We start from the raw sequence: 72,089 nt of genomic DNA, 5'->3' as shown, positions 1-72,089 counted from the left end.
GATATTCACCGTTCATGTTAATATCCTCTAAGTTTTAAATATCATTTTATCATCACCGCGTATATTTTTTCAGTGAGTTATTGTGGACCTTATGACTTTCTTTTATGGAGCGGAAATTCATAGAACGTATTTCTGCATTGTCATTTAGAAAAACTAAACCAAATTAAAAGTGAAAAACTATTTCACAATTGGTGATTTTCGAGAACGAAGTATTTACACATTCTTCTACTACACTGACCCTGGAGTAGTACTGCACGTAACTGATTATCCACGTTGCACACACGAGCAAGATACCCATAGCCAGATTTATATGTCTTGAATTTGATGATCCGTAAACAATAATCTGCCCTCCGATTGTCAATAAATATCAGTATAAAAATCAGTCTGTACATAAAAAATGTGCAGCCTGTACACTGGATATGCAGGATGGTTATAAGTAATCTTTCATTGCCTGAGCCATTGTAGACCGAAAACTATTTACCATTTTGGCACTCAACTTTATGAGAATAATGTTCAGACTGTACTCTGCAAGATTTGCGTTATTAGTAGTTTTAGTGTCGTGACTATCCGTTAGGCACCAGCACTGGTACGGCGACGCAGGATTGAAACACAAGCATCATTATGCTTCTACAACTGCAGTCAGTCAACATGGGTCTAGTGCAAGCGAGCAGGGCTTCATTCGTAAAGCTGTTTAATCAAAAGAACAACTACAGTGACCGAGCGAGGTGGCGCAGTGGTTAGACACTGGACTCGCATTCGGGAGGACGACGGTTCAATCCCGCGTCCGGCCATCCTGATTTAGGTTTTCCGTGATTTCCCTAAATCACTTCAGGCAAATGCCGGGATGGTTCCTCTGAAAGGGCACGGCCGACTTCCTTCCCCATCCTTCCCTAATCCGATGAGACCGATGACCACGCTGTCTGGTCTCCTTCCCCAAACCAACCAACCAACCACCCAACTACAGTGCTGCTGCTCTCCGCGAATATCGACGAATGAAAGGAATAGGGAGAAGTCCTCTTCAGCATCGGAGTTGAAGAACATGATTAGAAAGTTCGAATAAACAAGCGATTTGGGGATTGTTCCTGGGAGAGGCCGACGGCCAATTGCGCCACAAATTGTTGAAGAAGGTACTGTTGCCATAGCTGAGAATCCTAGATGTGCGATCTTCCAGCAGTGCACGACCTTTGTCAGGACAGCTGAACATTCCATGGTCCACTGCTGTTTCGTGCAGCAGTAGAGCAGTGTATGGTCCGGTTCTAGGCTAACACGGTAATGTCATCGTCTCATGCGACAATTAATTCTTTCAATGGTTTATTTGTTACTTCTCTTTGTAACATCCACGAGATAAATTTTAGCTACAGTGCGACGAGAGGAAATTATGCCTCTAACAGTTATAAACATTATCTATCCGACATATTGAAAAACAGTGAAATAAAACAAAACGATAATAATTATTAATTATTTATATAACATTTTATGATGTATTTGCATTTATCGATGTGTATCATACAAAGACAATAATAATTGTAAATTCCTTTTATGATATTCCTTTGTTTTTACCTTTTTTTCCTTGGCTTTTGTAGGTTGCGGACGCAAGACGCATATCAAACTGAGGTCTGTTAAGAAATTGTAATTATTTGTTAATTATTACTTGAGAATATTCATTATTATTATAAATATGAGTGAATAATTATTTGTAACTTTAAACCTCTCTCAATACGCTTTATTTGTGTTAATTATTTCTTTCCGTTGCAAGGAGCGCAGCCATTGATGATAGCAATTTGTATCGCATTTTTATCTGTGTTTCTTACGAGTGTATCAAAGGTTTGCTTGATGAAAATTAGTCTAAATAGTGCACAATATAAAAGTAAAGTTTAATAAGCATTAATTCAGATACTTATCCTGTTAAAAGGAAATTTACTCTAGCAATAGAAAGTCTCTGTCAATTATCTGCCATCATCTAAACAATTATCTCAGCGGCAAATTCAAATTACGAAACTCTGCAGATATAAATGCCGAAGGTAATAAAAATGTGTACCGGTGGTCTCGAACTCATTTTAATGAAAATAATTCGAATCAGATGGGTTCTTTAAAAACAGTGCTCATAGCACGATCGATATAACAAACTTTTCTTACTGATGTATAGAGCCGAAATTAACTATGCACGAGTTGCGAAGGATATTTTTTCAGGTAACATACGTCAGTATTCGGTGGTTTTAATGATCATTTTGCTGAAGATAACTGTTTCCATCATAATCAATAGTTGTTTAGAATCTGTTGTATGAACTGTGATTTAGTGACACACAGCTTACAGACAACACTTTAACACAACGTTTACTTGGATTTATTTAGCAATTTGACCAAATCTTTAGCCGGGAGACAAAAAATTATTTTGTAATTACTCATTGTAATGAAGTAACATTATCATTTTCATTTAGAAATTAGTTAAATACCAAACCACTGAATAACACAGCGAACGCATCTTCCACAAGCCCTTACAGATGTTTCCACAATGTTTCATTGTTCTACGATCACTCGTCTTTCACGGGGGGCCTCTCTAAGAAGCGGAAGTTTAATTTAAGCACCCTGCACTACTAGACGTATCTCATAAGATGCAAATTGTTATATTAACAAATCGCTAAGAGAGTTGAAAGTAAACGAAATGGCTACTGGAAAAAGAAGTTGGTCTGACCAAAGTTTGAACTCGGACCGTGGATTGGTTGTCAGTTAGTATACCATCTAGCCACCAAAATACGGGGTTCAACATGACATAAATGAGTATGAGACGCAGCGTGCATGTACTAAAATGAATAAAGTCAGTGTTACGAGTCAGCTACTATTATCGTACGACAACTGCTAGGTAGTAAAAACAGTGGTTATTTATTAATTCTTATGCTAGCAACATACAAATTGCACACTGCAACAATGAAATGCTGGAGCAATAGCAGATTCAACGAAATGTGGTCCAATAGGCATTGATGGCGTATCACAAAAACAAAACGTACTTCACATGGAAAGCAATAATTTTTCGGTTTCCACAAACTACCTTTACGATACCCGATTTTCAGGTTAACTGTAAGTGTTCCCTGTTTCTTTTTCTCATTTGTCGGAAGTACTATAGACACATATCGCTATAATTTTTAAATTTAATAGGAGAACAATTTGAAATTGCTGTTTACTGTCCTTCACATTATGCAAGCTGTATTAGTTACATTTATTATAACCTCCAGAAATCAAAATTTAGTTTAAAAAAATTGGTAGGAAACTGTAATGCGACAATCTTTGCCAAAGTTTCGACTTACACCCCGATTCCTTCATTGACGTTAAAATACGTAAAATAAACCGACAAAGGACAAGCAGAAGAGCGCCAGGACCTGCTACGTTTCTACCTGCAAATAGTTATGCTACGGAATTGGTATTGGGAGCTTTAAAATTCGTCTACAACGGCACCGCGCATTATATTTCAGCCACATAAAAAACAAGACAGGAAAAAACTTTGTGTCGTAAGCTCTCAGCCAATCAGCGCCAATATCACCGTAAACCCTCTAGTTCCTGCCGGCCGCGGTGGCCGAGCGGTTCTAGGCGTTTCAGTCCGAAACCGCGTGACTGCTACGGTCGCAGGTTCGAATCCTGCTTCGGGCATGGATGTGTGTGATGTCCTTAGGTTAGTTAGGTTTAAGTAGTTTTAAGTTCTAGGGGACTGATGACCTCAGATGTTAAGTTCCATAGTGCTCAGAGCCATTTGAACCCTCTAGTCCCTGCTCATGTTCACTTGTTTTCATATTCGTCTGGCACCAAATCCAAACTTCGTTTACTTTTTCTCTCCCTGTGTGTGTTCGTGTGTGTGTGTGTGTGTGTGTGTGTTTGTTTTCTATTACCTGTTTGTGTCGGCTATTCTGTGTTAAATAGCGTGCATTTCCATAGGGTATAATCTGTCTTCCTTCTGCTATTGCACACTGCATGTGGAAATTTTCTTCTATTGTAGATTTTTCGTGTATGCTGTGGCTGGATTATAGTCTTTTGAAATCTGTGTCTGTTTTCGTTGGTGGTGATTGCGAGCTGTTAAGTGGTCAACAGATTCGGCATGGGGGATATTGCTTTTCAGATTTCTGAAGAATCCTGAACATAGCAATGGAGAAAGGGTACGACAAGCACGTGCTACAGGAACTAAGCCATAAAATATGCGAAGAATCTGCGTAACAACAAGAACCTACGTGCAGGTAATGACTGCACACAGGACACAACGAAGCAAGAATCTGCACACAAAAAAATGGCAATAATAAAATAGTTCAGGGAATAGGTAACATTTAAAAAAAAACTGGAACACCAAATACGATACAGAACAGACAACGCAATCCAGAAAAAAAACACAAAACACAGGAAACATTCCATAGACAAATTGAACGGATCAGGGATATACCGACTTATAATTTTTTGACATCATAGTAGAACCACAGAAAGGTAATTACTATTTTAATATAAAGCAGTCCAATTCGCAATTAACTATTTAGTGTTGAATCCGGCAACCGGTTTCGATCTATAATATCATCTTCAGAACGGAGGCTTCAGATGACATGAGGAGGCGGTTCACAGAACCGCTTTGTTGTACTGTGTGGTACCTCTCCTATGAAGATAGTCTTGTTGACAGTATCGGTTACCCGAATCGAGAATAAATAACTTATTGAGATTTGGATAGTTTTTTGTTTAAATATGACGACTTACGTTCAAATGTTGTCAGTCAGCATACATGGGGAAACAAGTAGGAACTTTAAAACGGGATACTCAGAAGTCTAATATCCCTAAAAAATAATATCAAAATCCGCTGACCACGACACAACTAAATGATTTAAATTTACTAAATTCCAGCCACAACCTATACCATAAACAACAGAATAGAAGAAAACTTCCACATACAGAATACGTTACGAGAAGGTAAACAGTTCATGAGCAGCTACACCACACTATGTAATGGCACACTATTTAACAAATTAAAGCAACTATACCAAATAGATTGCAAACCCAGATAATAAAATTTAAACATACACAAACACGCATATGCACAATAAAATTTAAAATCACACACACAAATAGACAGAGAGAGACAGATGAAGGGAGAAAGTAGAAGTTCAAGCACCATGCCAGATTGACATGTGTTATATGCAGGCTTCACAGTGTCGTAATTTTAACGGCCAACAATGTATATCATCAGTCAAAAAAGTTTCAAGATAGGATTAATAAAAAGTAGACAAATGTTAGGACAATGGTTTTAATGCCTCAGGTGCTCCTCACTTGAATACAATTGCGCTCACATTCAACTTACTGTTCGCAATGGCTTCAATGTCGGTTACGACGTCAAATCGTCGCTGCTGCATGTGAACTGCTGCTCCTTCTCGTTTTTATGGTAGATTCGTACTGATAACATATAGTCTCGTCACCAGTGATTAACTTTTTTCTGGAAAAGAATTATCCTCGTTTTCCATTTCAATCAAGTCGCAGCTTGTGTGTTCATGTCATTGTTCTTGTTCGGTAGATAAAGTATGTGATACAAACTATGCACCCACTTTTCTGTTCTTCAAAAAATTTGGAGCATGTTTCGAACACTTGATTTACATATAATGCTCCACTGTGATTTGAGACACTACAACGATGATACACTACCATCGCACATCTGCCACTTAACAGTAGGGCATTGAAGAGAGGGGGGGGGGGGGGGGGATGTTACAGAGTTACTAAATCATCGTACATTTTACTACTCCATATTTTATTCAAAGGAAGTCATATACCTCATCTCCAGTGATATGTCACATACTAAATAAATACAAAATGTCCCGCTTTACACCCTATACTGATAGCTGCAGTTTGCCGGGAACGGCCAATTGGTAACAACTTCAATCGTAAATTTTACGAGGTTTACTAATCTAGCGTTAATCTTGCCTGCTCACAAATGACTGGTCGAATCCACATATGTTGTGTGGGATTGAGAGATTGCAGGGTACTCTCACTTCTGATTTGGTGTCATGCCGCCTAATGTTATTAGGGAAGATGATCTTCATTACGATCTGACTTCATACATCATGATGAAATGGTGGACAGTGGTTGACGCTCTTGGTTGTGTGCTCTAGCGAAGGAAGAGCGGTAACCTCCCTGTGTTCTGATTAACAGTGCCTTTGCCATTTTTACTAAAGTCCAGATTATAAAAGAAAGTAGCAAACCCGCCCAGGGTAGCCGAGAGCGCCTACGCGCTGCTTCCTGGACTCGGTAGGCGCGCCGGTCCCGGATCGAATCCGCCCGGCGGATTAACGACGGGGGCCGTTGTGCCGGCCAGCCGGGATGTGGTTTTTATGCGGTTTTCCACATCCTGCTAGGTGAATACTGGGCTGGTCCCCATGTTCCGCCTCAGTTACATGGCTCTCAGACATCTGAACACTTTCACACTATTCCATGGATTACACTCGATGCAGACAGTTGGGGTACACTAATTCCATCCCGGGGGGTACGGGGTGGCGGCAGTAAGGGCATCCGGCCACCCCTTATACTTTAACATGCCAAATCCGATTAACAATGGCTGACCCTGAGTAACTGCGGCATCACATTTTGATACCACCCTACAGGCATACAGCAGTTGGCAACGGAACTGCAAGTCTCCGTCCGACGACAATAGCAGTCATCAGGAATCTGGCGGACCCAATGGAGTATGCCCACTGAGCCACACCTCCAGCAGGTCTGGACTACGAGCGCCCTCTGCCGCTGCAATACACGATGGCAGGTGACTGCGACTGGCGCCACTTGCACTTGAAGCTTCTACAGTACGACACCTTCGTTAATGCTTCATCCTTGTTGACACTGAGATAGCTGGATCATGTTTCTTGCTATATTGCTTGTAACGAGTCTCGGTACGCTTATAGAAACGCAAGTTAACCAAATTTTCTGTTTGTTGCGTTAAAGCCGAGCTGTCTAAGGCGCTGCAGTCATGGACTGTGAGGCTCGTCCCGTCGGATGTTCGAGTCCTCCCTCGGGCATGGTTGGGTGTGTTTGTCCTTAGGATAATTTAGGTTAAGTAGTGTGTAAGCTTAGGGATTGATGACCTTAGCAGTTGAGTCCCATAAGATTTCACACACTTTTTTGTTGTTGTGTTAACTTCTTCATTAATCATTTCTGCTCCTGTCCAACTTCCCTACGACACCAGATGCAGCATCACTCTGTAGCCCACCTCTCCTTGCCGTTGTGTACGAAGTCGTACAAAACATATTGTTTACAGTTATTAGTTCGAGTTGCCAATGTAGTTACTGCGCTGACGTCGCTGTTGAGATAGAAGTAAAATTGGCGTGGGGTCGTTTTGGACGGTCGGTGTAAAAGAACGACGGTATTCCATCACGCGAAAATCAGCAGTCGGAAGGGTACGGCGGTAGATGCAGTTTTGTCGGAGGCGCTATCGATTGCTGGCGGGGAGACGGAGGCGAGTGAAGCTGCGGCTGGTGGCCGGACCTCATTTGGCGGCGGTTGTCGCAGCAGGGCCGGGTTTTACGCCCTTGTTTTTACGGGTAGGGTGCGCCGCGCGTGAGTTAGGGCCGGCGGGGGTGGCGCCGCGCGATCGTAAAGTGGCTGCGACGCGGCGCGGCGCGCACCCAAGGATTCCCGCGCGGCTTTTAACTGACGCGACGGCGACGCCGACGCCGACGTCGCACACCGGAAGCGCAGCGTCTCCGGCCGCGCACACTTCGCCACTGGGTCACTGCGCACGGCGCCACCGCAAATCACACTTCTGCTCAGTGTTACTCCCTTAACTTCATCACCGGTAGCAGCAGCAGCAGCTTCAAGGATAATCCGTTTCTTGTTGGTTCCTGCTTAACCCTCTTAACGGCGGCGATAGGCGCCCGATGTTGCTGCACGCGCTGCGTAATCGTCCGCGCTTGCGAGTTTCGCTGTACAGGGTGTTGTGTTGGCAGAAGAGCCAACACCGTGTTACTAGAGGGGGCCGAAATGTACGCGTTTTAGCTCACGCAGGTTGGCGTGAGGAGGGAAGGACTCTATTGACGTGAGGTCTGGAACATGACAAGGAATGAGAATTCAGAAAGCGGACGTAATTAGTTTGGTACTTAACTTTAAACCATTAATGATGAACGTCGCTCTTGACGGTACATGAGTCACAATATTATCTGTTAGTAACTGAATATGGCGCCTTGCTAGGTCGTAGAAAATGACGTAGCTGAAGGCTATGCTAAACTGTCGTCTCTGCAAATGAGAGCGTATGTATACAGTGAACCATGAACCATCGCTAGCAAAGTCGGCTGTTCCCCTGGGGCGAGTGCTAGGCAGTCTCTCTAGACCAGACCTGCCGTGTGGCGGCGCTCGGTCTGCAATCACGGATAGTGGCGACACGTGGGTCCGACGTATACTAACGGACCGCGGCCGATTTAAAGGCTACCACCTAGCAAGTGTGGTGTCTGGCGGTGACACAACACAGGGCGTTCGCAAATTCCCGTTTCATTTGTAGGAGGGACTGACAAGACAATCTTTTGAATTAGAACTCATGTCTGGGAACCTCCGATTTCCCTGCTACAGCCGTTTGAAAAGATATTTCTTAGTTATGTATGTAACAGGGTAGTCATAGTGTGGGGTGATTAGATCGGATCGGCTGATGTCATATGGCATGTATGGTTCGAGACTCATTCAGTTGTATGTGAGCGTTAGACCAGCACTGTTGAGCACACGTTTCCAGAATACACCTACATGATCCTTCTAAATGGCCAAGTTCAGGGTAATGGAAAAGCTGCTCGTCGCCTTTATCTAAATCGTTCTCCACAATGTCCAACTCCATCGCATATTCTTTGCGCCACAATTAAGGGACGCCTTCGAGTTAGGGTACCTTCACCCTGAACAGACGTCAGTGTCCATGCAGAGGCAGCACAACCGAACTGGAAAAGGCCGTAATATAAACAACAGTTTTAGGTGAAAATTAAGTTTCCTTATTGTTACTTTGGTTAATAATGAGTGGAATTGTAGAACAAGTGATGTGCTGGGCCACGACTAATAAATTACTTGTAAAAGTGGCGCGTTACCAACATGTTTACAAGTGGTTGTAGCACGGAAACAGTACATTTCCGGACATGAGTTCCACTTCAAAATATTATCTATCAGTCCCCTCTACAAGTCCTGAAAGTTTGTAACAAGAATTTCCGAATAACATGCATACGGAAATAAAGTATCAGCGAACGGACGCATTACAAGAGACTAAACGCGACGCAGTACAGTAGGGCAAGGAGGAATACAGTGCAACACGGGGCACAGTGCAACGTTTGAATTTGTGTGTAAGTTATCATGTTTGGGTAGCCTTGCGTTTAACCTGTTTACAGTCATTATTTGTGACCACTTTTGGACAGTGCACTGAGGAAGAGATTTAAATTCATCTTTGGAATGCAGTGAAAACAACTTTTTTTGAGATATGCGAGGTAAATTTATATCACAATTTATATCTCAATTTTCTATAGTCACCTACATCTACTGTAATTCTGAGAACTATCGCCAAAGTCATACACTGTAATAATGTGTAATACTGCATTGCGAAAATTACATACCGTTTTGCACTTTTTTCTGGAAACATGAGATAACATAACGCTGCCCTATGAGGCACAGTGTCTGTTACATTGCTGTGAACAGTGCATATTCTGTACTAGGTACAGGTGGGTCACAAGAATACTCTTCTAATGTCCAACTGAGAAAGATGCATCAAGGTAGTATTTACTTGTTTCTGATGTTATTAAAGTAGTGTCCCAACCTGTCTGAGCACATTACCCCTGAGTGTAATCAGATATTAGCTAGTACCCTAACCCCTACATTCAGCTTAGTGCCTAACTAAATTTTAGAGTGCGAAACAATTTTCTTTGAACATTTTCATTTTTAAAACGACGAATGGTAAAAGATATTTAGTTATCTTAGTTTCATTAAACCACGATCTAATAAGCCAATGAGACAGTTGGTACTACTTATTTTTAATTATCTTTTTATAGACTGGTGAAACAATTCTTAATGCACAACGAGTGCTATCTACAAATCATTCTCAGAAAAGAAAACTAACTACGCATACTAAGAGTACACACTTGTTACAAAACATGCTTCCGCTGCACCAGTTTTCTCCCTAGTGACACTTGCGTCACTCACACAATGTTCCCTTATTTAAAATCAACAAAATTAACTTTTGCGAGTTATACCTTAAATTTTGTACATTATACTTGTACCTAACTGCTGTGAATCACTTGACTGCTGTTCTTCTTACTTGTGAAAACGCAGAAATTCGAACACCTTAAGCTGCCAATTCTCTGTTTCTGTCTACCGTTAATAACAATATTAATAATAATAATAATAATAATAACAATGATAATACTCAGTGGGCCCCACAGCAGTATAGTAGCAATAACATAGTTACTGTTGTGTTCTGCTGTCAATTAGTTCGTTTGTTGTTGCGAAGCGAATAATGAAGGAATTTCAGGTCCATTGCGAAAACCACCTACAACTGAAAGACATTTTCGTGATATATTTAAGCATATTTGAAGTGTACGTCACAGTTTTATTGTCATATATCATGACTGTCAACCTGGTCCCTGCCGCCCACTATAGGGCGTTCCACTTTTCTTGGTGGACGGTAGGCGGTAGGGCTATTAAAATCATTAGGTTTTCATAAAATTTTGACGTCAAGTATTTGGTAAATACTTATTATTGTATACTTTAACTTGCTGTAACTCCACTTCATACATTTTATAAGCCAAAATTCCTCCCCTACTTTATAAATCACTATATCTGTGGAACCTATGGGAGATAGAAAATTTTACCACTAACAGAATTACAGAAGTGGGAGGTAGGCAAGAAATGTTGACTACCCCTGCCATAGATGAATCTTAAAAAGTACAAAGTAGTTGTGTAATGGCTGGAATATGGGAGGAGGATGCTGTTCATATATTTGTTTCACAAGCTGTAATCTCCATTGCAATGCGCAACGTGTTATTGCTAATATTTGAAAAAAATGTAATTGTTTGTAACTTATGTAATCAATATTACAGACTTACGAAATACTAATGATCTTTTAAGAACGATTTAGCTTCGTGACCGAAACAAAATTGAACCCCCTTGTTTTTACCCTTCAGAAAATTACCTTTCAGGGATAATTACCCGAGGTTGGGAACCACTGTTTAAGAGGTTGCAGTAATAGATTATGAAGCTCGCACAGGATAGAGCAGCATGAGGAACTGCATCAAACCAGTCTTTGGACTGAACACCAAAACAACAAAGAAATAAAACAAACCATTTTCCTGTTTGCTCAAAATAAAACAAGTCATTCTTTATTTTTTGGATCATTATTTTCAAACATGTTATTGTGTAATATGTAAACTGCATAAGACGCAAACTGTAAATCATGTGAATTTTATAATTTTGTACATAAAAATACGTATGCATTACAATACGACTCAGCCACACCAACATGAACGCACACTGTAAATAAGTTCCCTTCGGGGAACCAAGGCTCGAATCACTCTTCCAAGGCTCCTCTCTTGCTTATGGCGAGGGCCAATGGAGGAAGTAATTGTAGTAACAAACTCTACTGTTATACCTTATACACAAAGCACGTAGGTGTAATACATACATATCGTAGTAACCATAGTAGAATAGAATATGCTAATTCAGGTAGTCAAGCTCGAAGTGTTGACCGAAGATCACCTGCTTGAAATAGCCAGGTAAACGGACCTCTTTTATTATCTAAATCTTTCCATTCGTCTATTATTTTCTTCTTAAGCATATAGTAAAAGTTGTTTTCCTTTCCCAAAAAGTACTTTACGTATCACATGTTTTCATTAACAATGCAATTACGTGCAACACAAGCTAAATAACAGCACTGAGAGAAGCTGTAGAAGAAGATGAAAAGTTTGTCTGCAGCTTGTTACTAGATTTTAACAGCAAACGTACCACCATAGCAACCACTTTGCAATGTTAATAAAGAAATAATAAATTGTGCGTATCATCTCTTCGTCATCCTGAAACCGTCTTCAACGAATGGCTCCCTTTAACAGCCCAAATACGTGGAAGGCTGTTTTCCCAGCGACTAACCGTACTTCTGTCGTCCCTAAACTGCACACAAACGTTTGTGAATGTTCCCAACAGTTTTTATCCCCGCAGTAAGAAATTCAATGACGACGCGTTGCTTGTAATATACGCTGAGGTGACAAGAGTCGTTGGATACCTCGTAATATCGTGTCGGACCTACTTCTTCCCGGTGTAGTGCAGCAACTCGACGTGGCATGGACTACTCGTTGGAAGACCCTGCAGAAATATCGAGCCATTCCGCCTATGTAGCTGCCGATAATTGCAAAAGAATTGCCGGTGCAGGATTTTGAGCGTGAACTCACCTCTCGATTACGTCCCATAAATCTTCGCTGGGACTCATGTCGGGCAACCTAGGTGGCCAAATCATTCGCTCGAATTGTCCAGAATATTCTTCAAACCAATTGCGAACAATTGTGGCAAGGAGCACTGGCGCATCCTATCTTTGCTTGGGAACATCAAGTCCAAGATGATCCCCAAATAACTGAACATAACCATTTCCAGTCAATGAAGTAGTCCAGCGCATGCAAACACAGCCCACGCCATTATGGAGCCCACACCAGCTTGCACCGTGTCTTGTTAACGGGTCCATGGCTTCGTGGGTTCTGAGCCACACTTGAACCCTACCATCAGCTCTTACGAACTGAAATCGGGACTCATCTGACCAGGCAACGGTTTTCCAGTCGTCTGAGGCCCAACCGACATGGTCACGAGTGCAGGAGTGGCGCTGCATGCGATGTCGTGCTGTTAGCGAAGGCACTCGCGTCGTTCGCCTGCTACCACAGCCCATTAACGCCAAATTTTGTCGCACTGTCTGAACGGATACGTTCGTCGTACATACCACATCGATTTCTGTGGTTATTTCACGCAGTGTTGTTTATCTGTTAGCTGATTTCGGTATTCAGGTGAAAAGTGTCGACCACAGCGTTGTCCGCTGGGGGAGGTAATGGTATGAAACTTAGCATTTCTCGACACACTCTTCATACTGTGGATTTCGGAATATTGAATTCCCTATAGTATACGAAATTTTCGCAATGCAGTATGACATATTACTATATGATTACATGACATTCCGAAATGGACAGTCCCATGCGTCTACCTCGAACTACTAATCCGCGTTCAAAGTCTGTTAACTCCCGTTGCCGGCCGGAGTGGCCGAGCGGTTCTAGGCGCTACAGTCTGGAACCTCCCGACCGTTACGGTCGCAGGTTCGAATCCTGCCTCGGGCACATATGTGTGTGATGTCCTTAGGTTAGTTAGGTTTAAGTAGTTCTAAGTTCAAGGGGACTGATGACCTCAGAAGTTAAGTCCCATAGTGCTCAGAGCCATTTGAACCGTTTAATTCCCGTTCTGCGGCCATAAGCACGTCGGAAGCGTTATCACATCATTCAGAGTACAAATGATAACTCCGCCACTGCACTGCCCTTTTACACTGAAGAGCCAAAGAAACTGGTACACCTGGCTAATATCGTGTAGGTCCCCTGCGAGCACGCAGAAGTGACGCGGACACGACGTGGCATGGACTCGACTAATGCCTGAAGCAGTGGTGAAGTTCATTGACACCGTGAATCCTGCAGGGCAGTCTATAAATCCGTAATAGTACGAGCGGGTAGAGATCTCTTCTGAACAGCACGTTGCAAGCCATCCCAGATGTGCTTAATAATGTTCATGTCTGGGGAGTTTGGTGGCCAACGGAAGCGTTTAAAGTCCGAAGAGTGTTCCTGGAGCCACTCTGTAGCACTTCTAGACGTGTAGGGTGTCACATTAGCCTATTGGAATTGCCCAAGTCCGTCGGAATGCACAATGGACATGAATGAATGCAGGTCATCATACAGGATGCTGACGTACGTGTCAGAGTCGTATCTAGACGTTATCAGGGGCCCACATCGCTCCAACTGCACACGCCCCACACCATTACAGACCCTACACCAGCTTGACCAGTCCCCTACTGACATGCAGGGTCCATGGATTCATCAGGTCGTCTCCATGCGCGTAAAACGTTCATCAGCTCGATACAATTTGAAACGATATTCGTCCGACCAGTCAACATGTTTCCAGTCATCAACAGTCCAATGTCGGTGTTGACGGGCCCAGGCGAGAAGTAAAGCTCTGTGTCGTGCAGTCATCAAGGGTACATGAGTGGGCCTTTGGTTCCGAAAGCCCATATCGATGATGTTTCGTTGAATGGTTCGTACTCTGACACTTGTTGATGGCCCAGCACTGAAATCTGCAGCAATTTGCGGAAGGGTTGCACTTCTGTCATGTAGAACGATTCTCTTCAGTTTTCAATTCCATAAACTTTACGAACAGCCGTATACTTTAGGTTATTTCATTTTATTTCGAACGCAAACAGTTTCGGCAATTGTTTACGGCCGTCGTTGTCCGTTCTTCAAGGATCTTTCTCGGGCTGCAGCGATGTCGGAGATTTGATGTTTTACCGGATTCCTGATATTCACGGTACACTCGTGAAATGGTCGTACGGGAAAATCCCCACTTCATCGCTACCTCAGAGATGCTGCGTCCCATCCTCGTGTGCCGACTGTAACACCACGTTCAAACTCACTTATATCTTGATAACTGGCCACTGCTGCAGTAACCGAAGTAACAACTGCGTCAGACACTTGTTGTCTTATATAGGCGTTGCCGACCGCAACGCCGTATCCTGCCTGTTTACAAATCTCTGTACCTGAATACGTATGGCTATACCATTTTCTTTGGCGTTTCAGTGTATATCTTATGTAAGCGGTACTACCGCCATCTGCATATGTGCTGATCGCTCTCCCATGACTTTGTCAGCTCTGTGTACGTCACTTACATACGACATTTTGAAATACTGCTGCAGCTACGCTACTTGTCGGACGAAAAGGAAAATTTTTCAGCGCACTCCGTAAACTTCAAAAAATGCATATCTAAAGTTCTGCGTATGTAACACTGCTGTTGACTGAGAGAAAAATGTGGTGTTTTACTTTCTGGTCGACATTTGTACACTGTCAGTGTTATAGCAACCGACGTTGTCCCCTAAACAACATTTTTACGCCTTTTCTGCTTTACTAGAATTGTTCTGGTAACACGTGGTCGTACTTGTTTGGCTTTAGTTTCTACTTTGTTCATGCATTTATTTCTTTTTCGGTATTCTAGTGAGAAACCAATGCGCCTGAACGTATACACTGAAGCTTTCATTCAGGTCTCTGACCTTGCGTGGTGGCGCGCGAAATCACATTCGCGGCTGCGACGAAATCCATGCACTCTTGGCGATGCGCGTCGCGCGAGACAAATGACGCGACGTACTGTTCCTTTATTGAAGGGACCGGATTAATCGTCCACTCTGTGACGCTATCTGAATATGGGTCCACAGCTTCTTTTTGACCCACGAGACAGGGTTAAATTTCTCTCTCCTCCAAAGCCAGCAATCGGAGCCCTATGCTCTGCTAACAGGTCTGTACACCTCCTCCAAGTGGCCAATAGCAACTTTCGTTGATAATCATCACAACTACAATACAGGAATACAAATCCTAGAAGTAGTGAAAGATGCACAGAGTTCCACCACTCCCAGATTTTCACGAAAATAAGTGAAATTTATTTGGCATCAGTTAACCCTAGGCAAGTCCGTCACTTTTATCCAACACCAATTGCAGCAAGCTAATCGCTGCACGTTCTGCTCTGAGGCCTCTTTCCACCGAATAAGCAAGTGTTCACTGCTCCGACTCACTCGCCAAGAAAACCAGAGAATGTCTAAGAAGAATTTCACGCCTGCGCAGAGAAACACACTTTCGAACGCTATCACAGGTTTTCCGTACCGGAAAAGAATCACTAATTTTGGACTTCCGAGGCACAGTAGTAGCCACTTTAAAACACGAATTCCGCCCCTAGGGACCACAACTTGGCACCTTAGCCCAACAAGGACTGATGGTCGACTCCCCGACTTCTCGATCTCCAAACCGTTCCGCTAAATTATTTAACACACAAACCTTTCAGCCTGTCAGAACCAGGAGCAGAGATTTAGGCATTCGCACTGGCCATTTTCTGCTCCTGCTTACAGCGTTTCTGCAGTGTGCTGCCTCGAAGCAATACATTAAAGACCGCCTCCGCAGCACACGTTGGAATCGACTGCTGTCATGGGGAAATTACTCTCTCTGTAAGCTCGTCATGTGGGCTCTGGCCATAACCCATTTCGGAATGGTTCGAATGGCTCTAAGCACAATGGGACTTAACATCTGAGGTCATCAGTCCCCTAGACTTAGAACTACTTAAACCTAACTAACCTAAGGACATCATACACATCCATGCCCGAGGCAGGATTCGAACCTGCGATCGTAGCAGCAGCGTGGTTCCGGACTGAAGCGCCTAGAACCGCTCGGCCACAACGGCCGGCTCCCCATTTCCGAGGTTTACGGAAAAACCAGCCCACAAGCTCTAGACTGACGAAAAAATCCCTTCACCCTGTGAGCCAGATACTGGTCCAGGCAACCACAATATGCACATATGGGTATCTAGGAAATTGGTACGTATTCGACAGCATACTCTACCTAATATGTTCCAAAGTTCCGCACATAAAAATGGGATTTTCAATATCTTGTGCTCTACTGCAGATAGAAAGGTAAGGCCAACTGTTTCGGATAGCCCTCAGCCTAGGGAACATATGCGTACCCAACAGAATGGTTTCCGAAGTGTCACTACCATACAGCACAAGAACAAAGTCTAAATATTACATTCTCTAACTTAGGCAAACGGAGCAAATCGGTTGATTCTGTTCGCATTAGATGGGGTTTAAGGGGCTATGGAGGGACCATTTAGTTCGTGGACTGTTCCCCAGAAAACCGAAAACCATGGTTTCTGGGTACCAAAACCGAACCGTGGAATCCAAGACCGTTGCTCACATAAAATGACTGATATGTCCCTAAGGTCCAGGTCTCTAACAATCTTGAAAATTTTCTTGATAACTTTATCCGTTTCTCCGATACAGAGCTTCAACATTATCCTACTCGTACGAATAAAATACGCGTGTAAAAATCCGGCGACGTAGTTTATAAAATGACGTATCATGGAGAAATACACTACTGGCCATTAAAATTGCTACACCACGAAGATGACGTGCTACAGACGCGAAATTTGACAGGAAGAAGATACTGTGATATGCAAATGATTAGCTTTACAGAGCATTCACACAATGTTGGCGCCGGTGGCGACACCTACAACGTGCTGACATGAGGAAAGTTTTCAACCGATTTCTCATACACAAACAGCTGTTGACCGGCGTTGCCTGGTGAAATGTTGTTGTGATGCCTCGTGTAAGTAGGAGAAATGCGTACCATCACGTTTCCGACTTTGATAAAGGTCCGATTGTAGCCTATCGCGATTGCGGTTTATCGTATAGCGACATTGCTGCTCGCGTTCGTCGAGATCCAATGACTGTTAACAGAATATGGAATCGGTGGGTTCAGGGGGTAATACGGAACGCCGTGCTGGTTTCCAACGGCCTCGTATCACTAGCAGTCGAGATGACAGGCATCTTATCCGCATGACTGTAACGGATCGTGCAGCCACGTCTCGATCCCTGAGTCAACAGATGGGGACGTCTGCAAAACAACAACCATCTGCACGAACAGTTCGACGACGTTTTGCAGCAGCATGGACTATCAGCTCGGAGACTGTGGCTGTAGTTTCTCTTGACGCTGCATCACAGACAGGAGAGCCTACGATGGTGTACTCAACGACGAACGTGGGTGCACGAATGGCAAAACGTCATTTTTTCGGATCACTCCAGGTTCTGTTTACAGCATCACGATGGTCGCCTCCGTGTTTGGCGACATCGCGGTGAACGCACATTGGAAGCGTGTATTCGTCATCGCCATACTGGCATATCACCCGGCGTGATGGTATGGGGTACCATTGGTTATACGTCTCGGTCACCTCTTGTTCGCATTGACGGCACATTGAACAGTGGACGTTACATTTCAGATGTGTTACGACCCGTGGCTCTACCCTTCATTCGATCCCTGCGAAACCCTACATTTCAGCAGGATAATGCACGACCGCATGTTGCAGGTCCTGTACGGGCCTTTATGGATACAGAAAATGTTCGACTGCTGCCCTGGCCAGCACATTCTCCAGATCTCTCACCAATTGAAAACGTCTGGTCAATGGTGGCCGAGCAACTGGCTCGTCACAATACGCCAGTCACTACTCTGATGAACTGTGGTATCTTGTTGAAGCTGCATGGGCAGCTGTATCTGTACACGCCATCCAAGCTCTGTTTGACTCAATGCCCAGGCGTATCAAGGCCATTATTACGACCAGAGGTGGTTGTTCTGGGTGATGATTTCTCAGGATCTATGCAACCAAATTGCGTGAAATGTAATCATATTTCAGTTCTAGTATAGTCTATTTGTCCAATGAATACCCGTTTATCATATGCATTTCTCCTTGGTGTAGCAATTTTAATGGCCAGTAGTGTATGATGTAAAGTGTCTCCGTTATCACCAGAAACGTTCTGGTAACCCCGCGTCACGACTGAAGGTTTTGGTTCGGCTGAGAGGAATATCGCATACAGGAAAAGCGAATGCCGGCAACACGTGAGCAGGGGAACAGCGGGTGGGCAGCGAGGTTATGAGGCCCGCGGAGAGCGGGCAGCGCGGCTGCGGCAGGTAGGGGCGCCCCGCGGGAGTACAGGCCGCCGCGTGTTGCCGCCCCGCCCGGCGCAGCCGTTCCTCCGCCGGCGTAATGGTCAGCCGGGACTACACGCGCACCTCCCCCGGCACAAAGTGTCCTGTCGCCTAAATCAATAACACGGCCGCGACGCGCCGCGACGCCTATAAACGCGATGACGCCCGCTTCCCCTCCTGCAACATTTAGGCCGACGACGAAAGAAATCTCGTCGCGGCAGCAAACTCTCAGCTATATTGTTCGCGTCGCACTCGCTTCTTTATAAGTCCCGCCGCGCCACTGTGGAGCAGATCGCGCCGACGGTCGAACGCGCATATCCCACCCCTCTACGCGAGGCTGCGGTACTTCACAAGCCAGTTTCGGCTGCTCTCGGGCTGCAGCCCCGCACATTCCGCGAGCCATTGTCCAGTAGAGACAAAAAACGGAATACGAGTCTAATGTTGCCTGCGACGCTGTTGCCTCAGTGCTACACCGGCTTCCTCCCTTCTCACTGTAGTTCAAAAATGGCTCTGAGCACTATGGGACTCAACATCTGAGGTCATCAGTCCCCCAGAACTTAGAACTACTTAAACCTAACTAACCTAAGGACATCACACACATCCATGCCCGAGGCAGGATTCGAACCTGCGGCCGGCAGTCGCGCGGCTCCGGACTGAGCGCCTTGAACCGCTAGACCACCGCGGCCGGCCGCCCAATGCAAATGTGCTCATTTACAGGAAGAGTGATATCTGGAATATGTTCGATGTAACAGCCCATGCTTCAGACGAAAAATACACAAAGATCGTCCGATGCAAACACAGTTTATTCCATCTCCACCACGAGAAACATTTCTGTTCCTTCAAACGAAAACAGGGCACAGAGCAACATCACTGTTACGTCTCTACTAGCAAGAGGCGCGCTATTTGTGTATTCTTTCAGCCATGGCAACGTGAATTTATGGACTAAGATCGAGTTGCGTAGCTCATCCTTCATTTCTATAACTTTTTGTAACATTGCCATGAATTTATTTTTAAAATTAATCACCATTTAGAGAAAAAGCTACATCCTCGAGTCCTATTATCTTTAACAGTCCGACTCGGTAATTTGTCGAAGATATGTGTATCTCAATGTACGAATAATTGCTAGATACTCCCTGAACAGAGATTAAAAATTAAGAAAAATTTACAACAGGAAGAAATTTTCACTCTGTAGCGGAGTGTGTGCTTATATGAAACTTCCAGGCAGATTAAAACTGTGTGCTGGACGCGAACTCAGGATATTTGCCTTCCGCGGACAAGGGAACTCTATCGAATGAGCTCCTCAACCACGACTCACGACCTGTCCTCACACCTTTACTTCCGCCAGTAGCTCATTTCCTACGTTTCAAACTTCTCAGAAGTTTATAACACTAGCCAGTCGTGACACAAATTAATGTTACCCTCTGAGAGGATTTATAATTTTGACCGTGCGTGTTGTATGTCTAACGGATAACGGTATCGGACAGTTATTTTGAATATGGTGAATTTAACAGAAAAACTAAACAGGCTTTAAACTTTGGGGTTTAATGAAAGTAGTAAATTTCGTATACGAATGAAAAAATGAACGGTCGCCAGCCCCCATTAGGCACATGAATTTGGAAATATATGTTTAAGAAAATTAAATATTAGTTATTCAAGTTACTGTCATTAATATTTCCCTTTGAGTAATACACAGAATACAAACGGACACAGGGCACACTGAGCTGCGTGTAGCAGCAGTCACCAATACCGCACGTAATAGTAATCATAGAAAGCAAAATTTATACCAAACTCACACTAATAAGAGCTACACTCAAGATTGTTCAAAAAATGGCTCTGAGTACTATAGGACTTAACTTCTGAGGTCATCAGTCCCTAGAACTTACAACTACGTAAACCTAACTACCCTGAGGACATCACACACATCCATGCCCGAGGCAGGATTCGAACCTGCGACCGTAGCTGTCGCGCGTTTCCAGACTGTAGCGCCTAGAACCGCTCGGCCACCCCGGCCGGCTCAAGATTGTTACTGATACGTTACTGCAAGAAGTGCAGAATTAAAATTGGCCAGGAGACGGTTCTGGCTTAACTTACATATAAATACCACAAATAAAAATAAATAATACCACAATTACACTGTTTATACTCCCATTTACAGAAATGTATCAGATTTCCTTAGTAACAATAATATTCCAATTATCTTTCTAATGTGAGAAGAATATGGTGGGTACCCATAAACTGATATTGTATCACTAGTCAAACTCTATGATTATTTCAGCAGAAATATTCAATTCAACTAAATTTAATTCTTAGCTTCACTTGGAATAGTTTATGTTTTTATTTTTCAAGGAAAATTATTCAACACTGAGCTCAATTAACTTCAAAAGTTGGTTCATGATAGGAATCAGAGCTAAATTAAGTTTCAAATGAGTATAACTTATTTGCCTTTTTTCATCACCTGTGAAGCAGGTATTTTAGACAGTAATATTTACACAATGGGTCATGGGTGACTGGAATTCGTCAGTAGGAAAAGCGAGAGAAGGAAACATAGTAGGTGAATATGGATTGGGGGGAAGAAATGAAAGAGGAAGCCGACTTGTAGAATTTTGCACAGAGGATAACTTAATCATAGCTAACACTTGGTTCAACAATCATAAAAGAAGGTTGTATTCCTGGAAGAATCTTGGAGATACTAAAAGGTATCAGATAGATTATGTAATGGTAAGACAGAGATTTAGGAACCAGGTTTTAAATTGTAAGACATTTCCAGGGGCAGATGTGGAATCTGACCACAATCTATTGGATATGAACTGCAGATTGAAACTGAAGAAACTGCAAAAAGGTGGGAATTTAAGGAGATGGGACCTGAATAAACTGAAAGAACCAGAGGTTGTAGAAAGTTTCAGGGAGAGCATAAGAGAACAATTGACAGGAATGGGGGAAAGAATTACAGTAGAAGAAGAATGGGTAGCTCTGAGGGATGAAGTAGTGAAGGCAGCAGACGATCAAGTAGGTAAAAAGACGAGGGCTAATAGAAATCCTTGGGTAACAGAAGAAATATTGAATTTAATTGATGAAAGGAGAAAATATAAAAATGCAGTAAATGAAGCAGGCAAAAAGAAATACAAACGTCTCAAAAATGAGATCGACAGGAAGTGCAAAATGGCTAAGCAGGGATGGCTAGAGGACAAATGTAAGGATGTAGAGGCTTGTCTCACTAGGGGTAAGATAGATACTGCCTACAGGAAAATTAAAGAGACCTTTGGAGATAAGAGAACCACTTGTATGAATATCAAGAGCTCAGATGGCAACCCAGTTCTAAACAAAGAAGGGAAGGCAGAAAGGTGGAAGGAGTATATAGAGGGTTTATACAAGGGCGATGTACTTGAGGACAATATTATGGAAATGGAAGAGGATGTAGATGAAGACGAAATGGGAGATAAGATACTGCGTGAAGAGTTTGACAGAGCACTGAAAGACCTGAGTCGAAACAAGGCCCCGGGAGTAGACAACATTCCATTAGAACTACTGATGGCCTTGGGAGAGCCAGTCATGACAAAACTCTACCATCTGGTGAGCAAGATGTATGAGACAGGCGAAATACCCTCAGACTTCAAGAAGAATATAATAATTCCAATCCCAAAGAAAGCAGGTGTTGACAGGTGTGAAAATTACCGAATTATCAGTTTATAAGTCACAGCTGCAAAGTACTAACGCGAATTCTTTACAGACGAATGGAAAAACTAGTAGAAGCGGACCTCGGGGAAGATCAGTTTGGATTCCGTAGAAATGTTGGAACACGTGAGGCAATTCTAACCTTACGACTTATCTTAGAAGAAAGATTAAGAAAAGGCAAACCTACGTTTCTAGCATTTGTAGACATAGAGAAAGCTTTTGACAATGTTAACTGGAATACTCTCTTTCAAATTCTGAAGGTGGCAGGGGTAAAATACAGGGAGCGAAAGGCTATTTACAATTTGTACAGAAACCAGATGGCAGTTATAAGAGTCGAGGGGCATGAAAGGGAAGCAGTGGTTGGGAAAGGAGTGAGACAGGGTTGTAGCCTCTCCCCGATGTTATTCAATCTGTATATTGAGCAAGCAGTAAAGGAAACAAAAGAAAAATTCGGAGTAGGTATTAAAATTCATGGAGAAGAAGTAAAAACATTGTAATTCTGTCAGAGACAGCAAAGGACTTGGAAGAGCAGTTGAACGGAATGGACAGTATCTTGAAAGGAGGATATAAGATGAACATCAACAAAAGCAAAACGAGGATAACGGAATGTAGTCAAATTAAATCGGGTGCTGCTGAGGGAATTAGATTAGGAAATGAGACACTTAAAGTAGTAAAGGAGTTTTGCTATTTGGGGAGCAAAATAACTGATGATGGTCGAAGTAGAGAGGATATAAAATGTAGACTGGCAATGGCAAGGAAATCGTTTCTGAAGAAGAGAAATTTGTTAACATCGAGTATAGATTTAAGTGTCAGGAAGTCGTTTCTGAAATTATTTGTATGGAGTGTAGCCATGTATGGAAGTGAAACATGGACGATAACTAGTTTGGACAAGAAGAGAATAGAAGCTTTCGAAATGTGGTGCTACAGAAGAATGCTGAAGATAAGGTGGGTAGATCACGTAACTAATGAGGAGATATTGAATAGGATTGGGGAGAAGAGAAGTTTGTGGCACAACTTGACTAGAAGAAGGGATCGGTTGGTAGGACATGTTTTGAGGCATCAAGGGATCACAAATTTAGCATTGGAGAGCAGCGTGGAGGGTAAAAATCGTAGAGGGAGACCAAGAGATGAATACACTAAGCAGATTCAGAAGGATGTAGGTTGCAATAGGTACTGGGAGATGAAGGAGCTTGCACAGGATAGAGTAGCATGGAGAGCTGCATCAAACCAGTCCCAGGACTGAAGACCACAACAACAACAACATTTACACACTCTGGCACCGAATTTTTGCAAAACGATACTTGGCAAAAAGTTGAGAGTATTTTAGTAAAATTCTAACTAGCTTCACTTGTATAATCCTTGGACATCTGACAAACAAAAATACACAATAATAGTGCATTTGAAACAGGATAGCCGCGCGGGATTAGCCGAGCGGTCTTAGGCGCGGCAGTCATGGACTGTGCGGCTGGTCCCGGCGGAGGTTCGAGTCCTCCCTTGGGCATAGGTGTGTGTGTGTGTTTGTCCTTAGGATAATTTAGATTAAGTAGTGTGTAAGCTTAGGTACTGATGACCTTAGCAGTTAAATCCCATAAGATTTCACACACATTTGAACATTTTTGAAACAGGATACTCGGTTTTATAAACACTTAGGAGCGGATCCTGCATAGGTTCACGATCAGGATAAAAGTTACGGTTCTAAACACAGGTTTATAGCACTTGGGTTATTATTACTATCACTCACACAAATTAACTGGTCCATGCTCTGTTACATATCTGTATGCATGAAGTTGGTGGTGCAGTGGCGAATTAGTGGTGGCAAGCGACGTGGCGGCTAAGTGTACTCACGGCTCTATACAATTTCTTCTTGGCGACGTATTTTTAACGTGTTAGAGTCATTCTTTATTGCCGAGAGTACCAAGCAACAGCCAAATCCACATCCGGGGCAAATTTCCTTGTAAAGCGGCTTCCAATTGGCTCCCTTGGCACAGTCGATGTGTACCGTGCAACGGCTAGCCACTGACTGCGTACCGTTCCCACCAAGTAGCCGCCCAGTTCGACCGCCAAAACCACATTTTACATCGCGCCGAGCCACTACGGTTGCGGAAGGACTTCCCTACACCTTTGACATTTTACAATACAAGTGCCCTAAGCATGAACCAGTTTTCAATAACATTGTTTTTCTTTTAAATATACGCAGATAATAAAATGTCATTATTTTAAATATCATTTAGCTTTTTCCATATATACATTACAGAACTTTAAATTTCTTGCAACAAATCAATGACCTTAACTAAAAAAGAACACACTCTTCATAATTACAGTTACACAGTTACATAATATAATCCTACTTCTAATCGATATAAGAGTTACAAGTTCTTCTGCGAAACTTGCAGGACTAGCACCCCTTTCTTCTACCATCTCCAATGCTTTGCGGTACACAGGCCAAGAATAAACTGTAGGTGGAAACCCGCGCCCGAAACCGTCATCCATCTTGGCAAAAGGACATCGCATTCATAGAAGACAAGGCCTTTCTACGTAGCAGATAGCTGGCAATCGTGGCATTCGGTTGCGATCACTGAATAAAAAACACTTCTCGAGACGTTCCGCCTGCGGTCCATCAGAGAACAATGTCACGTTTGCTGCCCAAGAGGTGGTCCAGTGGCTTCTGTAACTTCGACGCTCTGTAGCCTCTTTGACTGTCGTTTCTGGACATGGGTTCCTACTCTCCATTTGTTCCTCAAGACACCCACTACAATCCCTCAAAATTCGTCGCAGCATTTCTGGGACACCATGTATACACAGGGCGTCTCTCCTAACAGTCGTTAGGCACATTTTCTCTCGTTTTTCGCATTGTGTAGCTGCAGTCAGCTAAAAAAATACTGCTACGTCTTTCATGCAATGCCCAACGTCGAAGGAAAACGACGGGTTGATTCCCGTTACAAACAAAACAATTTTAAAGCGGAAATTTAAGTGCCCATTCGATGGAGCGGTACCACATTAGTCCAGTAAGACATTCTTTTTATCGGCATGTATTGACAGGGGTACTAAAACGCGGAGAATAACCAGTAATTTAGCAGCGACTGAGCAGCGCAGTGATTCTAGTTGCACGGACGAAGGCGGTATTTTAGCTGCTAGAGTACTGGTTATTTTCGTGCCCATACTGTCCCTTTTAATACGTATCGATAAAAGGAATATCGCGCTACACTTATTTGAGGCCGCTTGTTTTTGACATTTAGACTGCTTAAAATGTTATTTTAAGGCTCTACTGAGTATTTTAAAAGTGTGTATACAACTACCATCGCATGCCACATCGTAAAATCTGCGGCTCTGATTTTTTCTCGTCAAAGATACCGGTACGACGCACCAGTGTGTACCGTCACAAATCAAACAATCTATAAGACAATGTTTGTTGTTATGGTCTTCAGTCCTGAGACTGGTTTGATGCAGCTCTCCATGCTACTCTATCCAGTGCAAGCTTCTTGATCTCCCAGTACTTACTGCAACCTACATCCTTCTGAATCTGCTTAGTGTATTCATCTCTTGGTCTCCCTCTACGATTTTTACCCTCCACGCTGCCCTCCAATGCTAAATTTGTGATCCCTTGATGCCTCAAACATGTGCTACCAGCCGGTCCCTTCTCCTTATCAAGTTGTGCCACAAACTCCTCTTCTCCCCAATTCTATTCAATACCTCCTCATTAGTTATGTAATCTACCCATCTAATCTTCAGCATTCTTCTCTAGCACCACATTTCGAAAGCTTCTATTCTCTTCTTGTCCAAACTATTTATCGCCCACGTTTCACTTCCATACATGGCTACACTCCATACAAATACTTTCAGAAACCACTTCCTGACTCTTAAATCTATACTCGATGTTAACAAATTTCTCTTCTTCAGAAACGCTTTCCTTGCCATTCATTGTTAAACGATCAGGCATTGTATGGGTACACAATGATCGTCGTGCCCAATGCTTAGGCATATACCGGCATTGCCCCGAGTCCTCGGTTATGCCGAGCGACTTGGCGCAGTGGTTAGCGCACTGGACTCGCATTCTGGAGGACGACAGTTAAAACACGCGTTCGGCAATCCCGATTCGGGTTTTCCGTGATTTCCCTAAATCGCTTCAGGCAAATGCCGGGATGGATCCCCTTTCATCGAAAGGACTTTGCCTACTTCCTTCCTTAATCCCATGTGACTGATCACCTCGCTGTTTGGACCCCTCCCAAAAATCAACCAACCAACCGACCTCGGTTATACTTGCGAACACGTGTGCTCGCCATTTTTTCTCCGCTGGTATAGTCCACCTGCACCGGCTAATTGAGGTCAGGTCAAGTGACGAGTTTTCAGTTGAAGGGGCGGCAGCGGAGACTCGCGAATCGAGTCTCAAAGCGTACTGCACCGGCGAGTTGAGAGACGACGTCAAAGGATCCGCAGGCGAGTCTGATTTCATCTGTTTACTTACGTATGCATTTATTTCATCGGGTAAGATTAGGGCATACAGGCCCCCTAACAATCTAATCAGGTATCCTTAGTGGGTCAAGAGTACAGTATATGCAATACATAGCTACATCTACAGCATACTCCGCAAGTTTCGGAGAACACACCCGAATACCACTAATTGATCCCACCCGTCCCTGTTCCACTCAGGATGGCGCGTGGGAAAAGAGAGTGTCGGTAAGCTTTGTATTAGGTATAATTTTTCAAATTTTCTCGTCGTGGATACGCATTACGTAATGATAATGATCAATCCCCCGCCACGTTTTGCTGTTTGTATGTGAAGACTAATCTCTGGAAATACTGTAGGGGTTTTGATATTGTTCTCACTATTATATAGACTGAGTTACGAGAAATTTTTGTGTATATAGTGTTTTACCACTAAGTCAGACAAGTCGTCCGCTCGTAGTAGATACTTCATGCTACCCATGAGAAACCTGAATGGGTCTCTAATAATAATAATAATAATAGAGATATAGTAATGAATACGTGGAATGTAAGAAATATCTTATTAACATTGCGTTAACGTACTTCCTCATTACGTTCGCGTCGAATGTGAGTATTGGCATCTAGCAGAAATATATGGAAACAGTATGTAACACCAAAAATGCATACAAAATACATTCTGTACCATCCAAAATTTTCGCTGTTTGACTCCGTTGATAACTTGTATTGTACTTCTCATTGCGAATCTGAAAGCTTTATCACAGAAACTATATTTAATACTTAATCGGTGTAATAGTGTACTGCATATGATTATAATTATAATGAAAATATTGCAAATTGCGGGGTAATAGCCAAGGAAACTTTATTTAAATGTATCGATAGCAACGACGAAATGGCAGTAGCTGTGCCGTTGTTCAGCTTCGCGTAAGGAGAGTCTCCGTCGCGTTGCGAGCAGAGAGGAAGAGGAGCAGCCCGAGTGATCTGAGAGTGCGGAAGTGTTTGTTGGTCGCTCCCGCAGACGCGGTGTGCAGCTTACTGGCGCCAGTGTAGGCGCGCCTGATTCGTTAAGCCCCGAGTACTGAGAGCACAGTAGGAGCGGACAGGCCGAGGAAGCTGCCATTCTAAGTGTTGCCTGTCACATAAGTATCCGTGGCTCTGGATACGACTCGGGGTGCCCAAACAGCAGCAGCAGCAGCAACAGCGGCAGCAGCAGCAGCAACAGCGGCAGCTCAGCGCTGTCGTCGGCTACATTCTGCGTCGTCCGCACAGCCACAACATCGTAAGACTGTCAAGTGACAGATATAGTAATGTAAAGGCTTTACCCAGGTGCGCTTATTTCATGAAGTATAACCAACTTGAATAATAATCTGCAATAGTTAAAACTTGTAGGGCTCCTGTGTAGTCCTTGTCGTCAGACATTATAACCAAGCAGGGTCCTTTTCCTTTCCATGTAGCGTAAGAAAATGCAAATTGATTAACTATTTACTGACAGTTTTGTGTGTTTGCTAATGTCCAGTCTCAGTCTAAATTTTCTGCCTCAGTTACTGTTCATTCTTGTATTTCATAATAGACGCTTAACTAATTTGCAGTTTTCAGGATTAACTTCAGCCGGCCGGTGTGGCCGAGCGGTTCTAGGCGCTTCAGTCTGGAACCGCGCGACCGCTACGGTCGCAGTTTCGAATCCTGCCTCGGGCATGGATGTGTGTGATGTCCTTAGGTTAGTTAGGTTTAATTAGTTCTAAGTTACAGGGAACTGATGACCTCAGATGTTAAGTCCCATGGTGCTCAGAGCCATTGGAAGCCATTTGATTAACTTCATTCACTTAAATTAACGTAAAATGTTACTGGCAAAACTAATAACTGAAGATACAGCACAAATTAAGAGTGCGCAATTTCATTTATTCTTATTTAGTTTTGCGAGTGACTTCTGCTGGCTTGGTATGTATTTTATTGTTGTTATTTTAAAAGAGAAATCAGTTGCTCATTTGCTTAAACTAAATTAAATTCAATCTTTCAATAATTAAAAGTAAACTGCTTGCCTCTTTCTAAATTTTGCATTTCGTTAGACTGAGGTTACTGAAAGCTTTTTTTTTTACATAACAAAGTTTTAGTTACATTTACTTAACCAGTAACTCCATTTAACTTTACTTTCAGAATTTAATATTTCAGAATAAGCAACTCAAACTCAGCGCTTTCTGATCCAAATATTTTCTCGGGAACTGTTGTTCTGTGGAAAATCTTCTGTTGCCATGCCAGTGATTATTTGCTTAAATTTCTTTGCCATTACCTTTCTTAAGATTCTGGTGATTCATTGCCCTAGCGGGCTGGCGGCCGTTTAATTATCCTCTTTTTAGCTAATCAGTGTTTTCTTCTGTTATCAGTAATTTTTGTAGTAAATATTACGTGGTATAGTTTTCCGCCCTGTGTGGTTCGTGGGGCGACTACAGTATATTCCACCCATTTCAAAATTATCATTAGTATTTAGATTAGGTTTAGAATAGATTCTTCCTTCAGAAGGATCTGTTGTACACTTTCCTCCACCTAACTGTCGTTATTTTCCTTCGGTAACGATAGCCTTACTCACTGTAAAATTTCACTAGGCATAAGCTATCACGGGCAGTTCTATCGAAATCCAGTAGGCCGATAAGGAAGGGGGAGTTTACAAGTACACAAGAAAGTGCAGAAGTTGACTATTCAAACGAATAGCAATAAATAACAGAGTAACATTAGCGGATCGGACAGAAAGAAGGAAACAGAAATTGACAGAGCAGAGAAAAGCGTAGACTGTGTCGATAATGTTACAGAGGTGCTGATTCAATGTCGGACAGAAGCAAAACAGCCGGGATATGCTCTGAGGGAAGCTACGCCGATGATAAGAGGAGACTGAAGATTTATTGGTTGAGTGGTTTTGGACAAGACGCAGGTTACACGGTAGTTTGTCCTAGCGCCTTATGGTTGAAATCGGAAGGAGATGGAGGAATAGTTAGTGTTATGCAAAGATACAGTCAAGATGCTGGACGTATTCGATCTGGTGTTCGAGTTATGGAATGATGATTAGTAGCCGGCCGCTGTGACCGAGCGGTTCTAGGCACTTCAGTCTGGAACCGACCGACCGCTATGGTCTCAGGTTCGAATCCTGCTTCGGGCATGGATGTGTGTGATGTCTTTAGATTAGTTAGGTTTAAGTAGTTCTAAGTTCTAGGGTACTGATGACCTCAGATGTTAAGTCCCATAGTGCTCAGAGCCATTTGAACCATTTTTTTGATGGTTCAAATGGCTCTGAGCGCTATAGGACTTAACATCTATGGTCATCAGTCCCCTAGAACTTAGAACAACTGAAACCTAACTAACCTAAGGACAGCACACAACACCCAGCATTTTTTTGATGATTAGTATCTGCCATGTGAGTGGAGGTAAGGAAGACGCCAGTGATTAAGAACTCGATGAAGAAAATGCGAAGAGTGAAAATCACGTCATCTAAACGGTCTAAACTGACCACAGGGAAGACTTACGTGATCAAACAACCGAATGTTGCACATATCTTACGCAAACGATCAGTGCTAGCCTAAGTCCCCTGGAATTTTCACTATTATTGCTGCGTTGCACTACATTACGGAGGTACAGATTTGTCAGAATTGAAATACTTTTTGTTTTATTTGAGATAGAAATATTATACTAAATTTTTGGATTGCAAGTAGGCAAGAGAGAGATTTCCTGTATGCTGTAACAGTTTGTTCTTCCCAGTTTAGAAGTTCATCCAAGACCATGCCCGTACGTTTTACTGTTTTTTGAAAGAGTAATAGGATGCCATCAAGAGGTGTTGAAGGAAATGATTGGCGAAAATGTCAACTGATCAACTTTCATTGTGATATGTGGATGGTCTGTAACTTCTTAGGTCTAATTTAAGGCGCAAGTTTTGTGCCCATCGTGATACTGAACAAAATACGTCATTCATGATTGATATGTTCTTCAAACTGGCGCTTAGGTACAAATGTATGACGTCAGCATACAAATGGTAGTTACAGGAATGTATCACAGACGAAATATCCCTGACATACAGCGAGAAATACTGTTTTACCTGTTCATTTCCTCTCACATAGCTTCTTAGTATCACCTCTAAATGTTTAAAAGATGTGACGTGCTTCTGATTTTCGCTACTAATCCTCTTCCTCGTTATCATGGGCAATACTTTGCTTTTGTCGACAATCAAAGAAATCTGCCATATATTACGCAAAGTGGTTCTTCGTGATTTTAGTTATGTGCTAGTGTACTTCTAGAATCTGTGAATCACAGGTCAAATGAAAGACACGTCTCTGACAAGAAACGGTCTTCTGGCGTTTGTAAAAATCGTTAATTACAAAAACAAAACGTCTTCCGAAATACCAAGCAATTAGCTTAAAATGCTCTTCGAATACTTATACAGCATTTAATGAAAGGCTGCCATAGTTGTTGATATGAACTTCATTTCACATCCAGTCTGTTTTCGCGTAGATCTGAAATAGTGAAATTTTCAGATCCACTTGTAAATAACCTGGATGTGGAGACCGAAACATTTCGTGGACTTAAATTAAGTACATAATAGCAACTGGAGCGGCCTTTTATTAACAGAATATACAGTTTCGGGACAACATCCTCCGAACGTTGAGAAACCAATAATGCTCATGGACACCTATCGACGGTCGAAGAATAATTAGTATTTTCAACGCCAACAGAGTAAGGCGTTGTACGATTCACATTCTGTACATCGTAGTCACTAAGTATCAAATGAGGGATTCTGTCAACCATGCTCAAATATTATTTCAAGTGAGAACCAAAAATGAAGTTTTCTTAAGGCAACGGGGTTTGTAATGACACTATACGTCGAAATAAATCATTTCTATCGTTGAACAAGCTGATTTAAAAAAAAAAAAAACTCTACGGAATTTAATCGCCTGGAATGTTGAGTCAGACCACTGTTGAAGTATTCAACACTACCCTCTTTTCAGACCATTGAGAAACAAGCCAGCAAACCACCAAATAACATAACTACATGAAATTTGTCCCATACGTAGAAGGAATTGCTACGGTATAGTACGTGAAAGAAATTTGGTATGAGACGAATAGAAATGACTCTTTTATTCGAAGACAGTTACTACACTGAAGCCACCGCGATTCATGATGGTCCCCTGGTCATTACAAAAGGCGGGACATGATCCTTAACCGGCTGTGTCATCACGATGGATGTGCTCCGTATCGTACTCCCGTGCTGACCATCAGGTTAGTAAGCAGTGCTTGTGGTACGGCATCCCTTTCCTCCACCAACGCAGTTGAAAATTATTGGATAGTAGTTTAAGCATGTGGACGCGCTGCAGTACGCCTCCCCAATGCTCTCCATAAGCGCACGATGGGACTGAAATCGGGGGAACGTCCAGGCCAGTCCAATCGCCGAATATCCTCTCGTATCAAGAGCGCCTCCACCTGCACAATTCCACTCTGTCGCTCACTGTCATCCTTAAAAAATGAAGTCACGGCCGAATGCACATGCACGTGGGGAAGGAGTATAGTATCGCAATAACCTTGGCAGGAGTGTACCGTTTTCAAAGATTTGGAGGTCAATAACTCCAGGGAAAATTATGCCTCGACACACGACAACACTTGGACCACAAAAACGATGACGTTTGACAATGCTGGACATATCCTAATGATGAAATGTGAGAACACGTAACGTACCCAAGAACACTGTCAAACATCGTCGCTTCAGTAGTCCAGGTGTTATGATGCGGGAAGCCATAATGTTGCATGGGCGTTCTGACTTTAGCTATAAATGGCGGCTATAAACTTAAACATTTGTGGGTAGCGATACACTAGTCGCCCATGTGCTACCTTGAATATGGAGAAAGCTTCGTTGCGAAAAAGTGTCTAATCTGCGCTGACACTTCAGTTTTGGTATTGGTGGAAGACAATTTGATTAATATACCTGCATTAGCCTACTTCAGTCAATTCCTAATAGTATTTTTATGGATTGTGGTGAAGCATCCTTTGCCCGCTGCTAAATTTTATTAAAAGCGGGAACCTGTCTGACAACTTCAGTATCAAATTATCAGGTTTTGAAGCTATGCCCAGTCTTTCTGATAAGTCACATAATTAAAGCCACATCTAAATTTATAGTGCAGAAGAGGAATTTTTCAAACACTAGTCAGAGGAGTGTCTTATTGTGACTCAAATAAAACGGATATAAATAATCTTCACATCTGTAACTTCATTAATGCCAATATTTATTCGATCACAAAAATCGGGGTAATATACGCCTAACCGTTGTCTTCATCTCTCAGTCATCTCGGGAAAATACACAAAATTAATATTCAGGTTTTACTACTTAATTTGATTTTGAACTTTAATCACTTCTTCTACTTGTTTCTGTGTGCACTTTAATTACAAGCACCATATTTTTAACTCTTGAGGATGTGTCAATACACGCTCGTTAATGATTGTTGCATGTTACTGCTGCACCATCACACACAAATTGTAAATGGCTCTCCCGTTCATGTAAGTCTGCTGTAATTATTTTATTTTGTAGCGTCTAGGTAATTACACTGCTGTTTGTACTCTGGGGACTCCCTAAATGATACGAACCTTGCATGACGTTTAACGCCGAATGCGATACGTAAATGGTGAAGATTAGAAGGTTGTAAGCGCGTTCGCGGCCTGAACACTGCTCTCCGATGCGCTGTGTAAGTCTATGTATGTGTAAACGGCTGTAGACTCACGTTGCCAGATGTGTTTCGTTGTCCGCCTGTGCTAAACGTTGCATGAGAGATCACTGTGCCTCACCGACACCGCATGACGAATTTACGGCCTTTGAAGAGGCAGCCAATGTTCGCCCTTCGTAAATGTTGTTGCGGTACGTTCCGAGGTGCACCCTACAAGCAGTAAACTTGACAGTAGTTTAAGAGATACGTTGTAGTGCAGAAGTGGCAGACATTACATCCACATAAAAGTGTCTATTCGTCACATCATTGATGTTGCCGACGCCGTCTTACTGGTGAGGGTAATTTCCTCAGTGAAGTGTATGACTGGAACTAAGCGTCTAGCAGCAATTACCCATCATTTTCTGGGTGTCATATGATCACGGAAACAGGAATTCTGAATATGAATGAATACACTCAGCATCTAGTTATTAGAAGTCAAGTATGGGGAAAGGAGGAGCTGCCAGTTATATTAAAAATGACAGAAACAAACAAACACTGATACTCTTGAGTTTAGTAATGATCAGCATTTTGAGGGTTGTGCTGCATAAACAGAAATTCACGGAAAATTAGTCTAAATATACGGGGCTACTGTTGTTAATTTTGAGTTATTCGTGCTAGAACTGGATGTATTATGAAACTTTTTAACTTCTAAGGAGTATTAGACAGTACTAAATGGACATTTTAATTTTATATTTTATAGAGAATACCTATTTTGCAGCTATAGTTGATTACCTTGCTACTTTATATAATCCAGCTCCCCTCATATCATTTGCAACAATAAGCATTGGAACCACTGCAACGTATTGATAACATTTACTTAGAGGCAGTGACACTGCAAAATCGTCCCTACTGTCCAAAATTACAAAAATTAGATTTAGAAAACCACGGGGACTGTAAATGAAACAGGAATCTAGGAACTTGCTGCTAATGAAAAGTATAATGTATGCTGTAAAATAGTCAAAGGCTAATTTGCTAATTTAAAAACTGTTGTCCTAAAAAAATTAACCTGTGTAAGTAATTTAACAGCTACTAAGCCTGGTTACAAACAGAATCAGATTATAAGGCAAAATTAAGAGAAGCCATCTGTTAACGTCAGAGGATACACATGATGATAAGTCATACCCTCAGTTTCTTTCAACATCCACCTCCTATTTGGGATCCATATTATTAAGTAATGTAATCAGTCAGACTAGAGTAGTAGCAAGACATCACGGTTGCGAAATTCGCCGAAACGGTATGACCCAACTCAATTTATTATATCCACAACTACACTAAACGCTGGACACGTACTGATCAGAGCTTTTCAATCCGAGTTTTTCAATAGAGCTGTCTCCTGAGATATTTGTCATTTCTCTCGAATCACCATTTACATATCCAAGAAATATTCAGTGTCATTCTGTAGCCTAATGTTACCAATACTACATGCATTTCTTAGCGAAGTGTCATGCGAAAGAAATAATTAAGTGGACTTAGCGACAGCCAAGGGGGTGACCGTTGGTAAATACGAACAGTTTCAGTTCTTGAGTAGTCTTTTATTCCTACCTTATGTCCTCTACTGGCCCTACTCTCAATCCTCAAATTACCAAGCTACAAATATGTAGCGCATTTTAACATGACCGTTCCTGTAATGGACATTCAAACATGCATGTTACTTCCGTTTGAAATTTATACCACAGCAGCGATCGGCACAAGTCGAGCACGCCAATCAGATGTCAGTTCTGCCACAGGAAGACAAACAATATAACACCAGTGGGAAAAATGCTCCTATCGAAGCACAAAAAATGAGAATATATTATTGTTTATTTAAAAGACCCTGACGAAAAGTTGGATACCAGTTGTCTCATTCTACTCGTACCTTCCTCAGCACCTTTGAAAATTTTCCCAAAAATTTTGGCAAGCAAACATATTCGCGCTTTTTTTAACATTCAAATCAATTGTAACTCCTCTAACAGTAACTCATTCAGTCCCAATAGTCCATCGCTGTAAGTCGCTCATACCCATCCATTCCCAGTTGCCCTTTCTCACTCACTCATTTATCTCATTGCTGTTATCTCCTTGTGTCTCTCTGTTATTGTATCCCATTTCATAGCCACAGTCCCCTTCGTTCTGTCCTACTACTACAGTCTTTTCTCACTGTCACTATTCCCTTTCGCTCTCTCTTACTGCCAATATCTCATTCCTTCCTTCCTACTGCTGCTGTCTCTTCTCACTGTCACTACTTCCCTATTCATCGTTGTCACTGTCATATACTTTGTCTCTCACCCACTTCTACTTTCACTTTATTTCTCTCCCACTGACGCTTTGCCTAAAATTGTTCTGTCATTGTCAACTATGTTCCATTACCACCGTGTCCCTCTTTTTCTTTCACGTTGTCGTAGTCTCCTTCGCTCTTTCTATAATACAACCACTGTCTACTGCCATCTAGCATTTATTACTTTTCATTCTCTTTGCCGCTGCCGCTGCCACTGTCTTCTTCTCTCTCACGATAAAACCCCGAATATGTTCGCATGCGAAAATGTTTGGAAATGTATTTAAAGATGCTGAACAGGGTTGAATGAGGCAACTGGTACCCTACTTTTCATTCAGAGTCTTTCAAATAAACAGCAACATATTCTCATGTTTTGTGCTCCGACAGGTGCATTTTTGCGTCGCTCCCTTCTTCTCCCTGCTGCAGCAGGACATGTAGCTTACATGAAAAGAAACGTCTTGATCAGTAAAATTTAGATAGTTTAATTCTGTGAAACTGAAACAACGCAAAACTAATTTTACGACTCAGAAGGGATTTTGTGCGCAAAAGAATTTTGCACGTGCTTCAGTACTATAACGTGGGGTTCCCAAATGAAAACGGAGACCCTTTACAGTATATTTATCCGTGCTACGTCACTTTATATACTATGTTTTTGCCTCACATCGGATTTTACGTGCACAAGTACTGTAAACTTTAAACTCTGTAGCTCGGAAACTGATACTAGTATGAAGAAGATTTCGCCTTATTCCGGATTTTACTTGAAGAAGTAGGGTAACTTTGAACCCCTGTATCTTCGAAACGGATAAAGATATCAAGGAAACTTTCAAGGTTCTTCGGGATAAGGATATTAGGAAAATATCTTAAAAATTACAGCCATTTGATGCGCATAGCCAATTTGGAATACTTGGCTGGGTTTTGGTGCGCTGGCGACGGCGAAAATATAGTAAAAAAATCTTTTTGTGAGGTTTTCTCAGCACCGTCCAAGAGCTAAATGGTGCCTCCATAAGCCCATTAAGACATCTAATGCAAAAACCAACCGATTTGCTCCATTTGCCAAGCTGGAAGAAGTGTGTAATATTCAAACTATGACCCTGTACTATAGAACAGTGATCCCTAAGACGATACTTTTGCTGCGTATACAAATGGTCGATAGCTCAACGGATATCCAAAACACTTGACACCACCTTTTTATCACCAATAGAACCTGAGATATGAGCACCGGGAGACCCTGTTTTTAAGCGAGCCGTTTTGGAACGTATTACGTACTGTAGCAGCCCTTTTTCTGTTTTCTCCTTTTCGTATAATAGGTGAAAGTTTGATTTTATTTTTTACACACTGACTGTCATTGAAGGGTTTTACTTTTATTTAATATTGTCCCGGCTAAGTATCAGTTTGATTACTTTTATGTCCGCAGCTCGTGGTCGTGCGGTAGCGTTCTCGCTTCCCGCGCCCGGGTTCCCGGGTTCGATTCCCAGCGGGGTCAGGGATTTTCTCTGCCTCGTGATGACTGGGTGTTGTGTGATGTCCTTAGGTTAGTTAGGTTTAAGTAGTTCTAAGTTCTAGGGGACTGATGACCATAGATGTTAAGTCCCATAGTGCTCAGAGCCATTTGATTACTTTTAAAACCCAATGTTAAGCGTGGGTCGCTACACGTATAGTCTTCCCAACTCTGAGAGAAAAAATCTTTAGTAGCTTTACTACCAACGTTTACAGACGACGATACTTTAACCTTTCGTTCAATTGTTTTAGTTACGAATCGCTAGTTTGTTCTTGGCATAGATCACGTAAGCTTAACGTTTATTAATCTAAGTTAAATTAATGTTCAAGACTTGTTTTATGTTTCAAATTAACAACGTCAGTTTATTGACAAGAATTATTAATAAATAGGTTCACTCATACGATCTCATTCAAAGAAGTTCTTTAATTAGATGTCTAAGTAGGATTCCCGCTAGCATCAGAGATTTTAGATAATATCCTGTCACTTTCGGTAAATAAGTTATTTCTATTTGATATCCGCAAACTGTCATTAACTATGATCACTAGTCGCGTGAAGTTAAAGTTTCCCACTATCACAATTCAAAGTCCGAATCCGGTTAAAATTCACAATTCAGTAAAGCGTTTAAATATTCACACGAATTGACATTAAAGCCAAAGAGATTACTATTCACCTTCCCGTTTATCTAATCTGATAAATGTCCAAATTAAAGTCTTGAATTGACAATGCTCAAAAACAATCTCGTCACGATCTATTCGTGATCCCCGTTTAATAAAGTCCCAATTGTTGTTTTCTAAAGCTGTACGTCCTAAATAACTTCCGAACTAGAACAGACTAGAGACTGGAGTATCGTAATTACAACATATGGCTATTTATACTTTAATAAACACTATCTTTGGTGTCCCAGACCTACGTTCTATGACTATAATATTGATTTTCTTACGTATTGAAATAACAAATATTTTAATATTTTCTACTGTTTTTCCCCCTTACGATGTTTCTAAAATTTTTAATTAAATTTTCCTTTTCTTTTCTTTTGCTTTCTATACTAGATATTTCCCTCTATTTGTTTTTTATTTATTTTTCGTAATTACTACCTGTGGAGGGACTTGGGTCATTTTGTGAATTGATATTTCAAGGACATCGGAGCTAATTTGGGAGCTATTTTTGTTTTTTCAACGCCGAGAGGCGCTGTAGGTGTTATAGTACGCATTCCGCATTCTGTAGCATGCATACCGATTCCCCTCTGACATCCTCTAATCCCTCAGTGGTCGCCCTACTTACCACTCTGCCCCTGAGGCAGGCGGCCAAGTTTACTTAGTTCACGGCCGAATTCACCAGCGTCAATTAAAATTAAGCGCATCTTAAAATATTACTGTCTCATTAAGTACCTCTGTTTATTAACGAACGGGAAAACTATACTCTTAAGAAACTCTTGACGTTACTTGACGTTTTGGGATTCTGCTGTTAGTTGCTAGTTGCAAATCATTATAAAATACGTTTGAGAACCGGGGGCCACACGAATGCTTCATTCGGGCCGCGTGTGGTCCGTAGGCCGCAGTTTGACGAGCACTGATCTAAAAATTCACAACGCCTAGTCGATCGCGAAATCAACATTGTCAGTCTGATGCGGGGATTCGCCCTAAGCTTAGCGCCCATTCATCTCAAGATAGCGAAGTACACTGATAAACACTACAACTGCAAGGCCAGGAACGTCAGCAAACAGCCAAATTTTACTTGCGGTACGTATACAGTATAGTAGCAAGAATACATTATTTGAAGGCGTACAAGGTGCAGTGCTGGGTGATGGCGTACCACATTCTCGATAAATAACCAGATGTTCCCAGTAGTTGAGAGATGTGAACCTGTTGGCTAGAACAACTGTCCAACACGGCATGTAGAGAGGACAGCACAGGCCACATGAGGTCTTGAGTCACCTTTGAGTGAGACTTCATAGATAGGGCTCAGTATTGAGCCCTAACACGTCAGAAATGCAACGGCTGTTGTCCACTTTACCGGCTCTAACAACCAGAGGTGATCATATTGAGAACCCAGGGGTACCCTATACTATCACTGCGATCGCTGATCCCGTGTGATGATAGCGAATGCAGTCTGGATACGTGCGTAGTTCCCGTAGCGTCCATGCACGGATACGTCCACCGTGATATTGTTCGCATCATCAGACCTCGTCTGAAAGGACGACGTGATGCCACTTCCGATGTCAGTGATGTCGGCGCCACTCCCTGCTGCCGTGTCAAAGGAAGCTGCAACAGTGCTCCTCGTTCTCAGGGTCAGGGGCGTTACAAATATCGCACTGTTCGTGTCGATATCCGTCTAACAAGGAACATCCTGAGTGCGAGGTCGCAAGTTCAATCTTTAGAAAGACTCATTTGAAAGTGTTGTGTTAAAAATTATGATAGGAAAAATATTATCTGCTAATGATTCACCATACGCATCAGGAGGGCAATAGAAAGTGAGAGTCTGGGAGGTACACAGATCAACCTTCCATGGGATGTACGTATTCCGCTTCACAAAATGGACATCGTCGCCATTCAAGAAATGTCCAAACCAAACCATCAAATGGAATCACAAACACCGAATGAAAAATGCGTACCACAGTCCCCACAAAGGTTCGCACCACCAAGATCGAAGGCAGGACGTTCAGCTAAGTATCCACTCATAAAGAACGCGCATAGAATCATATTCGTGTAGCGGAGTGACGAGAACTGATGGAATGTGATAGCTTGCAACCGGATGTGAAGCAGTCTGTCGTGAAGCTGATCATGAAACTGGCTACCTTTTAGGGCATAGCTACAGATAAAGCGGTAATATGTTTTAGAGGCAGGGACAAAACTAATATCCAGAGATTGAATTGTTCCAGAAGTTCCATGATACATAAACAGCAATGTGACACACCTTTGAGAAGGGATAGTTTTCTAATTTCAAGAATTTCTTTCATAATTATTTCCTCTTCAAATCTCGACTGGTCGGATTTAAAAACAAATTCCTTATTGAACGTTGGGGTAAGATTGTTTATCTCATCTACAAATTTTCGGACCTGTTCCGCAATTTGCTGTGCATATTCAAGTTGACGCTTTGTTTGAAATTTCGTTGTCTTACGCCTTCCAATTCTGCAGCACTGTGTGAAGTTATGCAACCATCCATTGCTTTCCTTGGAATCACTGTAAACTACGTCGCGCGCAATTTGATATGCATAACGTAGTTGGTCACTATCGTGCACATCCCGTAAATTGTATCGAGCATCATTGAAACGCGCAAACATCAGCTTTCTTTGTTACGCACTATACGTCATATTGCTGTGGACTTAATCGAAATCTGTTCATAATTTTTTTTTACCATTCTTTGGATGACCTTCCTTGTACGTAACTATGTTTAGTACCTGCTTCTTGAACAACGATTGTCGTCACAGGAGACGGGACTTGTGGCTCCCAGCCCGACAGCTGTTTTAGTACCACTTTCACTCGTTAAGCGCGTATCGTCATCAATGTACTCATTTACATTGTCCACACAGGCGAACATATACGACACCACTCATTCCGCTGACTCATCTTGTAAAACCGCTAATATTTCATTTGCCACTTATTTCTCACTCTACAAAATTCCTTGGCTCCTTTCTAATGAAATGTCAACTTCGGCAACGTTGTTTTAAATATAATGCATTTGTAAGAGGGTGAGTCAAATAAAAACCTTAAATATTTTTCTGAATATTATTTATTGTGCAGAAGTGGCACAAAGCTGTATCACTTTTCAACATAATCTCCCCCACGCTCAATGCAAGTCCTCCAGCGCTTACAAAGTGCATAAACTCCTTTAGACAAAAATTCTTTTGGTAGTCCGCGCAACCATTCATGCACCGCGTGGTGTACCTCTTCATCAGAACGGAACTTCTTTCCTCCCATTGCGTCTCTGAGTGGTCCAAACACATGGAAATCACTTGGGGCAAGGTCTGGTGAGTATGGTGGATGAGGAAGACACTCAAAACGCAGGTCTGTGATTGTTGCAACTGTTGTACGGGCTGTGTGGGGCCTTGCATTGTCATGTTGCAAAAGGACACGTGCTGGCCGCAATCCACGTCGCTTTGATTTGATTGCAGGCCGTCCATGAATTTCAATAGGTTTCACATCTTCACTACGCAAAAACCGAATAACAGAACGCTGTTCTTCCCTGGTGCAAGTCGCAAGTGGGGCGGCCATCTTTATACTGATACTGCGACGGTATGTGTGAATCTGCACTATGCTGCCACCTGCAGGCTATTCTGCACGCTGTTTGTAGCACGCTTACCAACTTACAGGATAACGGCGCGAAATTTTGATTACTAATTTAAGGCTTTCATTTGACTCACCCTCGTATCAACACCACTAGCACTGTAGCAATGTAGCACTTTTGTGAGGTACTCGTCGACAAAGCAGTTCAGCTACGCTCCATAGCCTCATGCTGTTCTCACCATTGGATACCACCTGTCCGCCCCTGTTGCCATTAGAAGCTAATATTGTGGTTGTATGGTAGGCAATATCTGGGGCTTCGAATGCCGTAAACATTATTGGCCTTTTGTAACCTCGCACTCAAGGGATTCTTTGGAAGAAGCCCGTTTCCTAACACAAGGTAAATGACGTGGTTGTATCATCTTGCAAGGACGAGCGAACACTGTATGCCCTCTGGTGCGCTAGTCACGTGAGGTGTTCGAGATCCTACATGACGACGAATATGACCCTCCTGAACCCATAAATTCTACATTCGGATGACAGTTGTATCACTCCGACCACAGCGAGCAGTAACAAGTCGGAACGACGAACTGCAGTCTACATAGGCCACGAACGGGGCGCTGTCGAATTCCGAGACGTGCTGGTAGACGTCCTCTCCTGTGCCAACCTTTTCATCTCGGAGTAGCAGCTTCAACCTATTTCATCAATTATCTGCTAGATTTATTCCAATCTCTGTCTTCCTCTAAAGTTTCTACTCCCTACAGCTTCCTCTAGTACCATGGAAGTCATTCACTGATGTCTTTGTAGATGACCTGTCATCTTGCCCCTTCTCCTTGTCAGTGTTTTCCACATATTCCTCTCCTCTCCGATTCTGCGCAGAACCTACTCATTCCTTACCCTATCAGTCCACCGAATTTTCAACATTCTTCTGCAACACCACATCTCAAAAGTTTCGATTTTCTTCCGTTCCGGTTTTCCCACAATCCATGTTTCACTACCACACAATGCTGTGTTCCAAACGACATTCTCAGAAATTTCTTCCTCAGTTTAAGGCCTATGTTTGATACCAGTAGACTTCTCTTGGCCAGGAATGCCCTTCTTGCCAGCACTAGTCATTGCTTGTTCAGTGTATAGACTGAACAGTAAGGGCGAAAGACTGCAGCCCTGCCCTGGTCTTCTTCCATGAAGCATAGTACGATCTTTTCACAAACAACCGACATTCAAGCAGGATTTCTGAGTGAGAAACCAGCTGCATAATCTTTCCTTGTATTTAGGATTTATAGAGTCCAACGACTATAAGTAGAGATTTCCTGCTGGTGACTGAGGACAGTGTACTGACAACATTACATCTGTATTTGCGTCATTGGCAGACCAGTAATTGTAGCCATTACAAATCGTATGTTTTTTGGTTGGTTAGTATCTCCATGTGGCAAAAGCAAGCCATTAATGCTCATTTTCCTCTGTTTTGCAGTGTGGACGCGTGGACGCAAAACGGTTAGTCTGTACTGACAGGCGTAATCCATTTAGTACTGCTGTATAACCGCGCAGAAAACGTCAGATCGTAAAGTTTATGACGTGTTGGTGGGAAAACTGTTTGATACATAGAAAAACAACCAAGACACTGATATCTGTACATATTAAGGAACCACATATAAAATTTCTGCACTTACAACCATTAAATACTGTATACGGCATTACTCCCGTCAAATTTGTACGGTAGTGCTGCAATGCAGAACATCTGCATACCTACCAACGTAGTACTGCTCATGTCGATTTGACTTTTGTTGCAAACAGCCTTCATAACGTTGCATTTTTAATGGGCACCAATGTACCAGTGCACTGAAACTGTTCGAATAAATCCAGCTTTGGTAACAGTGAGATAAATCAAGGGGCGTATAACCCGGGACCGCGAGTGCATAGTTGCGGCTACACCGCGGCGACTGAAAGGGCAGCAGACTTTACCGCTGCGTCACTCACTCGACTGGCAGTGGGTGGGCCGTCCTTCGGGCGAGAGCGTGCCGTACAGCGCCGCGGGCGCCCAATCAAGATAAAATGTTTGTGAATGAGCGCATATTTGTCGCGGCGAACGACTGCCGTTTGGACAGCGTGTTTGTGGCGCGCTGCGGCGCCGGGCCCAGTGCCGTGTGCAGAGCGCGCCCGTATCAAGAGTCACCGCGCTCGGGTCCCACCGCGGTCGGATTCTCTCGCAGTGCACACGCCGGGCCTAAGGCTGCTACGCTGCCATCGATACACTCGGCACAGCTTCTGCTCAAGTCCGTCAATATTTATAGCGACCCGTCCATTGGGGAAGCGTGGCAACGGTCGAACATTGGCATACACCCTCGCAGAGCTGTGAAGCGAGCTTCGAATCGCGAAGTTACGTGTTGATACAAAACGGGAAAGAAAAAGAGAGAGAAAGACAGAGTAGGATCAATGAGGAATTTGAATTCTTTACGTTATTTTCTGGGGGTCACCAGTGTTATGAACGGTGCGATGCGACCAGTAATGAACTCCTCTCTCGTGCCCAACTCTTCATGTCGGAGGTGCACTTACTCCCTAGCTCTACATTTACACGTCCAGTCACATTAATGTGACCCCGCCTATGCTAGACGTAAAAGTGTAATAACTACTTGTTAGTAGGCTGTTTAGGTTTTTATGTTGGTAACGCCACGTAGCACTCTGTATGAAAAGCACTGACTGTGCTGTGTGCAGTCTGTGGCTGATTTGCATTTTTGGAACATTGTTACTCTAGTGCTGGGCAGTTGGCTGTTAACAGCGCGTAGCGTTGCGCAGTTGGAGGTGAGCCGCCAGCAGTGGTGGATGTGGGGAGAGAGATGGCGGAATTTTGAGAGCGGACGATCTGGACGTGTGTCCATCAGAAAGAGTAAATTTGTAATATTGGATATCATGGACAGATATATATATTATGACTTTTGAACACTATTAAGGTAAATACATTGTTTGTTCTCTACCAAAATCTTTCATTTGCTAACTATGCCTATCAGTAGTTAGTGCCTTCAGTAGTTTGAGTCTTTTATTTAGCTGGCAGTAGTGGTGCTCGCTGTATTGCAGTAGTTCGAGTAACGAAGATTTTTGTGAGGTAAGTGATTTGTGAAACGTATAGGTTAATGTTAGTCAGGGCCATTCTCTTGTAGGGATTATTGAAAATCAGATTGCATTGCGCTCAAAAATATTGTGTGTCACTTTAGTGATGATCAGTATAAGTAAAGAGAGAAATGTCTGAGTACGTTCAGTTTTGCTCAGTTGTTGGAAAATCAAATAACGTAAGGCGTTTACCAGCACAATCATTCATAAATTTTTCTAAGGGGATGTTTCATACTCACAGACGGAACGTGGCAGCACTAGCAGTGGAAGGTATACAAAACGTGTCAGGGGATGCTGTCGTCATAATGCAGATAATTTCAGATTAATCGCAGAAATTAGATAAGATTATGCAGCAGCGTTCTCATTCACAATTCATGTTTGAATGTTGTTTATTTGTGAGAAGCTCGTGTTATGTCTAGTAAATGAAGGTAAAATCTTTACTAGAGGTTGAAAATATCGCTTCAGTTGTAAATTTCTTTTATTATCACGACCGGTTTCGGGCTCTCATAAGTCAATCCTGTTCTGCGCTCATAGGTAGCAAACCGCGCCTAGTACACGTCCACCGCGGGGCTCGGAGACCACAGCACGGCTGCGACACCTGAGGATGGGCTTATCACAGCCCGAAACCGATGGTGATAATAAAAGAAATTTACAACTGAAGCGATATTTTCAACCTCTAGTATGATATGCAGCAGGATTTTAGAACATATATTGTGTTCGAACATTATGAATTACCTCGAAGGAAACGGTCTAGCCGGGAGGAGTGGCCGAGCGGCTCTACAGTAGTCTGGAACCGCGCGACCGCTACTGTCGCAGGTTCGAATCCTGCCTCGGGCATGGATGTGTGTGACGTCCTTAGGTTAGTTAGGTTTAAGCAGTTCTAAGTTCTAGGGGACTGATGACCTCAGCAGTTAAGTCACATAGTGTTCAGAGCCATTTGAACCATTTTTGAAACGGTCTATTGACACACAGTGAACATGGGTTTAGAAAACATCGTTCCTGTGAAACACAACTATCTGTTTGTTCACATGAAGTGCTGAGTGCTATTGACAAGGGATTTCAGATCGATTCCGTATTCCTGGATTTCCAGAAAGCTTTTGTCACTGTACTACACAAGCGGCTCGTAGTGAATTGCGTGCTTATGGAATATCGTCTCAGTTATGTGACCGGATTTGCGATTTCCTGTCAGAGAGGTCACAGTTCGAAGCAACTGACGGAAACTCATCGAGAAACAGAAGTGATTTCAGGCGTTCCCAAAGGTAGTGTTATAGGCCTTTTGCTGTTCCTTATCTATATAAACGATTTGGGAGAAAATCTGAGCAGCCGTCTTTGGTTGTTTGCAGATGTCGCTGTCGTTTATCGACTAATAAAGTCATCAGAAGATCAAAACAAACTGCAAAACGATTTAGAAAAAATATCTGAATGGTGCGAAAAGTGGCAGTTGACCCTAAATAACGAAAAGTGTGAGGTCATCCACATGAGTACTAATAGGAACTCGTTAAACTTCGGTTACACGATAAATTAGTCTAATCTAAAAGCCGTAAATTCAACTAAATACCTAGGTATTACAATTACGAACAACTTAAATTGGAAAGAACATATAGAAAATGTTGTGGGGGAAGGGTAACCAAAGACTGTGTTTTATTGGCAAGACACTTAGAAAATGTAACAGACCTACTAAGGAGACTGCCTACACTACGTTTGTCCGTCCTCTTTTAGAATACTGCTGCGCGTTGTGGGATCCTTACCAGATAGGACTGACGGAGTACAAAAAATGATTCAAATGGCTCTGAGCGCTAAGGGACTCAACATCTTAGGTCATAAGTCCCCTACAACTTAGAACTACAGTACTTAAACCTAACTAACCTAAGGACATCACACACACCCATGCCCGAGGCAGGATTCGAACCTGCGACCGTAGCAGTCCCGCGGTTCCGGACTGTAGCGTCAGAACCGCACGGCCATCGCGGCCGGCTGACGGAGTACATCGAAAAAGTTCAAAGAAAGGCAGCACGTTTTGTATTATCTCGAAATATGGGAGAGAGTGTCACAAAAACGATGCAGGATTTGGCCTGGAAATCATTAAAAGAAAGGCGTTTTTCGTTGCGACGGAATCTTGTCACAAAATTCCAATCACCAACTTTATCCTCCGAATGTGAAAATATTTTGTTGACACCGACCTACATAGGGCGGAACGATCACCACGATACAATAAGGGAAATCAGAGCTCGTACGGAAAGATATAGGTGTTCATTCTTTCCGCGCGCTATACGCGATTGGAATAATAGAGAATTGTGAAGGTGGTTCGATGAACCCTCTGCCAGGCACTCAAATGTGATTTTCAGAGTATCCATGTAGATGTAGATGCACAGTTGCGGATGTTCGTCCAGCACGATTGTTTGCAGTAAAGTCTTTAGTAACCCTTGTCGGAATTCGACAGTCAGAATCGTGACTTGTCGAAGTAATGGTTCAGTCTTCTGCGATACTGCCGCTCGCGCTAGTCGGGATCCCACGACTGCCATACGAATATGAAATCGACGGGTTCAAGGGATAACGTATCCACGCACATAGCGCCACAGAGAACCGACCTACTATTCGCTCGTCCGTGCAAGATCACACAGTCGCGCCACATATATAGTCAGGAAATGGTCTTTTTAGCTGCAAGACAAGTATCACATGGGCAGGGCGACGACTTCTGGAGCACCACGGCTGTCAGCAGAGTGACTATTGTTGGGACTCCTCTCGACGCAGCACAGAGACTATAGCAATGCGCCCCATGACAACGCTGGACACAAGAATGACACGACGCCGTCTCTTCAGACGAGTTCCAGTTCTTCGTACAGCAGCACGATAGACGTATCTTTGAATGGAGGCTCTGACGAGAACGAAAGTTGCCAGACTGTATTCATCATTTTCGTACGTGCCCAGCAGCTGTAGTGATAGTATGGGGCGCCCAGCAGTTGCAGTGACAGTACGTGGTGTAATTGAACACACAAAACAATGAGCTCTGTTTCGTATAGCCGGCTATCTGCACATTTCAAATCTGCTCCTGGTTCTACACTCATCAGGGAGATGCGTACCTCACTATCTACCGTCAGAACTCGCCAGCCTCATATAGGACAGGCGCGAGCAGGCTTTTGTGCCAGGTATGTGGGTCTAGCGAGACTCGGCCAGTGTACTGTGGACTGGAGACACTTGATATGCTTTGTGAAAAGAGGGCTGTAAGTGAAACTTTGTGTCTCGTGGAGGCCGGCACTTATTGTGGCTGGTGCCTCGAGTAATGTGAGCCCTGTCGTGTGTTTTGCAGCTACAAATTGCAAGCTACTGAAATGTGATTAGATTTGCTCTCTTTAACTGAGAGCAGTGCCATCAACTCTATTCCGCGGAACTGATGTTGGCCGTTGTCGTTAGAAGTTTGTTGTATCCATACTAATATGTGCTTTGCTGCCTGCTATTCGGAGCTTTTGGTTTCTTTCTGGGATATATCTTAAGCCACAGGAGTGATTTCTGCGAGGTTATCGTTTTTCACAGCATGTTCTGATTGGACGGTCATTAAGCCCTCTTTATTTACTGAACGCGATTGCCCTTGACCACGCTGTGAGGTGTATGAGTAGTTGTATGGTATTAACGGCGTGTGGGCGCACTGGTTATTTAACAAACTGTGAAGAAAGGGCGGGGGGAGGAGAAGAAATGCGCAGGATAGTTTTAAGTAAAGGTGCTTTGTATCATAGTTTGTAAACTACCATCTTAATATGGGATTCGCTGATAAGTTCTTAGCAATTTAAATGTTAGTGGTGGTACTAGTTCATTTTCAGACTGTCACGTCAATGTTAACCTGCTTTACCTTTCTTAGAGATGAATAAGGAATCTGTAGGCTATTATGGCTTTTGGCAGTCCACTGTATGTGGCAGTGGCCAGAATTTGTTTATGTAGAGGCAACAATGGAGATACTGGAGCACGTCTGGTTTTAAGGATTACAATAATCGTATTTCACTGGACATTTTATGTTTTTTTTTCAATTCTTGTTCTAAATGTCCAATCTTTGGCATGTCAGCTGATATTATATTCGTATTTAAATGAGTTCGTGATTACTGTTCAGCAGTTGACTTTATTTGCGAATAAGTTAAATCGTCTAGGAATCTTTTGCCATTTTGTATTTTCACGTTAACAGAGCAAACTATATTAATCAACATTTTATCGCTCTTCTTAACTCAAACGTTTTTTTCTTTTGTAATTCCCAGTTTCCACTACGATGTATAACAGTTTGATGAATATAATACAGCTACCATTTACTCAAAGAAAAAGGAAAAGGACCGAAGATCACGAGGCCTCACTTCCATATGTGCTGCATGGGCAATGGAGCCTGTGGCCTCAACTCCGTAAGAGCTGCGCGGTGCGGACCGTTGGTCCCTGCTAGGGGGACTCAGTGGAGCTCTAGAGCCTGCACCAAACTTACTATTTGGCGAGCCCCAGCAGTCCAAATGGAGCATGAAAAAAATCAACTTTGCTTTCAGTTCGATGTCATTTGTGAATTAGAGAATAAATGTTTAATGAAAAGTGCTACCTGTATGTATCTTCGCCCAGCCTACCATGCCGTTTCTCCCTAGTCAGTTTTGATATTTCATTTTTTGGTCCTCCGCGAGGGAACAGCGGATAGATGGTGATTAGATAGCAACCATTATATTTCTAATAAGCCATATTATCGCAGAATAGAAATAAAGGGAGGGATAACATTTTGTTGAAGCTGACTGGGATGATGCTAAGTGGAGAACTCCCAGCGAGTACACAGTGATAGCGTAGCTAATGCCAACGCTCGGAAGAGCTGAAGTACAAACAAGCAGGATGCACGTCGCCTCAGAATATGCGAGAGGGAACGTCAGAACACCTGCTTCAGCATCTAGGCAACAATGCAGAGCAGACAGGATAGTCTTCTGTAACAAGGTTATGCGCAGTAACTACCCCTAGGGACGACGCAAGAACGCCTTTCATGCTACAGACTTTGCATAAAGGAAGGCTCTGAAGCTCTGTAATTAAATAGTAGGCTATGCAAGAACGCTGACAGGCTCTGGAAACGGGAGCACATTCGATGCTTGCCTTCCTTCTACTTACCCTCAGAGTTTGCCCAATTCATGTGCATCCCTGACATCGATGGAAGGCCGGCTCTGTGACTTGAAGGATGACGTGGTGAATACAATGAAGTGTTATCAATCACTGCCAGCTTGGAGCCTACTGCTAAGAGTCTGCACCAGTCTGGCTGTGGAGGAAACTACAATTCTGGCAGCTGCATTGCTGAAGGTCACACCCGTCACTAACAATAGATGAGGACGACGCCGACCTTCCTAGAATGAAGAACGGAATTGTAGTCTGTGAGCTTTCAACTAAGAAGCAGAGTGCCCTTGCCGCCGCAGTACAGACCACCTCTCGGGCTGTGCTTCGTGTCACTGTTGGGTCTTCCACCAACGTGCCATCTCCACAACTGCCGACAGGGCTGGGCCGAAGTGCAACTTCACTCAACGAGAGCGCTAGGGCTCTCTTTTAGAGACACGTTTGGCTGCAAAGACTCGCCAGCCGCCGTACCCTTCCGTGATGGGGCAAGACACTGACCCCAGACAACGTCAGCGGTCGCGCAAGCAGTTACCTCACCAGGCGCTGATCTGCTACATGCGGCTCCGTGCAGAGCCGCTGTTAGAGCTCACTGGAAATACGACACGGAGTGATTGTAAAACTCTCAGAAATAAATGATGTCTTATTAGTATCTTTACGCATCACAGGACCACAGGAGACCGCATCTAGCAGGTCCCACATTACGTTCGAGATCTTTATGACGTTATCTTTCAACAATATAACGCAAGACTACAGGTTGCCCCGGCCAGCACGTTCTGGAGACCTCTCAACACCGAAACCGAGGGGTTGCCAGGAGGCTGGCATTCCACGTATCGGCAGAACTCTGCTACAGAGGCGAATGAGCATGGAATGACGTACCCCCATCTATCATCCGAGCTAACTTCAGCTCAATGCCCACAGTTTATATCCCAAATAACCTGCAAAATTTAATCACGTTTTCTTCCTACTGTACTGTATAGACATAATAAGTAATTATTTGTTATACGATATACTTCCTGCTGTCGCGATTTTAGGGCCAGTAGTGTATTCAAGTGATTCGTTTCCTTCGATGCAACGAGCACTATTTGCTCCAAACACGTCGCAAATAAATTAATTAAATTGGATTAATAGTTCAAATTGTGACTGGTTGCGGACATGAGAGCTTTTATTTTAGACGCAGCTCTTTTTTGTACTCGCAGCCACGTGCCAGATAACGGCTTGGACCTATGTGGTTTACGGGCGTGAACTCAGTTAGTGGAGGGAGTGCGGTGATGGCGGCAGACGCACGGTGGACGCGGTGCAGGTAGCAGGGCGGCGCCGCATACATCACACGCGACCGGCGGGTCAGAATTTTTGCTGTAATTTGTCCGGGCCCGGAGCGGCGGCGGGGGCGGCGCGAGGGGAGCGCCGTGGGCCGTGGGCGCCCCGCGGGACCTCATTTCGCTGGCTAATGGCGCCGGCGCCACGCGTTATCAATTCCAATTCCGAGGGGGCGCCGCCGCCCGTGTTATTGTCGGCCAGCGGCCTCCGCTCGCGCCCACCGCCACGAGAAACGATGCCCGGAAAGGCGCGAGACGAAGCCAGCCGGCATCGGCTCCGTGCAGTAATGACCATGTCTCCAACGAATCGTGTTACTACCCCAGTCAAACACAAAAAGTGATCGCCTCTAAAGCAGTGACATCCAACTTCATACAATGTAAGGCAAAAAAAAAAAAGACTCACAACAAAGCAATTATCCAAATGGTACGGAAATCAGTAGATACGAGTATGATGTACACGACAGACCAACAAATTATTAAAATTTCAGAAAAGAGAACGAGTTCCACAAACTGAACAAGTCAACATCGCTTTGGTCCACTTCTGGTCCTTATGCAACCAGTTACCCGCCTTGGCACCGACCGGTAGAGTTGCTGGATGTCCTCCTCTGGGATATCGTGCAAAATTCCGTCCAACTAACAATCCCGAGCTGGTTGGCGGCCCCAGAATCGTCCAATCGTTCTCAACTGGGGAGAGATCCGGCGGTTTTGCTGGCCAAGGTAGGGAATGGCAAGCAAGAAGATAAGCAATACAAACTCTCGCCGTTTATGGGCGGGCTTTACCTTGCTGAAATATAAGCCCAAGATAGCTTGCCATTAAGGGCAACAAAACGGGGTGTACACTATGGTCGGCGTACCGCTGTGCTAAAAGATTGCCACGGCTGACAACCATATGGATCCTGCTATGAAAAGAAATGCACCCCAGACCATCCACCAGGTTGTCGGTCCCTATGGTGGAGTCAGGCAGGTATCCTACTGCTGTCAGGCCATCTCCCCACCCGTTTCCTGCCTGGAATCTCTGACTAGAGTAGAATTATCATCAGTGTGAATCCCGCTTCGAAGTGAGCCGCGATGACCCCCGAAGAAGTGTCCGGAGAAGCCTCGAACGGAGGTTTGATACCAACGTGACTGTCGCTCGCTATATAGCACGACAACCAGGTGTCTGCCATTTCTCTTCATAACAAGACGCCTTCGGTTGTCATCTGTGGCACCCCTACAGCACAGCGGTAAGTCTACGATATTCTACGTCTCTTTTTGTTGTCCTTCATGGCAACGCATCCTGGGCTTACATCTCAACACGATAATGCCCGCCCGCACACTGCGAGAGTTTGTTGTGCTCGGTTCAAATGGCTCTGAGCACTATGGGACTTCACATCTATGGTCATCAGTCCCCTAGAACTTAGAACTACTTAAACCTAACTAACCTAAGGACACCACACAACACCCAGTCATCACGAGGCAGAGAAAATCCCTGACCCCGCCGGGAATCGAACCCGGGAACCCGGGCGCTGGAAGCGAGAACGCTACCGCACGACCACGAGCTGCGGACTTGTTGTGCTTGTCTTCGTGCTTGTCACATCCTACCTTGGCCAGAAAGGACGCCCATTTCTCCCGAATTTAGAATGTTTGGAGCATTATAGGCAGGGTCCTGCAACCAGCTCGGGATTTAGACGATCTAAAACACCATTTGGACAGTATTTGGCACTACATCCTTCCGGAGGACATCCAACAACTGTATCAATCAATGCTAAGGCGAATAACTGCTTACATAAGGACCACAGGTAAACCAACGCGTTATTGACTTGCTCAGTTTGTGAAGCTGTTTCTCTTGAACAAATCATCCAATTTTTTAAAAACTCTAATAATTTTTTTGTCTGTATATACACATCACATCTACCGATTTCCGTGCCATTCAGGCAATTCCTTCGTGGTGCGTTCTTTTTGTTTTTTGTCTCAGAGTGTAGTTGCTCGGAACAATGATTTTTTCATCTTGTAACACGAGTATTTGTGTCTAACGAGCCCTTGCGGAGAACGTAATATGGTACAATATGGCTTAAACCCGGGTGGGCAACGCGTACTGCGTCGTGATACACCACGATCAATTCTCATGCGTTTGCTAAAACGTGAAACGGTAGACAAAGTGCATGGGATCAGCTGAAAAAACTGTTCCGCCGCAGAATAATGTACTTGGCGTGGCATAGTAAAATTAAGGCATTGCCATCGTGTGCTACAACATAGCAGTGGCTCAAGCCAGCCGAGTAAGTAACGCAGAACGGCATGGTGATTCGGCGAGAACGGCTGCCCTGGCACTGACGCGGTTTCTTCACGCTGTCGCCAAGCCGACAGACAGAGGCTTATTAGAAAGACGGGGCATCCACGCCGTAGGTGGCATAATTACCTCATCGTCACGCCGAGGTTCTGTTAAGATCTGAGTGGAAGCAACTAGTGCTGCAGCAAAACAGTCCTCGCCAGGCCCATATAAATATTGCTAATTTTCAGTTAGAAGTATCTCAGTCTGCTGGCATGCGGTTACTACGTGGCACCTATGGCAGTCTGCTGTCCTTGCATCTACTGACCTCTGACAACTCGTCTTCTCCTGTCGACTTAGACGTTACTAGCCGCTGTGTTGTGCTCACAAAGAGTCCGACGCTGGGGCCTCGACGTTCTGCAACCAGAGCGGTCCTCGGTGGCCTCTATTTCGTGACGGGGGGCATGCAGCCGCTCGTCCACTCCCACTTGTGCGGGCAAACTACTTCCCGCTTGCACTGTTCGCATGGGCAGACAGGTCGCCGAGGGCTGCTCCTACATGGCGGTGACGCTTGCCCTGGTCGCACACTCCTGAGCGTGCAGGCTTCCACTGGGCTGCGTGGCTAACGTAGTGAGTCACTTCTGCGTGAGCGGTGGCCTTGCGGTGCTCTGGTGCTGACGCCGCTGCTTCCTCCTCCTCCAGCGGCCTCTGGCTGCGAGTCGTGTGCTGGCCAGCACCTATCTCAGCATCCGTGTGCTGCGAGCGCTGGCTATCTAGAAAGATGTCACACGTACTGGTGTATCATGAATATTAAATACATGCTTCGTCAGTAATGTTTCACTGGCGCCTCATCGGGAGTCACAGGCATCCACTCACCACATCACTTAACGGCTCCTCTCCCCTCCCCCTCCACTCCCCCTCTCCCCTGCCGTTACGTTCTCTGGTCGCCATTGGTTATCCCTTATCACGAAGCGGTTCTCATGGTCTCCAGCTGAGTAGAGAACAGGTATGCCAAAAAATGGTTCAAATGGCTCTGATCACTATGGGACTTAACTTCTGACGTCATCAGTCCCCTAGAACTTAGAACTACTTAAACCTAACTAATCTAAGGACATCACACACATCCACGCCCGAGGCAGGATTCGAACGTTCGACCGTAGCGGTCGCGTGGTTCCAGACTGTAGCACCTAGAACCGCTCGGCCACACCGGCCGGCCCAAGTTGTTGTATCCTAGCCAGTAATGCCAACCGAGCCCGCTGCCAAAAGGTTGGCAGCATCAAAGTACGGACGCCGTCCGCATAAGCAGCGCCAGCGAGACAGGAAATCGCCGCAAGTCCGCGCGCCACCGCTGGCTTCTGGCTTCTTAAGCGCTGGAGTCGCGAGCGCTAGGACAGTTCTGTATTCGCCGCTCAGTTGTATACTCGCCACCGAATTGTGTACTTGCTAGTCAGTTGTGTGTTCATCGCAGCAGAGTTGTTGTTTGTCGTCAGCCGACGCTGACCTAGCCGCTCCTCCGACTCGAACTAGGCAGATTTCTGTAGACACCGAGTTCACTACTGTGTTACTGTATCTTCATTAATAAAAGATAAGTACCGACTTTTATTTAAAATGAGTGTTTGGGCTTTCATCTTTCTGTTCACTGTTCCAGCGGACCGGTCGGCCCGCTATTAAAAGTGTGGCGGTGACATCGTAAGCCATTTCTACAGCTAAGAGTTTGTCGCTACGAACACCGCCACAAAACAAGTATGCCACAATGGATGCACATATGGCTAGTGACGCCACTTCGGATATACTAGTTGAGTTTATCACTTGAGTCATGGCAGTAGGTCGCTCTGACGGGTACACAGCGCGACAGCGCATTTTTAATTCATATATAATCTCGACATTGTTACTGTGACGAAGTGCGGTGGCTCACCTTGCACTATGGCAATTCTTCTAGAATCCCTAAGAATTACGAAATCAGTCAGTAGATACAGAGAATCGTAGATCCTCTTTACAGTCATGACGGGTGTACTCAACGGACCTACGACTGTGCCGAGATCTTCTGCGAGACGGACACAGCTATTACAAGACTCAGGGTGAGTGGACAGATTTTGGCGACCTGTGCCTGACGCGCACATGTCCAACTGCAACTCCCACATGAACTACTAGGCTGCAACAACTAGTCCAAGGTGCAACCAAACGCTGCGCAAGATTTCACCACTGTAAGAAATAGACCTGTGCGGAAAATACTACGACTTATGTAAAATTAAACTGAACAGCACTCCAGAGGTCGCCTGCAAAATGGATGCTGCCACCACTCAGATGATCTAGATGTTGCATCAATAAAATGACGTCATGTGCGTTCTGTACGAACTAGTTACAAACATTTCGTTACTCCCGTATTTCCTTCTCCGCACGGAGTGCATGATGCCCCAGTTGGGTCTAGTCTGTAGTTTTTGTATGCCTCCAATTCGTTAACCCAGCGGACATGGGCTGTCGTAAACGTTTTCTCCCCCGCATGCAATTCGTGCCTACTCTGTAGTTTTCGCGTTACTCTTTATTTCTTATTCTCAGCGGGCCAGGTCGGTAGTGACATCGAATATCAAGTAGATTTGTCGCTCGCCATGTTGTCTCCCATTCAAGCAGTTCGTTTGCGACTCGAGTCGCGTCGGCAGTGTTCGTACGCCACCAGTTCCTTCCTGTCAGACATGCTTCCACGCGCTGCGCTGCTTCACTCTCTACGGCTAATATCTGGCATTTTGATTGGCCACGGCATTAAATGGGGGTTTTCACAAGGTGCGGTAAGTGGCAGGAACAAAGCAAATAGCGTCCAACCGTTTTACAACGTCTTTCTTTGCGTGTGTGAAGGCATGCCGCCGTAAGGCCAGAACTACCGTGTCGGACTGTAATGGACGATGTGAGGAGCCAGCAACCTACCGACAAATACAACGCCTATTGAATCTCTTTCTTCTTTGTCAGTCTATATTAATTCTGACAAGCTATGGTAGTTTTCAAACTAGTAATTTTTCATTGAAAATTATCATCCTTTCAGTACAGTAACAGCTTTATGGACTTTACTGCTTTTCTTACTGTGAGCGCTAGTAACTGAACAGGTTGTATACAGTCATCTTGGAACTTTGCCGTTGTAGACATTTCTTCGACTGAAAATGTATCTTGCGAAACTTGCAACAGAAATTTAAAAAAATAAGAAACCGTTATCATTATTGTTGCATAGTTATTGTAACAGGACATGAATACCTTCAAAAATGTCTTTATTTTCATCAACCGGATTGATCCAACGTATTCTCTAGCGCTATAATCGATAAAGAATGCAAAGAAAATAAATGCTTGAGATTCATATCTGAATCAGAAATAGCCTAGTTCTGTGAATTCTTACGCTGTGAATGAACAATATATGTGGGTGATTTGTACGGAAACTGCACTGTATGTCACAGGCATCAATTAGTTAGATATCCCAGCGTTTCTTTTCAAACTGTTCTGTTCTATCATCAAATTAAATTAAGATCGGAGCTAAATGGAGAGATTAGTTCCATTTTTACAACGACCTGTTATGCTATTTGTGTGAGTGAGTTCACGTTAAGGATAATGTACGTTTCAACACTGTGTAGTGTAATGATCATGAAGCGGAAAAGAAGCTAAAGGCGTGATGTTTTTTCAGAGAAGAGCCAAGAAATGATGGGAAAATTCATTTGAGTCTACAATCATAGTCAGTGAAGAACACATAACAAATTTTAAAGAACGTATATGAGAACAACGGCTATAACCAGTGACAAGAGACAAGTTGGTAATTTTGAGAATTGCACAGTAAAGTTTCAATAAAATCTCGTAAATAAGATGTTTCAAGTATATCCATTTTTATTTTTTACTCGCGTAACCCTTTGTTTTCCAACATTTCTACAGCAACGACATATTTTAAAATCGTTAATTCTATCAAAAATTTTTCTCTTAACCTTCTGTCCACTAGGTGAGGGGGAAGACCACCCGTCCGCCTTTTTTGCCTTACTGCACATGTGTGGGGTAGCTCAGGTCTTATACCCAGCTAGTGTGTCCTTCTACCCCGTCAGGCTGACAGTACTGAAGAGACCACCTGCTCCGTGGTACGTACTACCCGAATGGGATGTCACCCATTAACGTCCTTCCAAACCACTTCATCGACAGAGGATTAAAAACACAGCTACTTAACATCATTTACTTCAAACTGAGTGCACTCAACATTGAATTACCACTGTTTACTTTAAGCGTAAGTTAACTGAACATTACTGTGAAATCTCTGAGAAATACGAATTAAAACTGTCCGAACTGGTTCAGTTTATGATACTAAAATTTGCATTACCACGTTTCGAAATAATGAAGTACAACAATCTCAAAAAGTAGCATGTGGTATTAAAGGTATATAAGCACTGATTCGTAGGCAAGGGATTAGTGAGTCATTCGTGTCTTTCCGAAATGCGTGCGATACGTGAGGAAATATGAACTACGGCGACGTTGTTACCAAAATCGACCGAACAGTACCAACATCTTGTTTTCGGGGATTCTGAAAGATAAACACCAGTGGACGTCCATCAAAGAATAAAAACGTGTATGGGGCAGCACGTGTGTCCAAAACCACCACTGTGGAAATGTGTTCCAAGTTCCGTGCTGGGTGCTGCTGCTTCATAATGACGCACATCCCAGAATCGCAAGCATCGTAACACAGAAGTAACACCAACGTAAGTGGGAGATACTCCAGCATCCGCCCTATAGTCCTCTCCCTTCGGCCTTGAAGGGTCGGAGATTCCTGTCCTAGGAGGAAGTGCAGCAGGCAGTGACGGATTTCTTGACGTAACAGGACGCGAAGATTTTTTTTTTTTTTTTACGAAAAGGGTGTCTTCAACCCAGGGCGCAACTTGCATGATTGCCTCAATGCTCATGGCGTTTTTGGCTGTTTGGCATGGCGATTATGGGCTGTACGGCCTTCGAACGGAAATTTTTTGGTCGCTCCTTACCTTTGACATAAGATTATAGCTCTTAATGAGTAGATTATGACAGCATTTTAAATTTATAAAGTCTGTCAATTACTGTATGAAATGATGGAAGTCAAATTTTACAAAATTGTTAAGGCTTTCGTGGCCAGTTGTTGACAAACTGCCTCTTTCCTTCTGTCTCGGGATCTTCGGCCGACGTTCGCCTGATGATTTTACTGACGTTTCGTCAGCACGAGTGGCTGGCATTGTCAAAGCTTCATACTCCATTGTCGGTGGTGAACTGGAGCCGAGCTCGCGGCCGCGGACTATATGTACCTGGCGCGCCAATGTCCGAGGGCATCACCGCGGTCATTTCCGGTGCGGTTCTCCTCTTGCTACCTGCGACGGAAATGACCGTGGAGACGCCCTCGGACGTTGGCGCGCCTGGCACATATAATCTGCGGCCGCGAGCTCGGCTCCAGTTCACCACCGGCAATGGAGTGTGAAGCTTTGACAATGCCAGCCACTCGTGCTGGCCAAACGTCAGTAAAATCATCAGGCGAATGTCGGCCGAAGAACCCGAGACAGAAGCAAATAGGCATTTAGTCAATTTTTTGTTGCCCCTACAAGCCGTTAGATAGGCAACCTGCCAACTCAGAATGTACCCCAGGTTAGCTGTTCAGTAATGTATGATGCCATGCTGGAAAGTAATGCCCCCGAATTTTTTATGTGAAAATTCTTAAAGCTTTTTAAATAAAACAAACGGTATTAACATTCTACATCTTTAATCTTCACGTCTGCAGCCTTCTGCCGTAAGAGGGCTCCGAATTGTAGCGTGTATCATGGTGGTGTGTAACGTAACTATGTCGGTGCGTGGGAAGCAACGTGCTGTAATCGAGTTTAGAATTCGTAGAGTTCGTCCACACATGGAGCACCCTCACCTTCTTCATGACAATGCCAGACCACACCGAGCGCTGCCACATCTACAACAATTGAAACGCCTTGGATTCACTGTCATCGATCATCCTCCATACAGTCCCGACTTGGCCCTATCCGACTTTCATTTGTTTTCAAAACACATGCTGCTTCTTTGAGCTATCAAATTTTGCCTCTTCCCTCCGTATTTTTCTGACATGGAATTCAGTGGCTTCTTCCCCTTTTCTCGGATATGGAATCCACTGCATGGCAAGCGTTTCCAAAATGATGACGATGTGTGTTTCAAGACGAAACGGTTCCAGAACAGCAGAACTGCAGACTTTTACAACCAAGTTCTCCGCCGCCATCCTTGTCGGAAAAGCAACTCCTGAGTGCGTAGTTCTGTTTCGCCTCATAAATTTTTATTGATAACGCCGAGATAAAGTCATATCAAGTTTTCCATATTAACATGTCATCTAATTAGCAATCACTTTAATACATTTGTGGCCCGTTCAAGAATTTTTTTCCACAGAAGTGTTTATTATTTGGCGCTCTCCTTTTCCTTCGTACACGTTTCCCGTGTCAGTTTTCGCTACTGTTTGTAATACGCACTCTACGCAAATCTTGCACTCAGGCGCCCTAAGCGACGGCTTTCCTCGCTTTGGCCTTAAACCGACCCTAAATACAATGGTCACGCATATAGTAAAATGGTTACAGAATAGATAAATCACAAGTTTATGGCTTGCAGGAAGTGTCTGTGGACTCAAGAAGTCGAACAAGCATTTCAAGGTATGTTTGATGGTATGCACAGTATATCATCTTCGACGATGTCAGCATGTCAGCATAACCTGCAGTGGCGCCTTACTTAAAATAGACAAACGCTGCAGGCCTGCAGTAGATCACAATCGTAAATGACATGAGCTTCAGTGCGCCCGATGTACGCTGAAGCGCCAAAGAAACTGTTGTAGGAATACTTATTCAAATACAGAGATATATAAACAGGCAGAATATGGCGTTGCGGTCGGTAACGCATAAATAACACAAGTGACTGGCGCAGTTGTTACATCGGTCACTGCTGCTACAGTGGCAAGTTATCAACATTTAAATGAGTTTGAATGTGATGTTATAGTCAGCGCACGAGCGATGGAACACACCATCCCCGAGGTAGCGATGAAGTGGGAATTTTACCGTGCAGTTTCACGACTGTAGCGCGAATGTCAGGAATTCGGTAAAACATCAAATTTCCGACAAAAAAATCCTGCAAGAACGGGACAAACGACGACTGAAGAGAATTGTTCAACGTGATAGAAGTGCAACCCTTCCGCAAATTGCTGCCGGTTTCAATGCTGGGCCATTAACAAGTGTCGGCTTTCGGACCCGAAGCCCACGCGTGCACCCTTGATGACTGCACAACACAAAGTTTTACGCCTCACCTGGGCCAGTCAACACCGACACTGGACTGTTGATGACTGGAAACATGTTGCCTGAGGACGAGTCTCGTTTCAAATTGTATCGAGCGGATGGACGTATAAGGGTATGGAGACAACCTCATGAACCTATGGACACTGCACGTGAGCCAGGGACTGTTCAAGCTGTTGGAGGCTCTGTAATGGTGTGAGGTGTGTGCAATTGGAGTGATAAGGGACCCATGATACGTCTAGATACGTCATAGATACGATTCTGACAGGTGACATACGTAAACATTCTGTCTGATTACCTCCATCCGTTCATATCCATTGTGCATTCCGACGGACTTGGGCAATTCCAGCAGGGCAATGCGACACCTCACACGTCCAGAATTACTACAGAGTGGCTCCAGGAACACTTTTCTGAGTTTAAACACTTCCGATGCCCAACAAACTTCCCAGACATGAACACCATTGAGCATATCTGGGATGCCTTGCAGCGTGCTGTTCAGTAGAGATCTCCACCCCCTCGTACTCTTACGGATTTACGGAAAGCGCTACAGAATTCATGACGTCAATTCCTTCCAGCACTACTTCAGACATTAGTCGAGTCCATGCCACGTCATGTAGCGGCACTTCTGCGTGCTCGCGGGGACCCTACGCGATATTGGGCAGGAGTGTCGGTTTCTTTGGCTCTTCAGTGTGATAGTATGCGGTGATATGACGGATGGGGCAGCTATGTAATCGCTATGCACCGTTTCTCATTTCCTTTTCGAAGCTGCCTTAGCTCTCGCATTCGTTTGGATTTCTTTTGAGACGCAGTTTCCTCTGGCTTGCGTTTCCTATAATTCGGAACATATTTACGAGTCGTATGAAATGACATCCTTGACTAATTTTCAGTTTAACACCGATTTTCACTTATGTTTCGACGAATGATTTTATAGTCTCATTTTGCGTCTTTGTAGTGTTCTGCAAGCTCTTCACAATGACAGCCGAATAAATGTCCTAGCTGAACGCCTTTCCAAGCTAGAGCACTTGATTAATGAACATCAGAAGTGTCCATACAGATGAACATCAGGTCGTACCTTGACTGCATACAAGAAAATCGTACCAGTCACGTAAAAAATCCAGCAAATTACTTTTTTCGGTACGTAAAAATAACGTTCAACGTTTGGTAAATCACGAAGGGCGTGTAGATTTGTCCGTATAACAATGCTGGTATTTGTGGTATTAAAGGACCACAGTGAGTGTAGATACATCGGGTAGACAGGGCGAAGTTTTCAAACGAGGTTCAGAGAACATGGTGCCACTCGTAAACCTAAGTCAGCTTTAATGGTGCATTTGACACTCGATATGCACAGCTTGCGTACCATTAAAAATAACTTTGATTGTTACATATATAATCAAAAGCACCGACCCTTAACATTCTGGAAGAGATATAAATCATGAAGTGCAACACCCAGTCGGCAGGCTCAGTCAGCTAAATGAACTTAAACATAGTGGGATGATCATTCTGTCCGTACAGTGGTCTCTGCTATAGTAGGTTGTCCTGTTTGGTCATCTCCCTGTAAGTTGTATGTCTAGCACCTCGTCCCCTTATCATTGTGGTTGCTTGCGATGCCAACTGAAAGCTGCCGCATAATTTTTTGAGCTATGTTCAATTTTTCTTTTAATGGATTTGTACTTCGTAATGCGTAACTCTGAAGCTAAGTGCATGTATAGTATTTGTTGGTGTCTACTAGTCGCGCTTGAGATTTTGTGCACTATGATTATGTAGGTTACCTTACACGTTGTGTTGCACTATCTGCATCCATAGCCTTGTATTCTTAATATTACGTAAACTGTATATTTGACATAACTTGCACTGTTCTAATAAATTTGTATTGTGTCGGTTTGGGCTCTTTTATGTTTATGCTATGGTTTTATTATTTTTATTTCTTGATAATTTCATTCTACATTTTTATTACTTTTATTTTTGGTCAATTACATTGTACATTGCATGTTTTGTTTTTATTGTTCGCTCTGAACCAGATAAATCTTCGTTAATGTCATTCATACAGTAATATACTTTTAGCGCTATTAGTAGCGGGTGGCGTTTGGGAGAATATTGAAAGTGTGGCCGCGTTGTTAGCTCGGTATTAGTTCTGGCGGCGGCCACTCTATGACTAAGCAGGTTTATAAGTTTGAAACAGGAATTTGGTTGCAGTAATTACACGTCTGTTGTTTGAAACTGATAAATAATATTTTATTCAAAATAATCTCGATTGCTATTATACATTTCTCCCACCTCTCCAGCAGGCTATGAATACCGCGCTGAAAAACAGTTGTTCTTTTGAAGCGAACCAGTCAGCGAGCCATTTTCGTACATTTTCATACGAATTGAAGCGTTGTTTAGCGAGAGTTTTTTAAGTAATACTCGATTTAAACCGATTATTTGCTGTTGGTAGCGATCAGTGTAATTGGTTTCACCAGGTTTTAGCAACTCATAATACATGACACCCTTCTGATCCCACCAAACACAGAACAGTGTCTTCTTTCCCAAGAAATTTGGTCTTTCAGTTGATGTCATTCGTTTGCCTGGGTTCACCCATGGTTTACGACGCTTAAGGTTCAAAAAAATGGTTCAAATGGCTCAGAGCACTATGGGACTTAACTTCTGAGGTCATCAGTCCCCTACAACTTAGAACTACTTAAACCTAACTAATCTAAGAACATCACACACATCCATGCCCGAGGCAGGTTTCGAACTTGCTACCGTAGCGGTCGCGCGGTTCCAGACTGAAGTTCCTAGAACCGCTCGGCCACACCGGCCGGCTATACTTCCACACCTGGTATATGTGTATTGAGGCGTCTCATTACATTTCGCGCGGCAGCCTGTTGACTGATCTTGCTGGATGTACACGACATGCGACGGGCTGGGCACTTGTATGGTGAGCTATTTTCGAGGTTCACAAACTGGCATTCTACGGCACTTATGCCTTCATTTTACTTTCTTACGCCCGTGTCACGTGGCTAATCGTCGCAATTAGTTCGTAGGTTATGTTAGTCTGGCAATGATTGTTTATTTATTGATTCATTCCTCTTTATTCGGTTAGGTCCAGTTTACCCGGTGTGGTACTGGCTGACTCACAGAAGCTTTTATGTCTCATCCGCACGGAATCTCAAATGCTACATGATAAGTTTGCTAGATTTTTTAAATGGTAGGTAAGATTTTCTCGTATGCAATCAAGGTATGACTTAATGTTCCTCAGTATGGACGCTTTCGATGTTAATTAATTTTATATACATTTTTGTTCAAATAACTTGCTGCAGTTTTTCCTTGAAAATGACAGGCTGTGCTCCCAACGAAATATCGGTCCTTGTCGACGAAAGCACCCGGCGTTCCTGTAAAATATTTGGACATTTTATACGCCGCGAGAAACTAAGGTCTCAGAGTATCCCTCTTAGTTTGCCTTGTTTTTTGGAGGTCATGAAGATGGGATTTACGTCCTGGAACTTGGGTCGTGTGTACCACTTTATCCAAATAAAGGATTTGTCACGTAGAACTCGAGCGGAATTCAGTGCCGTTATTACACCTGCTCGTTTAGCACGCAGGCGCCAGCGGTGGCGCCCACTGAGACTCCTGTGTGTATGCCGCGGGTAGTAGCAGGTTGGGGGCGCGTCTTGCGGTCCAGCGGGGCGGGTCGCGCGTAAAACGTGATTGAGAGCGAGAGGAGGGGCAGTAAACGGGGGCAGCGCCCAGTCGTAAAACAATAACATCGGAGGCGGATCCGGCCGGCCCGCTCTCATTAGGAGGCGCGCTCGTAAAATCGGACCCGTTTGTCCCAGATATACGAGCCGCCTCGCCGGCCGGCCACGGGCCCGATAGTTCTCCGCAGCGTAATCCGCGGTCCGCGGGACGTTGGCTGTCTTCCAGCGGAAGCGTCGGGAAGGGTGCCGGCGAAACGGAGGTGTGCAATTTTACTGCTGTTTCGTTCAAGCCGTGCCGACGTAGCGATTTCTTATCACCGTCTGCAATAAGACGTACACAGGATCTATGTACGAAACTGTTGGTTCCAGAACCGTGGACAAAGGCAACCTAAATATCTAGAAAACACAATGCCTGTCGAAAAATATTAATGACCCGTAAGACAACGTCAGAGGTCAATGTAACGTCGTACAGGTACACACGATCAGCAAGTATGTAAATGATTACAGTCGTAAATCTCTGTGACAGACAGAATGGGCATCTGTGCGCATGAGTATTGTTCGTGATAAGTGTCCTTACCTGGCCGGGCAGGGTATATAAGGGGCGTGAACAGAAGTTGTTGCTGGGCGATCACTGTACAGGATCCACTCGTGTGGGACAGCGTTATCAGCACCCGGTTTGTATTCGGGTGGCTGGCCGAATGGTGCAATATCCATACTTGTAAGGCATTCGCGTATGACAGTGGCCCGATGTTGGACTGCATGCGAAGATGAGGGCGGGCATACTTGGCGTCTAGGTTCCATCCAAGAACCTAGAATATCGCAAGCCCTTCACATTTGTGCCTGCCATCCAAGAACAGGTAATGGACTCGCTGCTACATTCTGCGACATCCCGCGCTAGTGAGACATAGACTTCTGATGAATGGCGTCCCATCGTGTTCAACGATTAATCGTGTTTCTTCGTTGCCCCGGATGACCATCGTAGGGGAGTATCGCAGCGACCTGAGGAGGTCCGATGCTTTGAAGAAGCACAGCGATGTTACTCTTGGCGTTATGGCGTGGCGAAGTAATGCGTATGACTTCAGGTCACAGCTATTAGTGGCTAAGGAAACTCAGACAGCACTACGGTACGTCACGGATATTCGGGTTCCTTATGCGTTAGCTCTCAAGCGACAGTAGTGTGGCGCCATTTTTCAAGATGACATGGCAACATGACTCGGACGAAGGTACTAAAGCTAGAGGAGTTCGTGGTATATTCTTTGACGTTCACAGAAAGTCTCTAGGCGTTAGACTTTACCCCTTGTTAGGGTGTGGTTCATATCATCTGTGATCACGATTCCTATCTGCAATATTTGTTTGAAATTGGGAAACGACACTCATAAATATATGGTTGTGGACAGGTTGGTACCCTCGAGCATGCAGTGACAGTTTGTCCATCTATGGGCATGGGCGCCCACAGAAATTTCTCCAAGAGCTGCTAACATTCTAAAATTACTTTACTGAATAGGTGAAGCTGAAGATGTGTCGTGCCCCAAGAACTAAATTTGACGAAATGTACACAGAGCTTATTCTCTCGCTCTCTCTCTCTCTCTCTCTCTCTCTCTCTCTCTCTCTCTCTCTCTCTCTCTCTCTCGTGTGGTGGCTCGCCTTCGGGAGCAAGTCATTTAGGTGACTTGCGCATCGGTGATCACGAAATGATTATCAGAACAACACGACACCCTGTCACCGAGGAAGAAAGTATCCAACTTGGTCAGGTATCGAACCTAGGTCCCTTCGGTTGGCGTTTAGTCACCCCAACCTCGCAGCTACTGAGACAGACTACCTTATTGTATCCTAAACGCATAATATACAATGAATACATTTTTTAAAACAGGTTTCTGCGGCACTTGAAAACTAATCAGATTTCATTAGTAGGCCTATATGCGAACGTCCCAAGCTCGAGTCTCGGTCATGGAGACAGCTTTAATCTGTCACAAAGCTTCAACTCAGCACACACTTCGCTGTAAATTGAACATTCTTTCTGGAAACTATCCCTTAGGCTACGGCTAAGCCATTTCCCCATCACATCCTGTCGACCAAGCGCGCTTGTCTCGAAAGGTATGCATTACAACTTTGTGAAGTTTGGAAGGTAGAAGAAGAGATGCTACCGGACATGAAGCTGTGAGGACGGCACATGAGTCGAACTTTGATAACTCGGTCATCAGGATAATTGCATGAGAAACACAAGGATCCCAGCTTCGAGTCCCAGTTCGGCAGACACTTTTCAGTATCCCAGGGAGCTACATCTTTTTATATTATTATCACCTCTTTTGAATAAATTTTCTTCTTTTCCGTGTGCGTTTGTACCGCATCGGCGCAGGGTCGACACGTTTATGAACTGATTTGGCATAGTTAATTTAATTGGTGGCCGAACGGCCTTCCTGTCGCCACTCTTCACCCCCACGGGTCATAATATGTTTACCCCCAACTGTTGCGTCTAGTGTTATTCACGTGAAAGTGAGCGAAAGTTTTCTAAGTATTTGCAAATCGTGTACCTGAGGCAGGACTTGGGTACCAACCCGGTATTCACCTAATAGGATATCTAGTAGGAGCCGTCTGAAAACCACATCTAGGTTGGTCGGTACATCGACCACGTCGCTCATCCGCTGGGCCGATACGATACGGACCAGCACACCTCACGTCCAGGAAACGGAGGTTTAAGACGCTCGGCTACCCGGGCGAGTTAACCTTTTCGAATTAATTATCTCAAACAACATATTCGATCAAGTTTATCAAGTTAGGATATAACGCTTACAACATGTATTTCGTATTTCTATTAATATATGAATAACGTTAGGTTGACACTAAAAATTAAAAATCAGCTCTAGAAAAAGACAAAACAGAACGACAAAGAAAATCCTGGTAAATATAGAAAAATAACCTGTAAGAAACGCCTTCTCATTTCTGACAGGGACAGACATAATTAAAGATCAACATACTGTATATTAAATTTGATATATTAAGTGTAATCCAGAGTCGGCATTGGACTATATAAACCACCCTCTAGTTTTTCCGCGATTTTACATGTATCAATGCCAACTCAGATGCGGAATTCATAGGTCTAATTACAAGTTGCACTGTGTTGCACCCCACAGAGCCCGAGAAGGTGTCGGTTCCTCGAACAGACTTTCTCGACTGCGAAACCAGACACCTCTTTTTCTCTTTTCTATTGCAAAAAATGACACTTTCACTTTCCAACTGTTGCACTTTGGTCTACACATGAAGCATAGATGAGCACATCTACAGTAGAAAATAGGTGTTTTTTGGGGTCCAATAAAATAGCCCTATCATGTGAAACTGGATGTAATCTCGGCAAGTTGCCAGAGCTCTTGTCGGCGCACAGAAGAAAACGTAAACACAGCGGCGTCTGCCATGCCTATGTGCGCTAGCGACGGAGGAGACGAGGGAGCGACATAGAAAAGACTGGCGCCACTTATTTCCGCACTCTTCTGTAAGGGGTTCGCATCCACCTGGACCACAAGACAGCGTCGAAACTGTCCCCGCATGAAGGAAACGGCATAATTTCGTGCACAGCAACCAAACAAGCCTAAGCTACATAATGATTACCATGTCACTGTGTTTCCCATCGCGATCGGTTATGCAAAATCGGTGATTCAGTAAAATCGCAACATTCATTTCCAGGAAAGTGAAAGAATTCAGTAATGAATTACCAGCTCGAACCCCCTATTACAACTCCCATCCATCCCATCCATTTCACGGACGTCAGCGCTTACGGTAAAAATTACGATGCGTTTCCTTTCCGCAAATTAATATAACTTCGAATCCAAGATACATGAGGGAGTTTGTTGCCCCTTACTGTCCTACGTTTCAGTTGCAAAAACAATCGTTACCATAGTTAAATAGCGTTTACACTGCAGAAGTAACATCAGTTATGTTCAAAAATGTGTGTGAAATCTTATGGAACTTAACTGCTAAGGACATCAGTCCCTAAGCTTACACACTACTTAACCTAAATTATCCTAAGGACAAACACACACACCCATGCCGGAGGGAGGACTCGAACCTCCGCCGGGATCAGCCGCACAGTCCATGACTGCAGCGCCTAAGACTGCTCGGCTAATCCCGCACGGCTAACATCAGTTATATTTGGAACAGAAAAATTGAATAAAATATTGATTCTGACTCTAGAAGTGTTTTGAAGAAATTAGATTATCGGAAGTGGAAATCTGATTACAGTTGTATTTATTACGTAGTGGAGTTAATAACGAATGTCAACAAAGAAAATCGATCATTTGTTGTGGTCAAAGAGGCACTCGGGTACTCTGCGTATTCCTGTAGTAGATGGCCTTGTAAAAGACAGCATAAATAGAAGGGCCACGTTTAAAGAAAACAGGCACGTGAGCAGTGTGAACAGCGTGGCAAATCTCGAAGCAGAAAAGGGATTTTCGTTCGCTACAGTCCAGCGCACTGTTCTTACAATACCATGGTACAGCCAGAAAGTCTTCTGGGGTGACATAGGATTGGGACAGCCATGTTTCCCTGCGCACCTCTACAGGACCGGAGTGATAAACTTTCCCACATGCAGCGTACATCCAGAAGACAACGGACATCATGACCACATCATTCTGGGATGTGCTACGTATGCTCCACGCCAAAATAAAACGTTGGCAAAATTGCAGAAATGCGTATTTCTTTTCAAACAAGTGAATCACAAGCAAGAAATTAGCTATTTAATGGGATGTTACCTGCAAGAAGTGAGTCTCTGACATATCTAGTACAGACGGGTGTAATGACAGATACGTATAAAATAGCTGTATATCTCAGATTTAACTGTCTTTACTAACCTTAATAAGCAATTGTAATGACTATATGAATTTCAGCAAAAAGCCAATAAAATTAAATAAAGAAAGTTATGTACATTGTAAGAAAATAGGAACTATGATCATCAGTGGACACAGCTGCAGACAGAGTTTGGAAAATAGAGTTCCGTAACTCCCTTGAACGATATCTTATCAGTGATATAAGATAATTTATATTCAAATGTTATGAGTATGTATTTATTTGTTTACTCAGTGTTGTTACAAGTAGTGTGCAGAATTCATAATTAGAATTGGAATAGGGGCTTCCCACACAGACTTACAAAGAACCGAGTATTTCACGACACGTAAAAGCCACAGGCTAGCGAGTAGATTGATTACGATGCAGGACGAGGGCATTGAAAGACTCAGTCTTTTCGAGAGAGCCATATAACCGTGAACGCGTGTACAAAAGAAATAAAATAGTAGCATATCGATGGGGTGTAGTTTCATTTCCTCAGTTCTACAGAGTATGCTGTATATAAAATTTTCTTGTTATTAGAGCCGGTTAAAAACTCGAGCCTTTGGATATATTCATCATCTTCGTCGTCGTAAGCTAACTTTTGGAATCGATGTGTATGGCGAGTATGGGGACATTCAAAAACGAAAGAGGCAAATACCATAACCCATAACATGCCTGTATAAGATTACTGGGCTGCTCCTATAATTTCACGCGCAGAACGCAGCTTCTGAGATACGGACTCGGTCGATTCGACACACCGTAATAGCGACGGTTGCACACTAAGCGTTACTTTCCAACGGATTCCTGCGCACATTTACGTAACTACCTTGTTGGATACTCTCTTCAGATTCATGAAAAAAATAAAAGCACGAAAACACACCGATCAGAATTTACAAATGGTTCAAATGGCTCTGAGCACTATGCGACTTAACTTCTGAGGTCATCAGTCGCCTAGAACTTAGAACTAATTAAACCTAACTAACCTAAGGACATCACACACAACCATGCCCGAGGCAAGATTCGAACCTGCGACCGTAGCGGCCATGCGGTTCCAGACTGAAGCGCCTTTAACCGCACGGCCACACCGGCCAGCAGAGTTTACATAATTAGCAGACATTATTCTCCGTGAATTAAGATGACATTATGCCGTCCTAAACTCAATTCGACCACTTAAAAACGCAACATCCACAACCAAGAGGACTCATCGATAGAAACATCTATACATAGCAATAACTTCTGTTACTTTTTCTACAGTCGATTGGAAACTACTTCTTGACCATAGATCCGAGTACGTGTCTCAGACCACTCATTCAGCCACAGCAAGTCCTCTTAAAACTTATTCTAAACAACGACTACGTTCAGTGCAATCATTTCTCGTTAGAACTCGAATGAAAATGTTTTAAATTTTCTTTAAAGCAGTTGAGCAGTGCAGTTCGATTTACATCTACCGTTCGTAATTTAATCAGTGGGTTAAGAAACGAGGAAGTATCAGGGGAATGGGGGTAAGTGATTAGCTACGTTTGTGGACAACTGAATGAGATTTTATCCGTTTAAAATGAATTCTTCGTCGATAAAGTTATTCGAAAGAAAAGCAATGATAGAGGTGATACATACAACAATTGCTAATACAATCCTTTCGGTTGCTCAAAACAGAGAGAGAATCATCGAAAAACGCGCTAAATTACTCCCAACTCATCCTGATTGAGAATTAAGGTATCCCCAACAAGTTTCAAAGTCATGCCTTGATGAGGAATGGTTCAAATGGCTCTGAGCACTATGGGATTTAACTTCTGAGGTCATCAGTCCCCTAGAACTTAGAATGACTTAAACCTAACTAACCTAAGGACATCACACACAAACATGCCCGAGGCAGGATTCGAACCTGCGACCGTAGCGTCGCGCGGTTCCAGACTGTAGCGCCTAGAACCGCTCGGCCACTCCTGCCGGCGATGAGGAATGGTTTGCTTCTCCTCACACATAATTTCGACCGCCTGCCGCAAATTTTATGCTGTCCTTTGCCGAAAATTGTTTCCCTCTAGTTCTAGCCTACAACTCACAGTCTAGACCTCACACGAACGTATTTATTTTTTATTCCATTTAATTCCCTTCCATTGCATAAGAAGCAGCTACGGTCCGAGTGTGAACTAAAAAATTAATGAGCAAATCGGGCTCGCATGTAGATATTATAATAGCGCTTATGCTTCCAGGACAGCAGTACATTAGTAACATAGAAAAGGCATAATTTTACAAAAATATTACGAAAAAAATAAAAACAGTGTGAGAGTCACTAACTATAAACAATTGAACTTATTCTTGAATGATCCAATAATCCTTTTGTGGTATCGAGCAGAAATACTGGTGTTAAACCAAAATTGGCAACATAGATCGACACCACAGACTATAGCGAGGTCTGGCTGCAATGCGCGACGACGTACGGGAATTACCCCTGAAAACCACATCTCCCTTGACAGCACAACAGCGCCCTCACACTGGAGTTTATGACATCGTCTGAGGGAGTCAGCATCATAGTGTAGCACTAACGAGTTGTTGAAGTTTCTGATGAACTTGTTCTGTTGAACATGTCGAACATTGCAACTCAATAGAAGAGTTTGTTAATTAGTAGATCAAGTGATACTTTACTTGTTAAAGACAGCTGTAAATTATCCACTACCCCCATAGCAAAGGAATGTATTAAGTAAATCTTTTATTCATTAATGTAATTAAGTGAACTAATATTTCATGAATTCTAGCTGCTATGTGCCAAATCACCGAGTAATCAAAGAACACACAGTTATTGCTGAACTATTGTACTTTCATCTGGTCGGTGTTTTTTTCCGAAGTGAAATAAATGTCTATCTGCATATTATCATCTATTCAGTCTTATCATTTTACTCAAAATCCTGACATCGTAGTTCATGATGGAACAACAATATCATTGTGGAAGCACTGACGGAAGAAACGAGAATGCGAAAGGTAGCCGTTAAGGA

The sequence above is a fragment of the Schistocerca piceifrons genome, chromosome 3, assembly GCF_021461385.2.
Source record: "Schistocerca piceifrons isolate TAMUIC-IGC-003096 chromosome 3, iqSchPice1.1, whole genome shotgun sequence".
Taxonomy (NCBI): domain Eukaryota; kingdom Metazoa; phylum Arthropoda; class Insecta; order Orthoptera; family Acrididae; genus Schistocerca; species Schistocerca piceifrons.
Note: the sequence above shows the minus strand (reverse complement) of the source record.